We start from the raw sequence: 72,089 nt of genomic DNA, 5'->3' as shown, positions 1-72,089 counted from the left end.
TATAATCATTTTCCATATAAACTATTGTAATTCCAAATAGATGTATATGTAATTTTTTGATTAAATTTGCAAGTATTTTTCAACAATCAAATTTGAGTTCGATTTTTTTTTTAATTTATGTTCACGAAATTTACATTAAATAAAATTAGAATATATTTATTTTGAAAGCTTCTATGCTTTAGAGTTCTAATATCTTGTTTTTGTTAATTTAAATTCATTTTTGATAATATCGAGCATATTTGTAATTTAAATTTCTATATTTTTAGTAGATTGCGCTAAAAAAATGACACGAAAAAATCGATATAAAAATAATATTAAGTATACATTGTATCTACATTAATAAAATTTCAAACGAATAAAAACACTTAAATGACCGATAGCCTTTACATATTATATGAAAGGCTGTAGCCTTTTAATATATTTTTTTTTCTATTTTGACTCTTTTATTTTATTTTAGAAAAGAATTTTATTTTAAAGAGAATTAATAATGAATGATTTAATGAATTGGTAAGCGGGTCATCTTTTTTATTTTCAATAATCATAAAACAGACGAGATAAAATAAAGATATCCTTTTTAATTCTATGGCATACAAGTATTTTATTCTTCACAGTACTACAGTTTGCTTTAATTGTACTGGTATGTATGTTCTCTAATAGATTTATAAAGCCTTAAGAGTGATTTATTGTACAGTGGAAACTAAAATTTTTCATAAAATCTACACATCCTTTGCAAAAATACATAAATATCGTCAACAGACTATCAATATTGGTAATTTAAATATCATTTAGCATTATTTACAACCATTTATCATTGGTCACCAGTATTTTTTTTGCCAACGTACTTTTTTCCACGTTACCTATAACCCAAACACCTTCAATCAGGTCTCCTCTATTGTATTTTATCCTAGCAAATTTTTCCACATTCACTCTATAATTATATTGGCCCATAGTTTTTCAAATTTTTATCATTATTTTAAGCTACTCTTTTACGTTTATTAAAAAATTTTGCGTTATTTTCTTGCTTAAACCAGTAACATGCGCCATATTTATTATTTACAAATCCTGAAATCATAGCTCATACACTCACAGAATCTCTGCAGGCATCATATTCGCATTGTAAAAAGGTGTATTAACTAAAATACTTTAAACTTTCTTCGATTAACTCAAAGTACATTGCTTAGTATACTATATGTACCATTGAAGTTTACACTTTGAACCATATGCAATACCGTACAACTTATATCATTATTTTTTTATTATTAATTAAAAAATTTCTTGTGTTCGTTCTCTTATTTTATTTTTTATAGGGAAAAATTAAAAAAAGGAGACAAACCTATATAACTCCTATATTAAATATGAAAAGAATCTGGAGCTATAATTTTAATTTTCGAAATTAAAAACAATGCACAAAAACCCGTATTTAATAAATGGGATTCACAAAATTGAAAATTTTTTTATTTTATGAAAGTTCAAAATTTTAAGGTTAACAACGAGTAAGCCTGTAATCTTAGCCTTAAAAAAGAAATGAGAATTTTGGTTGGTTGACTTTAGTTTTTTTAAATATCATTAAATTGTGATCATGTGTTTTTAAAACTTATATTTCACGCGCAATTACATTAACGAGAATATAATCGGATAAATATAAGTTCATAGTTTGAGAAGTTATTCGGCATGGTACTATTCGAATGCAAAAATACACTTAAAAGTGCACAAGAAAACATAAAAACATGCAAAAATATATATATCATGAAATGGTGCCAATAAATACATCGATTCTAAGCACTAGCCAGCTGTTTCCGATAAATACGAATAAAAGACGCTAGATAATGATAAACTTGTGATAAATTCTAGATTTAACAGATAAACAGGTTAACAATTAATATGCGCGACTTGAAAACGATCCAATAAAACGCTAATAAATATACTGCGAAGATTTAAGATTGAATTTAAATAATTATGCTATATTTATTCAGTTTTCTTCAAAAAAAAATTCTCTATACAGTTAAAGACATCTAATATGTATATTGTCATGATTTGGAAAGGTATTAAGGCTGAAAGATTTGGTTTTGCACTACCTTATAAATATATTATGGAATATTTAATATTTATTTTATAATGAATATCAATATGCTACCATTAAATACTAGTTTTTAACTTTTAAATCATTGCAAATTAAGTTAGGAATTCGAAGCCATAAATCTCATAATATTACCAATATTTTTCTTACCCTATTTATATGGAATCATTAATGATGGATTACAAACAAATTGAACACCAATGTCTTGCAGCAATTGAAGAAGGTGACATCGCCGTATTCGCCGACAATTTCAACTTGTATTTTTCATGCACCGAAAAGCACGAAAACTATTCTCTTCTACTATCCTATCATCTATTATACTTACTTGCGACTGACAAAAAAGAATACTATTTTCTTATTGAAAAGCTTGATATAAATTTACACGAGGATCCAAATATAATTTTTGTGTTTGAGGTAGAAAGAACTTTTTATGAATGTAACCTCAGAAAATTAAATGAGATTAGCAATGCCAATAAACAGTTCAGAATGTTTATCGATATTTTATGTGTTTCACTTGAAAACGAAATGAAAAGCGAAATTTCGAAAGATTCTTGTGATGAAAAGGTAAATAATAAGAGGAATACAGAAATGATAAAGAATTGTTTGACTATGATCAATAGTTATTCGACCTTTTAATAAATTCACCTGAACAAAGCAACCTGAAAGCTAAAACATTACTTTCTGCATAATTATAATTATCTCTTAAAATTGACATAATTATAATTATCTCTTAAAATTGAATCATAATATTTTACTCAAAATACATAAAAAATATTTCCAAATAAAGTTTATATTGATAATTAAATTAATTTTTCTGATATTACAGCATTTAAAGTAGATAAATATTTTTAAATATCAAATAAATCTTCAATTATTTATGGGTTAAGTTTCTTTTTATCAATTTTATCTATTTAGACGTAGTCAGCCTATTGGGATATTGCACAACTCCTTGATAGATCTTTTGACACTACCCCTGATCTATCTTCATCAACTGATAAATCTTCAATTATTATTATTATTTTTATAATTTCACTTAAAAATAAATATGTGGAATTCGAGAGGGTTTTTATATGTTACAAAAATATCTTAAGTGGTAATTATTTCCTTTAAGTGCATGCCTCTTTCTAAACAGTTATATGTGAACTTATGAAAAAATTAATAAAAACTTCAAATGAATTCTATTCGAAAATATATTATATTATATTTCCCTATAGAATATAGTAAATCCAAATAAAGAAGTTGTTTTAATAAATGAAGTTATTATAAAAGAAGAAAATGGTCTAAAATGTGACAGATAATTCAAAATTTAAAACCATATGACCCTCTGAGGGGGATTTGGTTTAATATATATATATATATATAATATAATCCACTATAATAAAGATATATAAAATCACCATTAATTCACGTGCCAATTATGTATAACATAGTCTAAATATAAATATATAGAGAAGTATATAAATTTTATTAATAATTTTTAATAGTCAAGGCTATTATTTTCAATAAAATTAACCTTTATATATTTTCCGTGTTTTGTATATATAATATTATTTGAATATCCAGAAATTATATCCATTGATAAAAAATAGATTATACAATATTTGTTTATTTATGTTCGTTTTGCGTGATACTGGAAAATTTTTTTGATAACTTTTTAACCAATTACAAAGGGATTTTACCTTCCACGAGAACAAACAATGTTCCAATCACGGGAATTATTGATCCCATGACATTTTTTTGTGGATATTTTTTAAATATATCATCTTCAAACATGAAATATAATTCAGATTCTGTTTTCTCACCCGATTTCAACAATATTTCTTTGAAATTATTTTTAGATTTGCCGAGATATGTCATCACATATTTGAGTTTTATTTTTTCATTGTTGATCATAACATAAGTATCGAATTTAAAATCTTTTATATATATATCAAAACATGTTTCATTAGTAATATTTAAATTCACAATTAGCTCTTTTCTCCCTGCTCCATTTAGCTGCTGACATGAGAACAGTGTTTTTAATCCATTAGAAATATAGAAAATAAATGCCACTCTTGCTATTATCAAACAAATAAATGTACATATAAGAATTATCGTAATCTTTTTATGATTTTTTCCAAATAAGTATGCAAGACACATCTAAAAATATAAATTATTTTTTATTTATTTGTTAAATACAACAATTAGAATTTAATTATGAATCGAGATTGCTTGTGAATTAAAAAATAAATTAAAAGATAACAAAGAAGAAAGATAAGATCAATTATCTAAAATCAATGGGGAGAAAGGTTTATTCCAATATAAAGATCTTACTAAAAAGAAAATTCTTTTGACTACATTCTAGAAAATCATATCTATTCGAGTCTTCCACATTGTATTCCCCAAAAATAACTTCACGATGTTTAATATGTGTAATTTCCCACAGTAAATCGAATTTTTCGCCATGATTATTAAAGTTTTTAGGGGATAATGAATTACAAAATACCTTTTTTTTATGACCTACATCCGGTCCATCATTATGAAACGTATAAGCTTTAAACATATCTTCGTTGTCAACCATGACAAAACTATTATTATTATTATCTCGTAATGGTGCGTCATAGATTCGTGTGTTCCTTGATTTTCGATTATTTCCGGGAATATAGGTATGCTTTATTTTCGGTGGTGATTTCTTTCCATCATAAAATTTTAGCTCTTTAGTACATTTTTGTGAATCGTAAATCAAGTTTGTGTGGTATGAAGAGTATATATAATTTTCATCGGGAATAATCTCTTTTTTTGAATGTTTAATGTTATTATCAATATAAAAACCATCTTCATCATAGGAATCAACATAAAAATTTTTATTTTTAAAATCTTCTTTGTTATGTAATTTATCATATTCATTTTCATAAATCAATATATTCTGGTTATGGCAACTTTCAAATTTCGATTTAATTTTGGTTTTACTGTTCATAAATTTTATTTGCTTCTCTTCTTTTTTTTCCATTTTATATTTTCTCATTGAAAATTATTTATATTCGAAAAATACCGAACAAAATTTTTTTTATTCAACTTAAAAATTAATTGGTTTTGCGCATCTCTTTTGGAACAATTAATATATTTTGAATTTTTTATTCGCTAAATACGTATGAATTTTTGACATTTTATTTCTATTATGATGTTCTCGTCGAATGCTATTGATGTACAGTTTTCTGAAAATCGAATCTAATAAGCGCACTTAAAAATACAAAAGAAAATAATAGTTTGAGAACATTGACTTTTATTTTTTCATAATATCGATGCTGCCAATGTTTTCTCGTCCTTTCCAAATATAAGCTGTTTGATTTAAAGTATTGAATAATCAATAACTGATAATTACACACAAAATTATATATCATATTAGAATCACATCCGGTTTTATGGATTTGTAAAGTATAGATCGACTCAAACTTAAATTTTTAACGCAAAAATACAACATTGCTCTGATTTTAAACAGAAACTTAAAATCATTAAAATATGAGACTTAATAATATAGCTCTGCAGAGAGATCAAATTTATTCGTACATCAGATTTTAAATATAGTTGCAAAACTAACTAAGTGTTCAGTTTTTGCTTGCTGATATCTAAATTTTTATATTTTCTGTAATCACACCGATATTTCTTCTAAATCACATATAATTTTAAAATAAATATTAAATATTATTCATTAGCTTTGATATGAGCAATATTATGATTTTTTTTACTGATTATTTTTGGACGAATTATTTAAAATGTTTATTTTTAAAAATTGGTTTTTTTATCAAGAGCCCTGTCAAAAAATACATGACACAAAACAACTATACATATATTTTAAATACCTTTTCGGCCTTTAAAACTATGGTATAAAAGGAAAATTTTTAATAACTTTTTGTGGGTTTTACTTCAGTTATACAAAAAACGTTTAGCATCTTATTATAAATTAAAACGTTCTTGTGCACCCTTTATTTATTTAAAAAAGCTGCCTTATTCTGTAAAATTAAGCTGTAATAGATTTAAATGCTATCATTACCAATCTAAATCACTATTAAAAGGTGTATAGGAGCCTATGATCTTAAAAATCAGAACCTACCATATCAAAGTATACTATATCTTCAATATGAGTTATATTAAAAAAATAAATGAAGAATTTCATGCTATATACATGATCAAAGTAAAAAGAATCCGTCTATGCATATCATATCATACATCACATATGTATCAACCATTTCTTATACCATTTGCATTTATATTTTATAGTATAAAAGCATAAAGCTTTAAAACTTCGTTTCACTAAGATACGGAGGATTTTATACAGAGACTTTATACCATTTATGGCAATTCAAATACATTCAGCTAATGGGCTTTGTATAAAAAAACAGTTATTTTTAATTATAAACATTTTGATGCTTACATTTATTTGATGAGGATGCGAACTCATATTTTTAAGGCGTCGATTCATGTGAGTTCTAAATAAACATTAGTTTTCATACATTTTTAATGAATTTAAACTTTTATTTCTGTTTTTTACATGCTTTTCACTACATAAATCAAGAGGTTCTTTAATGCATTAGACACCTCATGAAAAATCAAAAATATGCTTTTTAAAGCGTTGATGTTTTGACACTTTATATTTTACTGCGTCTAAAATATTAAGTTTAGATGCTAAGCATGTATTACATTTTTTATTGCATATATGACTATGCATATATAAATTTAAATTAGATTATAATTTTCGAATTTTTTTTACATAAAAAACTAGGATGCAAACAAAATTTAAAAAAACAAAATCTAGAAAATTACCAGCAATTAAATGCATTATTAGGTGATATTCCTACCAAGTATATCTATATATTTAAATAATTTGGATAATTGGGCTTTTAATGTCATTATTTTTAGTATATAGTCTTTTTCATGCCCTTTTTTAATGCAAAAATGGAAAAGAATGACAAAAAATTAACTTTCAAGCATAAATAAATGCTCAAATTTATTTTATCAATATGTTTTAGCTTAACCTAAAATATTTCATTTATATAAAAAAATATCAAGTAGCAATCGATCGATCTAGAGTTCAATATTATACGCGAAAATTATCTTTATGTCATTACAGCTTCCTTAAATAGTGTCGGAATTATATTAGCAGTTTATAAATTAGATAATAGTCCGATATAGTTTATATTGCATATATTTTTCTATATTGCAAAAACTAAAATTTTCTTTGCAGTAAGTTGTTATTAAAATAGTTCCTTTGATACTCTAATTCTTTTCGATGCTAAAAATGAATATAAAATTTGTTCCAAAGCTCTTCGAAGTCACAAATTGTTTAGATTTACTTGATTTAATCAGCCAATTTACTTTCACATTAATTATATATCAGTAAAATTTTCCAATATATTCTCCTTTTTCAAAAGTCTATATCGATTCTATATTTCATATAATTCGCTTCTAATTTAAATTTTCTGTGACTCTTCAGTTGATATATTATATCGGAAATATTGTATAAATGATCGAAGGCCATAATATCATGTAAGGTTAAAGATTTCTGTATTACACATATTCAGACGTTCATAAGAAGCTTAAATTTAATTACAAATAGGTTTTTAATATTATCTTTCGAATTTTTTTCGAGTTTCCTGTCATCACATTTTAATTTTTTTTGCCCAGAATTTAACTATTTATAGGCTTTGGTTTTGGTGAAGAAGCTTGTGTAACAATATATTTATAGCTAAAAATTCTTATAAAGGATTAAAATGCAAACTCTTTGGCAGAATGTATACAATTATTGTCGTTATAACATCTTTAAATGTTCAATAATGCATGTATGTTCGCAAGTGTTTAATTATGAAAAAATTCTGTAATTAAAACCACCACCAACAAACCATACACCATATTTAATAACAAAAAGAAATAATTATCAAAAGAGCTGATTTTTGCGTAGATAATCACCATAAAATGATGTAGAGTTTTTCTAAGAATGTATTAGAAAAAAATAGTAATAGAAGTAAAAAGTGGTGGGCCGGTCGTAATAGTTAAGGTGGATATTATAAAATGTGGCAAAATAAAATAAGATAATCGATACGTGCCGGTAATGTGTCGTGAAGAATAGAAAGAGGCAACTCTAAAACTTCCCACTTTATAATGTAGTTAAGAGAAATGTTCCAACTATAATATAATAGTTTATAATAAAGTATTTTATTGATCTCTATGATCTATAATGATGGATAAAAAGCATAAAAAGAGTGTTTAGTAAATTTAGACAAGTTTTTAAGCATATAAATCACCAGAAGGAGGCTTTAAATTCTTGATAGTCTGGTTCAGACAAAAAAACAGATGAGTAGGTAAACCACGATATCAATTGGATACAGAATTGATCTGCAGTAGTATCTCGGGTCTTTTTTTATATTCGTGTGATTATTACTTTAAAAAAAAATGAATCAAATTTCCTTTATAAAAATATCCCGTAGGATGGCTTCCAGAAACATTTTATAAGTTAATTGCAGACTTTTAGAATATAATATAATGTGTATTATAGTACCAAGACCCTCTAGTAAGTTTATCGTTAAATCATATAAATGTTAGCTGATTAGGCCTAGTTGCAAATGATACAGCAAGATTAGTTAGACATACCCTAGTCTAGAATAATGCTTTTTATTGTAAATACCCTGAATGATAGCATAAAAACTTGTAAATTCTTCATAAAAGTAAGTGTAATAATATAAGGACTTATCTTTATAGATGAAGAAATCTCAAAGAGAAAAATTGGTTTTTATGAGATCAGTTGCAAAAATTACATTTTCTACTTCAAATAAAACGCACAAATAGTCATTCTTGTATTTTGTGTCTAGTATTCGCTAGAAATTGAATTTCTCGTCAGCAATATGCTTTTTATTTTAAGAAACACTAGGCGGGTGGAATAATATAACTGTTGTGGCTTCATATAATTAAAGATAGATTCGGTTGATCAGCATTTATTTCTTGTATATCTAAAGAGTTTCATATAGAAATAGCAAAAGCTTTATATGTATTTTTGTGCTCATATATATCTCATTGCAAGTAAGTAATTTATTTGCTCGTTATAAATTTGTATCTGATTAAATAAAAGCCAATACTAAAAATAAAACTTAAATTATATTCACCCACGCTGCATTCAAAAAAATTCAATTTTCTTTCTTTTATTTCTGATTCTTTACCATAATTTTAATTATTCTGAAGTCAAATACAAAGAATGCAATAAGAATCATATTAAATGAGCCCTTATGTTTTTTTATATGAATAATTTGCTTAATATTTATTATTCTAAGATATTCTAGCGTGTGACTAGCAATTTTTTTATTTTCTTGTCGTTCAGACAATATGATTTATTTTAAATGTCAAACAACTTCATTTCAATAAAGCCAGGTCCTTTATATTTTGATGCAACTTGAATTCTCGGTATCTTTTAGATTGTTTCCAATGCAAAAAGAATTATTTTCTTAAAATTTCAATCAGTTCTTTTCCTGTTATTTCTGCTTTTTTCAAAAATCAAATGTGCAAACTCATTGCTTACACCATTTACCATTTTATCGTAATAAATTTTTCTGTAAGATAGCATGTTTACAACTTTTACACATAAATTCAAGTTATTAGATCCACATACAGGAAATCTCCAATATATAGAAACGGAAAAAATCCTAAAAATTTTTCATCCAAAATGTTTTTGCTCAAAACTAGTAACTAAATCGTATACTTGATTTATCTATAAGCGTTGAATAATTATAATATTCGAAAAAATGCTTGATTTTATCAAGGGACGATTTCTATTCTTTAAAAATATAGGTTGGCTTTTTAAGACTAAAAAATGGCATCATAACATCCCCTCATGCTTTTATGGTGTGATTTTTTGTGTTTTTTACTTTTCTTCTTCCTGATACACACAAATTCACATTTTAGATGGTTCCAAAAAGAAAAACATATGTGGAATATAAATATTACACATGCTTTGCATGCTCCAAAAACTGCATAAAAAACTCATGCTTAAAATGTACGAAATAAATGAATCATATGAATCATAGATACATTAAATTTAATTTTATACCAAATGACTTACCTCAATTCGCCTATCGAGGCTTTGAATGTAAACAGGCTATTTTTTAGTGTTGATCATGTATTTCATAAAAGATTAATGGCGCTAAAAATATTGTATATGTATCTAGTCAATTAGAAACTGCAAAATTCATAGTTGCTTTACATAAACTCATCTTTTTATCCTAAAATGTAGATTGTTGCTATCTACATAAAATTCAAAATTTTATATTGTAAAATTTCAGAATTAATGCATATATAATTATTTAAGACGAAGCATTTCCATATTTTTATAATTTTTTTATGATAATATTAAAAAAAAATTAAATGCATTAATAAATTTTATCCATCAAACTAATTTTATTTTATTCGGCTCTACATCCGAGAATAATGAGGTCTTTGACACAATTAAATTTTGTATGGTGCAAAAATACTCTGTAAAGAAACGAAAGGATATCTGTTATCGAAATCATTCTCTATCGGTTAAACTGTCAAAAACTTCAAGTATTTAAAAAGGGAAGAGATTAATACATGATTTTTAAGGAAATATTAGTTTTACCTTAAACTATTGATTAAATTAAGTACCTTAATTTCTTTTATATTACAATTGCTCGCATGAATTTAGGTAAAATACCATAATAGATTGGATTTTTCAAGTAAGTGCTGCAATACTTAGCTTCTTCACATCATATATAAACTAGAATTATCATCATGATTTTTTTTAATTCTATAAAACCTCGATTTGATTCGAATAAGAAGCATAAAAAGAAATAAAGCTTTGATAGATTATTATTTTTTTGCGCAATATCACACATAAAATCAGCTAAAGTATTGATCATCAAATTCGATCTGATAGACATATATAATTGTTTTTATGAAGGATACTTTACGTCAAGATTATGATAAGATAAGCTGATTATTTCATCCTCATAAGATTAGTCTGATTTAGTAAGAACATATTATTTGTGGATTTTCCGATGCATTTCAGTTTGAATATTCGTAATCAAATAAATGAACTATCCTTAACATAAAGAATAAAACAAACTAAAAAGTGTCTTAAACTAAAAATATAGTAGACACACATCTCCAAGATATCCAATATGACTTTTTTCTATATAAATAAAATTTATGATTGCATAATAATGCTCTTTTGGGGGTTTTTATATGCATATAGATATTTTAGTGCCGTATTCAGAGCATCTTTGAAATAAATAGCAAGAATCTCTAAAAAAAAATGTAACAGTAAATATAATTTTAAATCAAATGTTGATTTTAATCACAAAAATAGTGTTCAGTATAATATTCGGCTTCCAATTTTTTTTATTAATACTTCGCTAGCACAAAGAAAAAATGATTCTATCAAAATAAACTTACAATAAATAATACAATCTTTCATAAATCACAAAAAAAAAGAAAAATAAACCTGAAAAATGTTTTGTATTATACCTTAAAGCATTTATACGAGCTTTTGTGTATCTATGAAGCGATGGACTTCATGAAATCATTTACTTATTACAGATATAAACTAAATACATCATAATACAAAATTCAAAGATAAAAAACCCACTTTTGAGATAACTTTACGTATTCATGAACATTTACCAAAAAAATATACATCTATCTAAAAAAATTGAAGGCTCTCTCACCATAAAAAAAATAGTTGTTAAATCTGATTATTTATGCACTCTTGAGGCGTAAAACATTTAGAATGACTCCCGTGTATAAAAGAAAAGTCAAAGTTTGAATTTTAATATATGATACAATTTGTTAATACTATTCTCATTCGATCTAAAATTTTCTTGCGCTATATCTATTACAAATAGATTACAGATGCATATGGATATCCATTATATCAAAAAAATTAATTTAAAATTGTTGCTAAATAAAAAAATTACAAGATCAATAATATATTTATATTGCAACAATACATTGATAAATAGATGCATAAAATACAAGAACAATTCACTGGTTTCTAAGACTCAAAAGGCTATCGTATTTGAATATGTATTCTTAGAGTTTATTTATCATATTTGTTCATAAGAGTAATTTACGGTTGTTTTTTTTGAAAGATTTTATGATAATATTCTAAAGGCGCATATGTTAACGTAGGAAAGATTAATGAAAACAAAAAAATACAATTTATCACTAAATCATGCGTCAAAAGAAATCGATTTATGTGTGTTCTTTTATTGTATTAATAAAATTTATTTTATGTTTACCTTATAAATAAGGGCATGAGAGCAACTCTTTTTTGTGTTTTTTTTATTTTTATTAAAATTTGGCAATCTTCTTGATGGCTGTATGACGGCGCAGATGCCGCCGCTACAATTTTAGGAGCTTGTTATATTTATCATCAAATTTATTAAATTCATATAATTTTATTTAAAAAATAAGTACAAATGACAAGTTAATGAAAGTACTATTAATAAATTATATAATTTCCTAAAAAAAAAATAGAAATTTATATTTTAACATCCCAATAGAATGATAATTTTCAAAATATGCGGAACGAAAGCATAAAGTCATAATGTTACAGATATAAAATCATAAATTTGTGTAAAAATGGAGATTTAAGGCATAAAATCTACAATAACTTAATTTATAGCTTTAATTTCACTATTTTCACTTTTTGTTTTGCCAGAGTGCATACCTAACTTTATAAACACACATAAACATTTTTTGTCATAAAAACGCCTTTTTGCAGTACAAAATTAAACTAAAAAGTTTACTACTCTAAATAAAACGGTTTATTGTAACATAATATTATATATAAAGCAGATTATCGAAAAGATTTTAAATAATTCGGTAAAAAAAGTTATGCTAAAAATCATTGTCGTTGTGCATGTGTATATATTTCTAATTTCATTACATATCTATAAATAGATTATATGGCGATTTAGATCTAATAAATGAAACATAAATATATCCCCCTTTCTAGAATTAGGCAATCACAATACCTGAAAAAAGTAATATGCGATTTGCAGACTTATAATTCAATCTAAGACATTAATTATCGTAAAATACATCATATTTTACTCAAAGCCCATAATAATAACGTTAATTAATCCGATTTAATGCTGAAAAGTATATAAGAAAAGGTTCCTAAATTCAATGATAAACATAATTTTAAATAGTTTTAAAAAGCTCAAAAATTGTATAAAAATTTTTCATATGTGCTTTACACAACTAATAAACTATATATTGCTATTATATGCCACCAAAGATCAAATTCATTGTGTTAATTGATTAGAATGATCAATAATAAAAAATAAAACACTAATAAGCTGGTTAAAGCTCTTATAAATACCCTTTTGACTGGTTTTTTTATTTATATTGAAAAAATCATCTATATCTTAACATATCACTATATAGTAAAGATGCATATATTTTTTTCGAGTGTATAATATAAAAATTTCGTTTTTTAAGAATTTAAACGAATTTTAGTTCATAATTAAACGTTCTGATTTCATAATTATCGTAAATTATTTTTTAAAGAGCCAATGATAATCCGATAAAGAAATAAGTTTCTAAAAATAAAAAAATAAAAGTCTGAGATCCTAATTTTTATATGTATAATGTAAGTAAACTTAAATTTTCTATATAAAAGATTTATGTTTGCAAATTGAATACTTTTTACATTATTTCGTATTTTAAACAGAACCATTCTAGTTACCTTCATGTTCATATACCCTTTTGCATGTGAATTTTAGGATATATCATAAAAAAAAAATTTTGTATATAAATTTTATAAGTAATTAGAATTCTGTTTAATAAAATTGGCTTAAGGCTTAGATTTATTGTAAATTCTTGTACCGAGCTTGTAATTTGATTGTGTTTTATGTAATATATCCGCATCTAATTAAGAAAGTGAAATTGTGACATGAAATATAGGATCAACTGAATAACATTTTTTTAATGTCTCCTTTTTTTATTTCAGAAACAGCATAAAAATAGTGCATGATTACAAAAACACCGGCAGTAAGATTCTGAATTATCATAGATGTATTTAAATACCTATTTATAGATTTTTTTGTAAAATTTTACGTGGAAGTATAGTTATTTAATTAAAAATATAGCATATCTATATTTAGCTATGTCCCATAAAATTCGAGACAATTATAGTCTAGAGTTATGATTGTTTTAATAGAATAAACTATATTTAATATTCAACGTTTACGCCAAAATTCATATCATGTGCGAATTCTCATCTGCTGTACCAAAAATAGTTTAAATAAATTTTTCAATCCTTTTTGCATTTTTATTCCTTATAATCAGTATTATTATACATAAAAGTAATATATTTTTCTGTGAGTTGCTTTTTTATATTCTTCACAAAACCATAAAAAAATACATTTTTATGGTTTTGTGAATCATTTAAATCATTTATTTTTCAAAAAAATACATATTATTTCCAAATCTAGGCATTTCAATTCACTTAATCTAAATATAATACAAAATTTAGTCAGAAACTTTTTTTTAATAGTATAATCAATTAATATCAGATGAATTTCCTATTAAAATATCCAATTGATCTGATCAGTATCTTAGACCTAAATCTAAAGGTATATGCATTTAAACGAATTTTACGGACTTGTGCATCTAAAATGTATTCGATTCTAATTTTTATTGGAATATTTCGCTTGAAAGTAATTTGTTTAATTTCAGTCAAACCTTCAATGTATTATTTCTAGCGCCTTTTCTATCTTTATACACAATTAGATAGCATATATAATCATTTTTATATTTAAGCAGATCACAAGTGAAATCAGTGTTATGTTTTATTTTTCAAAAAGCTTCCTTTCTTCATAATTCTCATTGCAAGTTCTCGAGTTTTTGACTAGATAAAGTATTTTTGTAATAATATGTTCTTAACTTGAATTTAAAATATCTTTAGAAAAATTTTATATTTATAAACGGCATTTTACAAGATATTTCTTTTTTTATCGTACAATTTAAGTAATGTACTAAATGATTGAAGTATAAACTAGGGACACATATAACTATTTTGTTATATGTTTATATATAGTACAAATATTAATTTTTCATACGCATAGATCTTTATATTTTCATACATGATAGCGGTAATAAATGGGAATTTAACAAAAAAAATAGCGATAGTTTGTATTTTTTGAGAAATATATAAATGCTAAAAATAAAATTTATCAATTATGAAAATAAAAATCATATATTTTATATAATTTCTCTATATATTCGTCTTTGAAGTGACAAATGCATGAAAAGATTCTTTTTTTTGTTTCTGTTTTAAATTTATCGTCACTATTATCCTGTGAAATACTAAAAATAATCTAAACAGACGTAATTATAACTTAAATAGAGCTTTCTATATAGTAAATATGCTTCTGTCGCAAATTTCTTTTTTCGTTTGCTATAAACCGCACAACATTGCATTATTTTATTATTAAAATCATCAAAAACCTTTTTTTTTCGAAAAAAATACTAGATTTAAATGTCTATTTACAGCCCGATTATTTTTTTTCGTAATTTTTATGCCCCAAAAGATATTACGTGGATAAATTTATTGAATTACACATGTAAATAAATTTCAGATAAGTATTTTGTCGAATATAATAGATATTAGAGATGTAAATAATCGGTATACAATTATAGGATTGGCAAAAATAGGCATGTTTTTCCGCTTATTTTATATCAGAAAAAGTAACATATTTATAATATTCCTGCTAATCTCTCAGCTTTATTTAAATTTGATTGACGGTCTTTAATAAATGTAATTAGACATTTATTTACATAAGCTTAATTTTTTTGTTTATAACCATAATGTCAAGATTTAATTATTTTTTTTATAAAATTTGCTATAAACATATTTAGGATTGATGAATATTTTTAGTTTTTAACTAGCAGATTTTATTGATAGCGAAGCTTATTTTTTTTGAATTTATTTAACATCATATATCTTTAAAATTAAAACGATACAAAATTATCAAACAACCGACCAGATATTTTTATATATGATCAAAAGAACGACTGTATCACAAATATAGAAAGTGTTGTGACCAGTATTTAAAACATAAACATAGTTGAAAATAAAAAATTGAGAAAGTATGATCTGATAGCATCCGGGCTGTCATTAATATACAAGTGCAAGGCAAAAATTATTTCATATGTTATAACTTGGAACATAGTGGTAACACAATATCATAAAAGGCATCACAAAGAACTCGAAGCTAGTAACCTAATTGAGGTATAGATACAAATCTTGGTATTGAGAAAAACCCCTTCATGAATAAGTCTTTAACGGAGGAGAGGTATTGAAGAAGACTTCAGAGTGGAGAAAATAGCCGTAAGTATTAATACGTTATGTGTCCTTGAGAATTAGCAAGTTGTGCATGAGAACGAAAACAGAAATCATAACGAATAATTTAGCCCTAATAATAAAAAAATAATATTATTAACAGATGTAATATAAATTTATGACATGCTTTGTATCAATATCCATTGCAAATTCTGATTAATGCATTGCTTTTTATTTTAATTGGGTGTTGTTGATCCGTTTATTGTATATTTTTTTTAATTTCATATTACTTATTGAAAGGAGGTGGTGGATGAAGGAAGGCTATGAAAAAATAAGGTCAAAATCATCATTATGGGGTTGAAAACACACTAACATTAATAATTTTTGAGTTGAGAAGATATTTAGAACGAGTTTATAAAATAATAAGGTTAAAAGAATCATGATTTGATCGAAAAATGCACTTAAATTAATAATTATTGAAAGGTTAATATAAATAGTGCAAGTTCATGAAAAATTAGATCCAAAGAATCATGATTTGATCTAGAAAGGCACTTAAATTAATAATTATTGAAAGGTTAACATAGACAGAGCAAGTTTGTGAAATAATTAGGTCAAAAGAATTATTATGGGATTGAAAACACACTTATATTAATAATTATCGTGAGGAGAAGATATATAGAGGATGGTGTAAAGATGATAAGATTGAAAGAAAAGCTAGACAAATCCCTCTATAAAACAAACTAACATCGTATTTCAACAAATAAATCAATGAAAAATCGAATAAATCCTTAAAATAAAAATCTAGCAACGTAGCTTACTATTTTAAAGCATAGATAAATATTTTTAATGGCCACATTAAGATATGGAAATAAAAGATATGAACAATTATAAATTTAGATAATTCTAATGGAACATCGAATTATTTTATTACTAAATGCTAACCTGTGATGTATTGGCCTTCCCTGTAATTCATACTTCATGACCGCATTAAGAACGAATCAATTTTCTGGTGATGCAGACCTATTAAACTTTCAAAGAATATGCGCATCCTAAGAATATAAAATATACATAAAAATAGAGATTTAAGGCGTATTTATTGTTTTAATTTTGGTCAATCAGAAATTTTCGTCAGCATTAATCAGACCGCCCATCGAATTTATTTCATCATTTCGACAAGGGATCAAAATAAAAAATATTAAAAGGGAATTATTAAATTAATAACTTCAAGCAACATTTCTTTTAATTATGCTCTCAATAATATTTTTAAGAACATCGGTATCATTTTCATCAATAAACTCACTGGCTAAATTTATTGTATTTCCATCAAATCCAAATTTACATCCTATCTCGAAAATAATTTTCTCTAAAGCATAGTTCCGTTGAGAAACCGACTGTAATTCTCGTCTTAAACAATTTTCGACCATATTTTTAGATCCATTTTTATCTTTAAAGAATTCATTTCTCTTAATCTTGTTCAATAAAAGCTTTTCTTTACCTTGATATATTCTTTTCTCGGTCTTATTGATCTCTTTGGATTCTCTTAATTCGGCCTTCAGTTTTGAGTTTTCGTTGCGCAGGGTCTCAATAGTATTTTCAAGGTTTGTTATATTTTGTTTTAGCTTATCATTTTGGGCTTTGTAATTATTCCTCGCTTTTCTTAAAGACTTTATTTCGTTAACAAGTTCTTCAATGTGGTTAATGTCAGATGGCATATAATAGAAGGAATAAAAAAATTGTTAAATACTATTTTAATGAATTTCAAGGAAGTTGTAAGAAAATTTCGGATTAATCTATCAGTTTTGCTTCCCAATTAAATAAATAGTAGTTTTAATGAATTTTAAAGAAGTTGTAAGAAAATTTCGGATGGATCTATCGGTTTTGCTTCCCAATTAAATAAATAGTAGTTCAATACGCCATCTCCAGGATAAAATTTAAGATCCTTTGCACAAAATCTATTCACCATGGCTTCCGAACAATTGAAAAGATCCATTCCTATTTTTTTAGCATAGACTATAAGATTATTGACTATCTTGGCGTTTGAGTTCCCAGAAAAGTAATAGAGGTATGCAGTTTTGATAAACTCCTTCTGCATAATTGCCAGTGTATCAAGAATATAAAAGGAACCGTAATCCACAATAATTCCATCTTTTTCACATACGAATGTATAAATTACGTCTTCTCTAGTCTTAAAAAAATATTTAAACTCATCCAAAGATAATATTTCGAAAAGTTTATATTTTTTTAATTCTTCATTATATAGAAAAAAAGCCCTATCATAATCTTGTTCACTAATCAAACGAAACTCAAACTCCTCAACTTCTCTGTTAAAATTCCCCTGTACAACATTATCGTCACAAAAACCTAACCTAGAAAGTTTTTCCTTGTTAAGGATAAGATGTAAATATCTAGATGATGATAATTTAAAGGGGAGTTTAATTCCACCGGTAAAAATAGCTTGAAAAATACCATTAACGTTCGCTCTTCTTGTCATTTCTTTTATAATAATAGGTGCAAGCCTCATATTTCGATATTCCTTAACAATACAAAGAAAATTAACACTAATAACTCGGTTGGTTGCATTTTCAAGAGAAATTAGGTGTTCACGTCCAAAAGCAAAACCGCATAATCTTGTACCTTTTTTGACACCTAAGAGATATTCATCTTTGTGCGACCAATTATTGATCTGCCATGCAAGAAACTCATAACTGTAATTCAGTCGGTATAAACTATCCCCATCTTCCACATATGACTCAGATAAGAGTTTATGTATGGTTGAAAGATCTTCTGTTTTAAGAGAAACAAAATAGAAGTCAACTGGTAGTTTAACTGGATTTTTATCAACATTCGTGTTTTTATCGATTATTTCGTTCTTGTCACCTGTTCTTACCGGTTGTGTCGACCAAAATTTGTGCTCCTTTTCGCTATCCATGATTGATGGGCCTGTGAAATTTCATCCAAGTTATTTAATTTCTTAAAATTTTAAAGTATCGAGGATTTACAATAAAAAAACATGTGTAATTTCTACTAAATACATAAATCAATGTTAAAATCAAAATATATATAAAATTAGAAAACCTTATAATAAATCTAATAAATTACACATAATAAAACTTCCTACTACAATTTTCATGGTTATTTTATTAAGAAATTATGATAAAACATACTCATCAATTACAAAAAATTATAAATCTATACTTAGAAAAATCAGATGCCATTTTAGTTGATATTTGTCCCCCAAAAATTCACATATATTTTAAAATTAAGATTCTAAGTAGAAATAAAGTAAGCTGATTTTTAAATTTACGAAATACGTAGAATTATAAAGAGTTTTTATCGACATCATTATTTACATTGCACATAGTGGTCTCCCATTTACCTGGATATAACTTCAAAAGTTTTCTCTAGAGTCCTAGCAGAACAGATTAAAGTAATTTAAAGGTCGAGTATATCTTTTTGATATTGTAATCCCGATAAAAAAAATATACAGGTGATACAAATTTAAACTGCATTTTTTTTTCTCTGATGATCACCAATTCCAACATTAAAGCTTTATCTTATAAAATATATTCTTATAAATACTGTTTCTATTTATAGATAAATTTTGAAACCATCACCATATTTTACGCATACTATTTTTTTATACGCAAAAAAATTTGTTGAAAGGGGATTGAAATTGACAAAGTTTATTCGATTGTTACAAGACTGTTCAGTTTTAAAATAAATCATAAATATTTTTAGATAGAAAAGCCGTTTATTATGAAAATTTAATGAATTTTTATTTGTTTAAATTATGATATGTGCGTAGGCTTATTGCAAATTATGTAAATCTGTACTTTGAACAGAATAGATAAATAATTAACCCATATCCAGCGGGCAAGAAAAAACGATATTAAGGTAAAAAAACTGGCTTTTTTTATTTAATGATTGTAGGGCGTGTTTATAAAAATATTCAGGATCAAAATTATTATTCATTAAAAATAAAATTATTAGTAATTTCTGAAAATCCAGCTAATATTACTAAATATCTCGGCAATGTTTGTTTTAAAAATTCCAATAATATAATATTCCGGTTTAAAATTCTTATTAATTACAAATAAAATTATTAGTAATCTCTGAAAAGCTGGTTAATATCCTTAACTATTGGTGTAATGTTTCTTTTAAACAATTAGACTAATATCTATCAACTCTCTGAAAATATGACATCCTCAAATTCATTGCGATGATCAAAAATCTGAAATAAAATTTATTTAAATTTACCAGCTTTTTATTTATTTAGCCACTATATTTGGATCTTTAAACATTTAAGCATTTTTCTGCTAGAACATATATTTAACTATTTTTATTCATTTTTTTGCTTTATGAATACCATCAAAATTAATAGAATATGTATTTAAATAAAAACTCTTAACGATTAATATAAAATAACCCCGAAAAACAGTAAATATAATAGTATTTACTGTTTTTGGAATATATAGGTAAAAATTCATACTTTTAAATGCTGAAAATTTTATTAGGGGTGGGAAAATTTTAATACCACAACTTCCATAAAATCAAGTTACAAATTCTATTAATCGTTCAGTCAGAAATCGTCATTTTCACCTGGATAAATTTGCATAACATTATAAAAATATTTAGACCACACAAAAAAGCGATTTTATATAGAATTGAAAGCTAAAAACAACGATTTTTGTACTTTATTTGGAACATATGCCATAATTATGCCAATTTTTATGTGATTTTCTGAATAATAGAAAATATATGGTTTAACTCAATGGAATGAAATTTATTATCATTAGTTTTTTTCTTTCTTCTAAGTTCGAAGCAAAAGAGAAAGTGAAATAAATTTCAAGATGGTCAAACAACATAAATAAAACATTTTTAAATAATTTATCATATTATAATTATATTGCTTAAAATAAATATTTTTGGTTTAGCCTCGAAAACGCATTAAAGTGCAAAATTAGGTGGTTTATAGCCTGTAACCATTCTAATAATTTTTTAACCTTTAAAACTAATCATAGAGCCGAAATTATGAGTTTTATTAGTTGGTAGTATAAAAAAATTGGGTTAAGTCTTTAAAATGAATTATAGCCCTTAACTTATATCATGTCGAGCAAATAACGGTTTCTATAAGATTTGTAATAATTTTAAATATTTAAATTTTACACATAGGAAATCTTATTTTCATTAAACAATAAGGCACAATGTAAACTTTGTTCTGTAATTATATCATAATTTTAGTTGTATGAATGCGTAAAAATGTAACTTTTTATAAAAGAAATTACTAATATATGTGTGGAAATTTTAACTCACGTTGATAAAAAAATTTGATTGATAAATAAACAAATTTTGGCCATCTAACTTGTTTATCTGAATGTTAAGGGTATATTTGGTTGCTTAAGTCAAAAAAACCATTTTTTTTAAATGACCTAGAAGATAAGAAAATCTCGGTTCTAATAAATTCGGAATAATATATTCCAACATTTATAATTAATCTCATAATATCGGAATAATATTTTTAAGTTTTTGAATAAATCCGATGTACATGTTAAATAAAACAAAATTGGGTATAAACGGTATATTTTCAGGAAACTTATATTTAAATTCTTAAAAGGTTGGATTATAACATAAGGGTATAATATACCTTACGCATTAGAATTTCTGTTATTTTTTTATAATCCACGTTTAATTTTAGCTGAATACATTTTTTGAACATAAATTTGCATTGCATATTTGATTTCTTATATGTGAAATTCCTGTTTCTGCAATAAAATAAACATCTGCTTTTTTATATATAAATCATACGAGCCTCGATGGTATTTCTTTTTACTATAATAACTTTAAAATGCTAAAATCCTATAAATTGAACACCAAAACTGTATAATGTGTACTAAGCGATAATTTTTCAAGTAAAAACCTAAAACCATCGAAAGACGTCTATTTTATGCTCCTTTAAATCCCAAAAATATACATAAAAAAGAATTTAGATGTAAATGTGCAGATAAATAATTTTCAGTTATAATTGATTTTCAATAAATCAAACCATATAAATCCAAAAACTATAAGAAGATGTAGTTAGGGCATATGTATGTGATAAACTTTTTTTTCAATCCACGGTTACATGTTTTTACTTTCAATTCAATTTTTCCATTTTTTTCAAAAATAGGCCCTTTTTATGGTATAATGAAGGTGGTTTCAGATTTTACTGAAAAGGATATCAAATAAATTTGATAAACAACAAATGCAATAAAATATATTATAAAAAACAAATGAATGTTTTAGGTATATTTTGTATATATTCGTTTAATTGACTCAAAAAGGCTGTACAAATATATTAAGCCATAACAATATTTGAATTAAGAAGCATAAAGATGAATATAAGTTAACAGAGATGAATGAAATTTGTAAATTGAAAAAGTTTATACCGATAACTATATCTTATGAGAGCAATAAAAGAAATTTATAATACTAGATGGAATAAATAATCATGCTACATTTTCAACCTGATTATCTTATTAATAATAGATATTAATGCAGTTGAGATCGAGTTAAGTACGATCGCTATATTTCTTATAAATTTATAAGCTCATTAAGATTTATAATACGAGCAAATAAGTATTTTCATATATGATAGTAGCATTAAAAAAATCACCAAACTAGTTTTTTATTTATGTAACTCATTATTATTATGACTTTTATGCCCATGGATAATATAATAAAAGTATTTGCGAACTTTTGATGATAATTATATACCTGCTGCTTAAAATAAATTATTATAAAATTAAATATTTGTTTTAGGAACTCTTGTACAGTAGAACCCAAAAGAAAAACAAAAAATAGAGTTTTTATACGCTACTTTTACTTTTTAATTATGTATTTTCATAATATTTGCGCTAGTTAGGCTCTAAAAATTACTTTGTATCAAAAATTATTATTTTTTTGTAAAATTTTCTCAAAGCATAAGAAAAAAATAATCCATAATTTTTACTGATTTGGTTTTTTTTATTTTAATAGCAAGATACTCAATTAAATTCTTTTTTTCTGTTTAGATTTTTAATTACAAGCGTTAGATCTTTAATTGCCCACAAGGATTGTATAATTAGTACCTACCTAAGAAAAATTTTTAGGCCCGTAAGTTAAGTTTAATATTTTATGAAAAATACCATTTCCATAAAAATCTTCTTATATGTCTTTCAGCCTTTAGTATGCATTGTATCATCCAGTTCAACATAGTTTTTTAATTTTTACATTTATTGTGGGGTATCAATTTTTAAACAAACACTACGATGAATTTTTTCAAGTTTTTTCTATTATTGTAAATCGCTAACACCTTTTATTCAGTTTTCCTGGTTATACTTGTGTTTTCTCAGTTTCTTTTTCATTTATTTCTACTACGATACCAGGACCTCTTATATTTTTTTAGTTCAATAAAACATCATAAAATATTCCTAAAACAGCATGGTTTATTTTAAAACCATTTTTGATGACAATCCTACAACTTCTGCAATTCTTGTGACTGAAATTATATTTTATAAATACAAAGCTGAAAAATGGCTAAAGCTATATATATTTTTAGTATGTTTTTTATGAAACGCATTTACCAAGAATCGAATTTTCTTTATGAAAAATGTCTTGCCTTCACTTATCATTTTCTTTCTTATCTTAGGGATTTTCATTTTTCTACATTCTGCAGAGAGATAGTGTTTTTAATAATGCTATTGGTTTTTAGGTATCTTGTGGGCTTTCTTCCCGTTTTTTAGCTCTTAATATCGTCTTTAGCATATCCATGGGGTTTATTTTATTTTTTTCGAAAAAAAGAACAAAAATTCCTGTTAAATTTAAAATTGTAGAAATTTGCGATCAATTCTAATATTATGTTAGAAAAAAATGAAGAATATTAAAATTGCGTATAAAATTATTAAGCATTTAAATCCCAATAAATATAACTGAAGCGTAGGATTATACAACACTTCGTCTAAATCAGACAGATCATGATTTCATCATGTTTTTTAAGCATGACAATTACATTAACAAAACGCTCAATACAGTAAATGTGTCCAAAAATGGAGTATTAGCATGATTATAAAATAACATATAAATACGTATATTTGCTCAAAATTTATAAAAAAACTTATATATGAATACGTTTTTCGTTCGAAGACATTAAAATACCTGTAAAAAATGTCTTTAGAGTGTTGATAAATTATACAATGGTACTGTATTCCAAGAATACATATTTGTAAATAATCTTACAGTAATTAATACACTGGTTATTAAGCAATCAAAAAACAAATCAAGGCACAGGATAAAAAAAAATAAATGCAAATAATCTTATATAAGAATATTTTTTTTTTATATATTTGTTTTTATTTCAATAATTTTCATAATTACGCGTATTCCGCCTCGAATATATCCAAATTTTAAATTTAATAATTTAGAATCAGTTCTTATTATCTTCGTCTTTTAGTTATAATGGGTGATAAAGAAAACAAAGGTGAGGAGAACTACAAAGACAAACATTAAAAAACCGATCCTATAACGATAATATCAACCGACAACTTGCCACAACTTAACACGGCCACACAAATATATACCACGGCTCTTCTTACTCTCATAGCCATCTGCAAGAATACACCCACCGTTATATGGCACTGATTTCAAGAGGCTTATACCTCGATCTTTAAACGATTCGAAAGAATGCCTACATCTGGCTAGCAAAGTGCCTAAAGAGTCACAATATAATCCGTAACTGTGATATGAGTATGGCTGAAATAAAAATCAAATCATAAAACGTTCTAAAAGATAATGATGGGAAGAGAAGACAAGTCCGGAAGTTCTAAAAAAATAAAGAGAAGAAAGAAAACGCAGAAATCAAGGGGAAAACTATGAAACACAGTGTAATTGCATTGACATCGACAGATGCAAAAAAAAATTTCTCAGAGTACTGACGGACTTAAAAAATATGGACATCAACAACCTTCAGAGAACAAGAAAATACCCTATAATAAAGTAAGTAGATAAATAATTGTAGGTTTTATCTTAGAGTAAATGCGCATATCACAAACCGCCGCCCCAAAGCATGTGCGATATAGCAAAGATCTTACAAGCTGTCCAAAAAAGAATTACAGAGAATTAAAATCGAAAACTGTCCAGGAAGGATTAAACTACGCATTAATAAAAAAAATGAATATCAAAAAGATACGATCAAATACACATAATACTCAAATCCTACGTAATAAGCACAGACAGAACCTTTAGAAATTGAACGAGGATTTCAAGAAAAGTCATGAGACAACAAAACAAGATATTTGTAGAAAAATGATGCCCTTAAAGTGATTATAAAAATAACTATAAGATAAGGATAATGATAAACAGATAGAGCAATATGAAAAAAGAAAAGAATTTACAAAAACGAACTGCCAGTTCGAAGTCAACAGAAGACAATTTTAATGAGAATTGACAGTAACAGTAAAACCGGAAATCAAGGCTGGTAAAGAAAAAGCTGTGAATCTCTGGTCAAATATGTGGACTATAAACACGGAAATATTGAACTTTGCTATTTACCTGCACAAAAATGCGTAATGAAACACACCTCAGATGGTTTTTATCTTTGAGACAGAATGATTCCAAATCATCTACTACCTAACTAGAAAGCTGCAGGATGATAGTATATACAACTTCTTCATCAAAAAAATCACAAAATTGCACCCAATATTATATGAAACAGTAAAATCAATATGTCTTGAAAACAAAGAGGTAAAAAGTTGGTTCTAATCTGGGATCGCATAGCTCATACCCAAAAAAGAAGTTTTAAATAGATCATATTTCAGGCCTTTAACATGCATGTCAAACTTATAAAAGTTACAACTACAGCTGTCACACCTTTATTACAGAAAGACGTCGAATCTCAGAATTTACTTTTGGAAAATCAACTTGGGACGGTCAGAAAAGTATAAGGAGCTAAAAAGCAGGCAATAATAAACGTCGAAATCAACATTAGCACAATAATGAATTACACATTACATGGTTGGACATAAAAAAAGCATTTGATTCAATTGACCACGAGTATCTTCTGTCCTGCGTAAAAAATCTTAACATACAAGAATGGATGATTTCCTTTATATCTAAACTTCATAAAACTGTAATTTATCTCTAAGATTCAACAATGAAGAAACTAAGAAGAAAAAAATTGAAAAGTGGATTATACAAAGGGGCTGTTTATCCCCACTATTGTTTGTTCTTTGTATGGATCCGTTAAACACCGATTGCATGAAAAAGCCCACCAATATCCCTTAACCTTATTAATAATACATATACAATGTAAAATCCGTTTTTCATTGACGATTTAAAGATTTTAGCGAAAGAAGAAAACAACTACAAACTAATCGAAAATAAGCAACACAATTGTTCAGATTTATCGGAATGGAAATTAACGTGACCAAATCAGCTACTAACAACATAAATTGCAAAGATATTGCTCTGTCATATAAGCAAAAGACTGATATAAATATTACGGGACACTGGAAGATTTCGAATCGAGAACTAAACCCGAGACGATGTAAAAAATTAGAAAAGAAATGCTAGAAAGAGCTAATAGCTTATGCAAATCATAACTAAATGGTAAAAATATAATTAAAGTGATAAAGGAATATGAAATGACACAGATATACTACTTCTTGCGTTTAATAAAACTAGAAACATAAGACTTTAGAAAGCTAGGCGATGAAATTGGGATTATGCTAATAGAAAATGAAATACAATTGCAACCATCTAAAAAAGAAAGATTATATCAGAAAAAAATGTACTATGACGTGGATTTAGAAATTTGAGTTTAAATCCGAAAGAATACTCTACCAACTGTATAAAACTCTGAGCAAAGAAAAAAGACAATCACCCAGAAAAGCTGCAATATTAAAATTCGAAATAGAAAATGAGACCCAACTATTCGTAATAAATATATTCCTTAAAAAAAATGTCTTCCTTGACATATATCTTTCTGCGCTTGAATAAAAAAAAAAGGTGTGTTTATTATATAAAATACATCAAAAACTTCTTTGATGTACATACACATTCAACGTTTGAAATATACAGATCCTTTAAGTATCTATAACATGCAAAAAATCAGACCATTAGAGGCTGTAAGATTCTGTTTTATTCTGGATAGAAACATATTCTTTAAAGCAAAAACAAAAGGTCCGCACTGTAACGACTCTTAAAAAAACGTCGACCACTAAGCAAGCAGATGTAAAAAAATGCTTGGTCACGACATTACAAGAAATCAAAACGAGATTGTAAGATGTCTTCATTTTATGTTGGCAAGAAAATAAATTAGAAAAAAACCAAGAAAATTCACAGACACTCTGTACAAGAAAAAATGGAAAACGAATTCTTTGAGATCAAAGTAGATACAAGAATTTAAACAGGCATCAAGTTATCGAGTGACAGACCTGATATTTTTTAGTTGAAAGGCATAAAAAGAACTGAATTGCTCAGATCGAAATTGGCGTGACAAGTATTGATAAAATAAACACAGTTGAAAACGAAAAATTTGGAAAATATGTCCTGCATGCATCTGAGCTGTCAAATTATACAAGTGCACGGCAAAAATTATCCCATGCCTCATAAAATGGGACGGTGTGGTGACGTGATAATATAAAAGGTAACTGGAATAACTAGATGTCAAGAACCAGGTTGAGGCATATATATAAACTTTGAGATTGAGAAAAATCCTTAAATGAATAGGTCATAAAGAAAAACGGATATTTAAGAAGACTTTGGTGAGGAGGTGATAACAAAAAGTATAAATACGCGGTTCGCGCAGGGGATCAAGCAAGTTGTGCATGAGAAAAAAAGAAAAATAATAACTATAAATTTAGCCCATAAATAAAAAATACTATTTATATGCAACGTTGGAAATTTATCAGTCATTTGTATAGCTGAAATTACACCCAGATAATTTTAGCAATCAAATATGTCATAGAATCTTATTAATAAAAAATTCATACATCTACAACCATCCAATAGGATATATTTTATCAAAACAATATATAAACTGGGCGTAAATTAGAAAATATAGAGGTTAAAAAGAAAGAAAAATTCTGAAGTTTGTAAAATTATGACCACTGAGATAAAGGCAACGAACTATACAAGTTCTGAATAAAAATGAAAAAAATAAATGTTTTCACAAACTTGGCTTAATCAACAAGTATTAAAACATATCTAAGCCAGGAAAAAATGCAAATAAAGTACTGAATCTAAAATAATGAGAGAGATGATTAAGTAGTATTAAATCAAAAAAACTGCATCAAAACCTTTTTACACTTATATAAATACAACATTGGATATCGATTTTTTATGTAAAATTCATACATTGTGTATATCTAAACATCACAAGATGCCTGACTCTGCTTCATTATAAAAAGAAACATATTTTTTCAAGATAAAATAGTTTACGAATACTGTAATTATTAGTTTTAAACGTTTGATCACATAACGGCTAGATGCGAAAAAATTATATACCAGATTCCATAAAGAAGCACAATAAGATAGTTGTCTGATATCACTTCATTCTGCCAAGAAGATATGGGTTTAAAAAAAAACAGAAAATACACAGGCACACAATCCAAGAGATTATGGAAAAAATAACATAATGGGATAAAAAAAGAGACTAGGATTAAGGGCGACTTTACACTTTCTAGTGATATACCAGATATATTCATGTAGAACAAAAATAAAAAATACATTCCTTAATGAGATAATGTAGCCAACATATATAATATAAACAAATTATAAAACGAGAAACCACGCTAAAATGACTTGCTAGCATCTGATTGTCATTAATCTACAGGTTACATACAAAGATTATACCGCATGTCGTAACATGAAATATAGGCGTGCAAAATATCACAAAGGTGCCTAAAAGAAATTAATGGTCAAAAATAAAATCGATAAGTATTCTAACTATTTAATTTAGAAAAATCCTCTAACTAATTGGTCTTGAGAAAATTATAGATATTTTGCAAGTGAAAAAGATATTACTAAAAGTACAGATACAATTTTCCTGGGGAAATAAAATATATTATGTTGGAAGAGAAAATCAAAAATTATAATTTCAAAATTAATCCGTATTAGAACCGATACAATGGCTTTTATTAATAAAAATCGCAGATGTAATGCCTTGAATCAATAAAAATAACTATTGATGATTCCATGTAATTCTATGAATTTTTTAGTGATTTTTAAGAGTAAAAAAATATTTTTACGGTATTTTAAATAAATTTTTAGATTTATATAAATGAAATCCATGTTTTTGTATTTTACTGAAAGTATCCTAATCTTTCCATTTGTACCAACCATATTTATGTGGCACATTTCTTTTATTTTAGATGTTTCAGCTGTTTTTTTAGCTTTATGTATTATTTTTTTATTCTCTTGATCGTTTAAATAAAGTGCAATCATAATTTTATTCCGTTCAAATTAATAGCCTATGCCTTTCCCTTCCAATAAATCTTTTTTTTTTATAAAAGAGTAGCTTTACTATAAGGAAAATTGAAATATTAATCACATAGTCTTAAATATTCGGAAATCTTGATCTTGTTAGTCCCGTATCAGAAATTCTATTTAAACAAAAATTCGGCAAATTATATATTGCATATACTAGGTAGAAATTACATGGTGCCTTGTATATTAGAAATCTGTAATGAATGTAGAATAATCATACTTAAAACACACACAGAAAGTTTTTAGAATTCGAATAGTCAAAAAAGGCACATTGAAAGTATTTTGAAAACCTATTTTATGCGGGTTGAAAACCATTTATCGATTGACTAATATTGAATTAACAAATATATAATTAATATGAAACGTCTTTTTTCTGAGTTATCAATATAAAAAATTTATAATTTACCGCTATATTTGAAGACAAGTAACTTACTCACGTATAAAAATGTGATCTCAATAATTAGGTCAAAATTTTCTGTAAATAGAAAGAAAAAATGTTCATAAAACCTCTAAAATCTTGTTTATCTGATATAAATCAATAAAGCTGCTCGTGTGATCGCATTTAACGTATTTTCAATATTTCAATGATCGATATTTATAGATATACACATTTCCTATGTACGTTAATAATATTTATGTTTGTTTAATGTACACGCATTTGTCCAAATTGAACTGTTAGATGTGCTGAAAAGTTATTTTCAAATAGCGGACATACAAAAAACGAAAATAATATCGAAATTCTCTTTGGCGTAAATATATCATTTTTTTTCGCATAAAAGGTGACATTATTAATTTTTAGTATAAATATTTCGTTTCTAAAAATTCTTTAGCACATTAATTCTAAGCCAAATAGAACATGGGATATTGCTCGAAAGGCAGATAATATTTTAAGAAAGTTACATACATGAACAAACACCATGATCGTGTTTGTTCAGCTTCTTAAGCCTTCGTTTTACATTTTTTATTTAACTTAAAGTTTTTATGTCTATAACGTTATTTTGGGGTTAAATAATAAAAAATATCAGCAATTATCTTATTCATTTAATTTTTATGTCAGTTTCTGCGGCCCGTATGAAATTATAAATTATTTCATTTTGTTATTTTATTGAGTTTTTAGAATCTTTTGTTAAATCATAAACTTATTTTGTGGCCTTAATATGGGTACATCTTGCAAGAAAATACCTTTAATTAGTTTTTTGTTATGCATTTTCAATCTAAAATTTTATTTAAAAATCGATGTATACTGTAATTTTTTTCTATTTCCTGCATGCAAAACTTATTAATTCACGCTAAACAGCATTTATACATGCATTTTAAAATGTTATTCTTTTACGAAGAAATGCAATGTAGTCTTTTTAATAAATTTTTAAAACGTCAAATATCGCTTTTTTTATATATACTTAGATAAATATTCTTATCTAAGTTTCATTTTTTATATTCTATTTATTTACCTACTTTGTAATTCTAAAACCACACATTGTTTTCCAAAAATAAATATACACTACTAAAGAATATATTTTGATTGATATATAATGCATAACTTAAGAAATTTTTTAAAGAATTATGATATAGGCCTATTTTATGTTTAATTTTCTATTTTTAACAAAAAAAATATATATCTATAATCCAACATCATAATTCAAAGCCATCCTTGAAAGCTTTGCAATAAATAAACATAATTTCTTTCTAAAATATTGATAGGTCGCTAAATTATATTTTTTAGATGATTTTTATCTTGAAATTTTATGTTACAATGCCTGCTTATCGAGTGATAGATTATACTATCCATCGTTTATATTTTTGCATTTAATAACTTTTATATGGTTAGAGGAAATAAGTTTACAGCTTTGTGCTTGATATCAATTAAACTGTAAATCTTCAGACCCCCATTCGCAAGCTTTAGAATATGTAAACTCGGTTTAAGCGAAAAATATTTTTAAAAATAAAGCTGCTTGCCAGTGTATTTAAATGAAAATACCGAGTAGAAGTCTGTGGTTAACGGTTATGTATTTACTTTTAAAGCTTTAACTTGAATTTATATGTAAAATGGTTTTACATACGTATCTTTAAATATCGTTTTCTAACTCAATATTCTATCGGGTAAGATGAATTATTTTTTTAAGTTCGCTTTTGGTGAATTATTCAATAGCCATATTTCAAATTCCAGAAAAATTCATATTTACGAAACAATTTTTTGTGGGTAAACCTTTATTCGCCTAAGTATAAATTTATGAAAGGTATAATAGTTTTCTTAAATTTTTTTGTTTACTGTCGCATCATATCAAAGAAAAAAAGTAGATACCTAACGTAGAAAAAATTTTATAAAACAAATAAAAGATATTGAAAAACTATATTAATGTATTTCATTTATTTTGTTATACAATCATAATATTATTGAAAAAATTATGCACATCAAAGTAGCACACATAAGAAATAAAGGCATTTTGAAGCGAAGAAGGTCAATAACATCTATTATATCAAATAATAACTCGTAATTGAGAGCCACTTAATTTTTTTAAAAATCAATAATCAACAAGTAATAAAGCTATGTAAACAAATAAAAGTCTTGAATTTTCAGAAAGAAAAATACTCCACTATAAATTTCAATGTTATACTGTACATTGACAGAGTTACAATTCTAAAATATTAATAATTATCGCTTATAAGGTGAATTATGCGAGAAAAAAACAAAAATTTGCCTTAGAACTAACATAATTATGGCATAACTATTTCTAAACAGTGATATTAATCAACAAACTCAAATAAACCACCACATAAAACAGAGTCTGCACAATTTTAATATTCAATTCTAAATGTTAAAGAAAATTATGAATGTCTTGTGATTTAATTGGGTTAAAAACGTTTGCGATAGAATAGTATAAACATTAAAATTTCCTTTTTATATTAAATTCTGCAATTTTGACTAGCTTATATATTTAGAAATGTATACACGGCATGTTTACTTGTTATGAATTAAATTATGAAGGCTCTGTTTGGTATCTGAAAACGAGAAGCCCATCAAGGTGCCCCCATTTACTTAATTTGTATTCTAAATAAACAGAATTACAATAAAATAGCCACAATTTTAGATGATGCTTTTTAACAAGTTATTAAAATGCTGAACTATATTCCTATAAATGAAAAAATACAGCATACATTTCGTTAAATACAGCAGTTAAAAACCGAAGAAGTAAAATAATTATCACAAATTCGTTGGCAATGTCGCACATATTCGATGTCAGAATAAGTTATTTGTGAGAACGCCCAAAAAATTTTATTGGCATATAATAAAAGTCACGGGTTTTAGCATGTTAATACAAAAGTCTATTTGTATTTTTACATTAATATTCCCCATTTAATCGAGTAGAATATTCTTACGAGACAAAAAATCGCGTATTTATTCCAAAATTATTGAATTTTGAAAATTTATGTAAGTATTTTAACATTAACATGAAAATTTGCTCCAATTAGAAACGAGTTTATAAAGAAATGATAATTTCATGTAATTTAGATATTACGCTGAATTATCTTTTTTTTTATTACTTATATGTTTTTTTATCTTTAAAAATAAAAAGGAGATGTAATCGGCTTTTTAGGCTCAATAATTAGGAATAAAAGTGGCATGTACTTACCTATTTATAGTTAAAATAGAAACTCAAAGTAAATAATTTTTACAAAACAGTCTAATATGTCAATAAAATCAAAAAAAGGTATTTAACCTTATAATAGTCACTTCTGACAGCATAAAAATAAAAATGATATCTGATTTGCAGCAAATTAGTGCAATAAAAAACAAATTATTTGTTTTATTCTAGTAAAATCGAAATTAAAACATGAAATCACAGATTTCACATAGAAAGCCAACTTAGATTCCAAATATTTATGTGATTTTATATATTTATCAGAAGCAAGCTAGTCACAAAAGTTCACTTTTACAACGACATTAAACTCTAATATTTGCAAATGTTTAATGATGGTAATTGAGCTACTTTGATATATATTTTGTACAATTTTTAGCTTTCTCACCTTATAATTTCCATTTTTTTACAACATAAAAGCGTTTATTATATCTAATTTTTATTTAATAAGATACAAAATTAGATTTTAATGTGAATATTTATGAATTACTAGTGAGTCTTACACTTTATAGTTAATTGAATGTGGTCTTTTGAGATGAAAATTTTTCTTTCTTTGGGTTAGAATATATACAAAGACATATAAGTAGTTTATACTCTTTTAAGTAAAATAAAAGTTATCCGGTTAATGAAATCCCATTTTTACAAAAAAAGAATTGTACTAGAGTTATAAATTGGAATCAAATAATTTTTAATATAGTTTTAGCTTTTTTATCATTCCATAATAACAGAAAAACACCCATAAGCGCATCCAAAGCTATTTTTCATGCCAAAGAATCGGTGATCTTGTAAAAAGACGTTCATGTGATAATTTCTATTAGAAATTGAGCATGATTACATTGACTTGGAATATTTTTATAAATGTTCTATTTGATTGTTTGAAGATTTTGTTTGTGTAAGTTTTGGAATAGTCGATCGATTAATTTTGATATTGTATTTTTACTTATCAGAATATTTGCATTAATATAGTGAATGGTTTCGACTTGCACAATTCATTAACACGCATAAAATATGCTTATACTTCGGTCCAGTGTCTTTGAAATATGAACATACCTGTCGAAAAATGTTTTTTAAATTTAATTCAAGTTGGTGATATGCATTACCACGCAAATTTTTAAATGATTTTTATATTTATCTATGCTCATGTGTTGTTCACTCGCTACATTAAACCTGCCTTTTAATGAAATTTTTTCAGAAAAATTTATTATGAGATCATAATATTTTTGCTTTATTTTGAAGTCTTAATTCTTTTGACGTAAATGGCGCCTATTACGTTTTAAAAAATTATAAATTTTGTACGAATTAATATATTAATTTGAATATTTTTGGGTAAAATTTAAACTTGATACGATATTTTGGGCAAAAAATGCTACAATAAAAATTTTTATTCAAAATTCTATTCATTTTGAACTCATATTTAATATTAATAAAATAATTTAATCTACATTCATGCATACCTTTTTTTAGCAATGTAAATTGCAAATTGATATATGATGTCAGATGGGGCAAATATATTTTAGCTATAGTTTTATATTTATACAACTTCATTTATGAAATGTAATGCATCCGATGCGATTAGTTCATACATTTTTAATGGTCGGAAAATTATGATTTAAGTGTTTAAAAATATTATATGAATTCCTAGCGTTATTATTCTATCCAACTATAAAATATTTTTCATGTTATTCGTGATTTTTTTATGCACCTAATGCACGAATTTTACTCAATAATATTAGTCTAAATTATTTTAGAGCCTTGTGTGTGATCTTATGTGTTTTTATTTCGGTAATTCACCAATCCCAAGGAACATGATACCAATAAATAGGTTTCTTCTGTGTATAAATTTTCTATTAAAGTATAACCATGGTCTAGATTAACACCAAAATATGCTTAAAAAATACTTGGTAGCCCCTAAAACCTTATTCATTTTTAACCAATAGGTACTAGCCATTACTCCTTATTTTGGTATAAAGAAAGATCAAAAACAAGATTTTCTTGATTCTAGCTTGTATCACTAGTTTCTATGCGTCGAATAAATTAAAATAATCATATATATGATACATAATTTATAAATAATTAAATTTCATACTTTACTTCAGAAAGTATAGGTTCCGCGGATGGCTGTGCTAATTTTCTACTTGGTAGCAAGAAACATTGTGTATAACATATATTACATTAATTATGTTCAAATTTTTTTTTAAAATTTTAATCGAATTTACTTTATTTATTTATGTTTTACTTCTATTACTTTTTAGGAAGTTCGATTTATATACATAGGAACTATTGCTTATTTGCTGCGTATCTCTGTGGGACTCCTCCAGCACTTCTTGTCACCCGTAATCACCGTGGATTGGGCCCTTTCTCATAGGCGGCAGTCATTATGTGGAGGGAATGAGATTCTATCTATGTTCATCGCTACAAGCTACAACCACACTCTACACTTACCTATATCCTTGTTGAACGGTGTGGGATCTTTTTCAATACTGAAGGCACAGTTCAACGGCTTACACGGCAACCACCTTTTTCTCATGGCTTGTCAGTACTTTATGGTTTATCTTTTATGGTTCACTGGCCGCCCCCTTGGGTATTTTTCTTTAGAGTAAAAACGTTTCGGAAATTAATGGGGTGGGTGGAAGTGGAATCCGCACCCCCTGACCTAGAGGTCAGACTTGTAAACCACTCACAATACCACCCATTATATTCAATATAGTTATATAAAACAAACAAATACATAAGAAAGAAAAATTATGCAAATAAAAATAGCTGGTTATGGATATTTTAAATTTGATTACAAGTTTATTTTAATAAATTAAATTCCAATCGCTGGATACAGCGTTATTTACGCTTAAACCCTATCTCTATTCATCTAATAACTTCTAAGCAATAATTTCATAAAAAATCATCCGGGCATCAAAATTTGCCATATCAATAAAGTAACTTTTTGTGATCTCTTCAATTTTATCATTGTTTATGTGATAATATCTATCCTTGTCCTTCAAACCCACAGTATAATGATATTCCTTATAAAATATACACGATTTCACTGCATATATTTTGTCACGTATGTTTATTTGTTCATCAATATAAACTTTACCTCCAAAAAATTCTACGGTATCAGCTTCAGCAAATCCACGCTCAATTTCGATAAATAACATCGATGGCAAACCAATAAAGTAGTATTTGATTTTATCAATATTTTTACTATCTCCGCAACAATGACAAATTGAGAATACTGATGTTTTTGGCATTAAAAACACTTGTTGGTTATCAATCAATCCTTGTATGGAATTCTCTTCTCGTACACGTAAAATGTGCATATACCACGTCTTTCTTATATCTTTTGTATGCCCGCATTTAAAAATGAAATTTACGATTGTTTCGATCTTTTTATCTTCGAAAAAGCTACCACCACAATTCTTATCTTCATATTCCAACTCATAGAGCATTGTCTCTCCAAACTTCTGTGAATCATTTTTTTCACCAATAAAAAATTCTTCGAACCGCTTACAGTCAAGTATATCGTAAAAATATAATCTAGAATTAATGATTAATGGTTTATTACTGTTCTTTAGCATTTCAACATCAATAATTATATTTCTTAGTACTTTCATGATAGTTGCATTTTCTGGAAGATTATTGTTAATTAAATATTGATATATCTCTTGTGAACTGAGTAATATGTGCAAAAATGATATAAAATAGCAAAGATTACCTTCGTTTGAAAATGCAACGATCTTATAATTTAATTCGGGCAATTTGGGCCCATTAATAATGTTTGGCATAAAATAAATTTGAAATCTTGAAATTTCAATCAATCATATATTTTTTAAATGTAGAATATTTGTCGAAGTAAATGTAATAAGTGTTAAAAAAAGGAAATCTAATCATATAAATTTTAAAAAAAGAATCCATATCTAATGAATACTACACAAAATTTCACATTTTATTTGCCAAAAATACAGTCGTGCGTGATTAAAAAATCCGAAAATACTTTTTTGTTTATTCAATTCAAAATGTAACAGTTAGTTTGAATAATGTGATAATAGTACGAAAAAATACCAGAAAAAAGGCGAATAGTCGAAATATAGTGGCTATTTATACTAAATTTTGTCTTCGATGTATCCATTTTAATCTATTTTCTGTCGTTTTTTCAATATTTTCAATATAAAATACATTATTTTTCATTAAAAATATCAATAAGTATTTATCAAAAAAAAACAGTAGCTGCTATATTTATTTTTTGTTGCTATAAAGGTTTTTTTTATTTATGTCTAAAATATACGCTACAAGTTTTTTAGAGGATACGAGTTTTGTTGAATAAAATAGTTGATTTTATATTTTATTTAAGATCCACTTTATAAGGCCCGAAAAAAAAGTGGTTTTATTTATGTGATATATTTTTATTATGAATTTATATTTGCCTATTTAAATCTTAAATCGATCTGTTTCCTATAATAACATCTTATTCCTATCTTTGGCCACATCTTCTTCTCTTCCATACCTATTCTTTTTTCAAGGCTACTTATACGAGATTTCTTCTTATTATATTATTTGTGCGTACACCTCGTTGTAACATGAAGATTAGAATTTTTAATGTATAACTTTTGTGATATTTAGTTACCGTGCCATCCAATGCACGAAATATATTTTAATATTTGTAATCGATGATGATTTATTGTCTAAAAAATCGAATTTACAAAATTTATAATTTTCTACAATTTTTATCGAATAATCGCAATATTATTTAGATCAAGGTAATGGCCTTTGAGAACAAAATAAATAAAACTAGATTAAATATATTTAAGCTCAAACGCCCACCCTAAATCCAAAAATAAATGAAATAAAATACACATAAAAGTTTATTTATCATAAAGCCAATGATATTTTCTAAAATTAGAAAGTTAAATGCGGTATTATTAATATATTCAATTTAATTTATAAGATTCAAAAATATTTATTTTCGAAGATTGATTAAAATATAAATCGATTGAATATAGTCCTTAAAAGAATCTCTTGTTTGATTTTTGAGAAAAAGCTATATATCATGTTAATCTAAAAACTTTATTGCAACAAATACTATTTTTCATAAGATATGAAACCTAATAAACACCAGTAAATTTTATACCGAAGCATAATTTTCACTAAAATAAAAACATGCTTTCAATAGATTGTTTGTATTTTAATTTTTTGTAAAAACTTATCACATAAAAAAAATTGAAAAATCCCACACATGACCTTATACTGAATAAGATCTAAATATCGAGTAAGGAGATCTTTATAAATCTATATAATTTTTTTAGTTTGAAAATATTTTTAGCGACAAATTTATTTCAGTCACAAATTACAGAAAAACTACCATGATACTATCTGTAAAGTATTATCTTCATGGATTTAAATTAATGTTTTATTATAAGCATAACCAAATCATATCCAATATTTTCTTAATTCATAAAGTAGATGCATAAACATATAAAAAAAGGTGGGAAATTTCAAATTTTACGTAAAAAACACAAAAATAAAATTTGCATGTATTATACATAAAGAATCATTGCTGATAATTTTATAAATGGTAAAAAATGTTAGATCAAGCAAAAAAAATACATGTAGGCTATGTTATATATTATTTCCTCCCTAATATAAAAAAAAATAGAAAAGAATCTTTCAATATTTTATTGTATACTAAAAAATTCAATCGGTAATTTTAGGTATTTTATTGTCCTTTATAAATATTCATTTTTACAACAAATAAACCTTCCGATCTTCACTTATATTTTTTTAAAAGTGGTAACAATTTAACGATCAATACATCACTATTTTATCTAAAGAGAATAAAAAAAATTATCCAATTATAGTAGCTGTACATACAATTTTCTTTTAGAATTAATGTTAAAATTGTAAATGATTTACCATTGAATATTTATGATATTTTATTGTAATTTAAATCATTGATGCAAATGAATTCTTTTATTTTCATTAATAAATCAGAGATTAAATCTTTTTTTTGTATAGGTCGTATATAATTTTTTTGAACTGACGAATATCCATAAGTATAAAAAAAGACATCAAACTTTTAATTTTTCATTTTCTTTCGGGCTTTAAATAATTTTAGATATCCTAAATTAGATGTCATTGAATATACAAATCGAAGATCAAAAACCATGTACAAAGCCATACACACTAAACATTAATGATTGCTTAGCTTGCTCTTCATGTATTACACCTTCCGAGCAATCAAATTTGCTGAAAACAATTGATACGTGTTTACTTAAAGAAGAAGCATATTTTATAATTTCTCCACATTCAAAAATAAACATCTTCAATGAAATTTCGGATAAATATCTAAAAAAAGGTTTCTATACATCAAAAACATTTTATAAAGAGACAGAACACGATTTAAAGGAATATCCTGATGATTTTGAAAGAAGTACATTCGATTTACAAAATACTGAACAAAAAGAAAGCTACAAGACAGATATTATCAAGACAAAAGATGATATGTCTGCAAATATCAATTTTGAAATGTTTGAGGACGCATTATCGGGATTTCTAAAAGAAAATTTTAATTCAAATGTTTATGATATTTCACATTTCTATCATCATCTTTATGAAGAGGCGTATAAAAAATTAATAGATGGCGAAATGATAATTACCAGCGCATGTCCGGGAACTGTTGTCTATATCGAAAGAAAAGCGCATCACTTGGTGGGTAATTTATTAAAATTTAAATCCCCACAACAGATATGTGCAGATTTACTCAAAAGGGATAAAAAGATTGTAAGTGTTGTTACTTGCTACGACAAAAAAATCGAGAATGGTGGGCAGTTTGATTATATTATTAACCCTAGAGAATTTTTGGCTTTTTTGGAAGAAAATAAATTTATTGATTATATTGTAAAATACAGAACAACATCAAACCCTATTGATAAAAATATAAAGATACATGATGTTAATAGTAGCTTATATTCCAAAGAAAACCTTCATAAAACTATCGGAGTTAATGAATCGTATATTGAATATCTTATTAAAAGGTTGGGATTATGTAAAATAGACGAAAAAATTATAAATAAAGATTTTATTATCTATGATATAACAACAGACCGAAAGATATTTAAATTCGCTCGTGTGTTCGGGCTAGAAAATGTTATTAATTTTGTAAATAGAACAAAAAAAACAATTGAATATGATTTTGTAGAAGCCTTCATATGCTCCAGAAGCTGTATAAACGGACCAGGTCAGATCAAGGGACATCTTGAAAATGATATACAGTTAAAATATAAGATAGAAAAATTCAATACTTTAGAAGATAAAGAAAAAGTTCCATTAAACATTGATTTTAAAAGAAACTTTACAACAAACCAGAAAAGAAAAAAATCATTCAAAGTAGACTGGTAACAATATGATCCAATTTTGTCAATACCATAACAATTTTTTCAAAAAAATTATTGACTTCATGATTAAATACATTTTTTACAGCACAATATTTTGTAGTGAATGCATAAATATTAAAACATTTAATGTTTATATTAATTTAATTCTATTATTTGTTTTAAATATTCATTCTAACTGGTTAAATTGTGTATTATAAATAACACCTCTTTAAAAACCCCCGAAGTTTTCAAGAATATGCATACAATAGATAATCGTAAACTTGCCTTATTTCCTATAATATATTTTTTTCTTTATAATGGACATTAATATAGTCAAAATATAAAAAAACAGTATAGCTAGCTATAAATTGCATGGTTTTAGTTGATTCGACCCACAAATAGAAATATAATAAGCTTATAATGTTAATGAACTTATTTATCTCTGATATAGTTAAATTTTCATTTTCATTGGTGAGCTAAAAAATATGAATTTAAAAAAAAAAAGCTTTCGAGTTCTATTTCTTGCTGTTACTCTGAGACCAAGTAGCGAAAACGCAACATTTATTATCTTTGATTTGAAATAGAAATAATACATGGTAATAAAAAAAGTGATCTAAGAATCCGCCTATCAAACTTCAGTTTTATTTTATAATAAATATGTCTCTAAAATCAAAACCATACTGTTTGAGGCTAAAGATTTACATATTATTTCGAATATAATATTTTTGAATTCAATAAGAATAAATATAGTCATATAAAGAAATAAAATAGCATATATATTACGATCTGATGATTTTATTTAAAAAAGTGCGTTATATAAAATAATGAAACAAAAGCATAAACTTTATCAAGGAAAGTAAATGAAATTCTTCTGTAGTATATTTATGATATAATGGGGTAATAGGGTGAATATCTACAGGCAATAAAGTATAAATATTATTAATTAAATTTTTTGTAATATAATTGACTGATATTTTAGCACCTTGTCCTATAATTTTTCATTAAAAACTCAATATTTATGTATATAGAAAGGATAAATGAACATGAAAGCTGACCATTGAACGAATTTTTCATTTTAACTTATATTTACAGCTATTATATTTTTTTTATGAGTTCAAAATTCAAATTTGCATATTTTAGCCACAAAAATTGATTTTTCTAATCTTATGATTATTTTATTGAAATATAATTAAAATATTGGTAATAAAATTATCTTGAGAAGTTTGTAGTATTTGAAAAGACATTTCAATATATTTTAAGATCATATCTGCGCTGCAATTTTTGATGTTCAATAAAAATTATTTTTATAGAAACAGATTAGTTACAGATAATTATGTTTAAATCTAGTAAATTCGATGCACAAAAACCCTGCGTTTAGTAATAGAATTACAAGAAACTAAAGTTAGCGCTTTCAATCATACATCTAATAATTTCTTGGGGTTTCTATCTAATTGTCAGCTTAATTTAGTCTATCTCCATTTAGTATAACTATTCGTAGACTATAATATAAATAATAGAATAATTAAAAAGGATAATGATACACTCTATATGATCTAATAATAAATCTTGCATATATTTTTTACTTAACAGCCGACAACACCATCAAAATGAGTAAAGAAATGTAAAAATACATCTTTATAAGACTCATACTAATACAAAGAAGAAATTTCGACATTTAATAATGATTATTAATTTTAAATTTAAAAATCAGAACTTGAAACGCCACCGATCCTTCTATATACTCAGTTTGATATCATCTTTGCATGATTCGTGCTGAATTTTTTTTTACCTTTTCATAATAGCCTGTCTATCCAACCCCTTATAGATTTCCATTTATTATGAATTTTTATAAGGAATCAACAATTCGATAATTTTGTGCGGTAAATGCTTATAATTTTAAATATTATATTTCGAGATTCTTTTAATATATGATCAGATGTACATGGCATTTGGGCAAATAATGTTTTTGTATTGCTGATTTTATAACAAGGCATTTATTTATCATCAAAATTTACAAAACGCGGAATAAAAACACTTAAAAACCAGACAGAAAGAAATAAACTACGAGATTAATTGCACTTTTCTTCGCTTATATAAGTTTAAAACTACAGGATAGACTCTATTAGATAAAGTATGTATAATTACAAAAATACTTTAGAATTCTTTGTTTTTAAATTCACATATTTTTAGTTATCGAATGATTTTTGGAATTATAACTTTTTGATTTCTTCTTAAAGCAAAACGTGATTAATTTTCCGTTAGAAAATTGTTTATGTACTCTTATTAATATTCTATTCTCTTACATCATCCATCATATCTATAATTTTCTCAAGAACTATTAGTTGAAGGATTTTCCTCAATCTCATAGTTTAGATATATTCATCGATTTTATATTTGACTATGGGTTCTTTTAGGTACATTTGTGATATTGTGACACCTTTTTATTCACTGTTACACTATATAGTATAATCTTTGTCTTAAACTTGTAGATTAATGACACTACAGATGCTATATAGTCATTTTCCTTAGTTTCTCGTTTTTGGATTTGTTTAAATTATATAAGTTGGTTACATAAATCTCCATTAAGGGGATATGTTTGTAATTTTTGTTCTATATGAATATATCTGGTCTATCACTAAAAAGTGTAAAGTCACCCTTAACTCTAACATTTACTTTTATCACACTAAGTTCTTTTTTATATAATCTCTTGTATTAAGTTCCTGTATTTTTTCAGCAAATTTTAAACCCATATCTTCTTGCTAGAATGAAGTGAAATCAGCTAACTATCTTATTGTACTTCTTTATCGAATCTGGTCTAGCATTTTTTTGCGTCTAGCCGTTATGTGATAAACCGTTTTAAAGGATTCATTAAAGCATGCGTAAACTATTTTCCCTTGAAAAATATATGTTCCTATTTTTAATATAGCGGAGTCTGGCATCTTCTGATGGTTATATATTTCAGTAATATATCCACTTTACACGAACAATCGATATCCAGCGTTGTATTTTCGTAAGTGTTGAAAGGCTTTAATGCTGTTTTTTATAATTTAATACTACACAATCAGCTCCCTTATTGTTTTTGATCCAATACTCGATTTCTACTTTTGTTAGCTGATTTATAATTTCGAATATTTATTGATTAAGCCTAGTTTGTCGCATTTATATTTTTCATTTTCAATTTCGAAATTTTTTAGTCCTTTGTCTTTATTCCTGTGATAATGATTTTACAAACTGCAGAATTATTCTTTTTTTTTACCTCTATATTTTCTAACTAAAACCAAATCATATGTTTTTTTATAATAAAATCTATCCTTATTAGATAGTTGTAGATGTATAAATTTTTGCTTAATAAACTTCTATGACATTATTTAATTTTTTAAAATCATTTGATCGTAATTTCATTAATTTAAATTAAAAAAAAATTACCATCATTCGATATAAATAGTAGTTTTATTTATTGGCCCCATTTATAGTTATGATTTTAGTTTTAGTTCTCGAGCACAACTTGCTTGATTCCCTGCGCACAAAGCGTATTTATACTTTTGGTTATATTCTTCTCCCCAAAGTCTTCTTCAATACCTCTCTTCCTTTAATATCTATATATATAATGGTTTTTCTCAATCCCAAGATTGCATATAAATATATAGAATTTATTATGTTTTTAGATCTAAGTTTAGTTTTACACAAATTGATTGCATTTTTAGTATTATATTTCTTACTCAATTGTTTTTTTATGGTTTCGAATTCGAGTTATACTCCTCTAACATTTAAAAGTTTTATATCTGTCTCTTCGTGTAGTAATGTTGCTAATTTTCTACCGTTAATATTATTTGGGCTGATTTTACTTTTCCTTCAACATTATTATGTTAACAAAGAACTATGCTTCTTGTTGTGTTATTAATTCGAGATTTTTGTCTTCTTTTGCTAAGATATTGAGGTTATCGATAAAGGAAGTAGTTAATTCTGAACTTAATGTCATTCGCTTGAATAGACCCTGCAAGAAATTTTTAGCTAAATCTTCTGCTTTTCGGGATCATACACAACACAAAAAGGGTCTATAATAAACTTCAACCTAGCGAACATTTTTTTATCTTATTCTTAAATACCTCTCTATTGTTCCGTCTTATTGAGTAATTTTAGTAATTTATGACTTTATAAATAAATTTAATCGTCTATTCGTGTATGTTAAGTATAAAAAATAACATATTAAGTCTTCGTATATGATTTAGTTGAATATATTTTTTAATTCTAATTATGTAACGTATAATTTTCTATTTCTTGTTTTTAAATAAAAGTTATATCGCCTGTTACTCACAGTCTTATGCTTTTAGCTATATTTTTGGTGTTGTTTTTTAAATAACTAACTTCTATATTATACGTTACTTTGGAGGATTATTGCCATTTTCTTGGCTGTTGTTTGTATAATTTGGCACGCATTTTATTTTTAAATTTATTTTAATTTAGATTTTTTATTATTATTTAATCATTCTCGAATACAAAAATTCAATTTCGTTTTTTTTAATGGTATCGTTTTTACTACCTTATATAATTTTAAGTGAAGATTGGTTATTTTTTTTTAAAAAAATAATTTTATCTCAACACGCCAAGGAGCATAATAGTTTGGTGAAATTTCCAATACATTATATAAGTCGGTTTAGGAAAGAGAATAAAGCTTTAAGTAAATTAAATTTTACTTTTTTGTGCTGATATTCGCTAAAGTTGCATGTTTCCAAGGCATTGTTTTGACTTTTTTCCCATAAATTATGTTATACTTATTAATCAAGCTGTTCTGTTTCTGCGAGAGACATTTATTTTTGTCTTCTATTGACTTCAAATAAATATTTTTTTTTATGAATTCTTATAATTTAGCGTATTTTTCTATTTTCACATTCATTGTTTTTATTTAAGCTTAAAATCGAAGAATTCTTTTGGTTTCAAAGAATTCACGCGCTAACTATTAAGCCATAAATAAATCTTAGACTTTTATTTGGGATTATAAGATGATGTGTCACTATAGTTTTATAATTATTAAATACATGCTGCATCTATCTAAATGTAAGCGATGGTTGATTAAAAATGGATTTATATAAAAGTTACGATGAATGATATGTGTCGCATTCAGCCGATAATTTTGCGCGGTTTAATTTCATTCCACTCAAGCGTTTGTTAAATTACCAAAAGTTCATTTTTTCTGCACAGCTGCAAGGAATCTAGCATACATTAGTAAGCCGACTCAGAGTAGAAGAAGCTTTCTGGTATAAAAATAGACCTTTTTGAAAAATTGAAACAACTTTAATCGATTCGGAATGCAAATATATAAAGCTTCTTAAATATAATGTGGTTTCTTCTGAAATAATGGCCCGTTTTAAAGTATAAATTCGAACCGCTTATCTTTTATTGAAATCCTATATATTAAGTCCACTCTGACCATTATGAAAGGCCAATCATTTTGTTTATTTATATATGTTCACGGCTAAAAAAGCCTTACACGAAAAATTATATTCTAAAATAAAAAAGCTATTGAAAAAAATTTGTTCGCAAAATGGAATACATAATGCCAATAATATTTGAAATAATTCAATAATTTATATTGATTTTGTGCCTTTTAAAATTTAAATCATTTACTTTTAAGTTCTTCAAGAAAGATCTTCACAGTTGAAGAACATTAAAGCCAAAAAAACTCCATAAACAAAAATCAACCAACTATTATAAATATGATTTATGATGGATACAGTTTTCCATACATAAAGCGCATTACTAAAGTTGATTAGAATGAATTTTTTTTGATAGATGCAAATATTTCCACTTTTGAAAGATTTATAGATAAGCAAAAAAACCAATCAGATTGAATCTGAAAATTTGTCTTGATGTGAAAAACCATTTTTTCTATTTCAATTTGGTTTTTATCAGAATTGATATGACCATATAGAATTGAACAAATATTTATTTACCCTAATTATGAAATTCGTCGCGGTATCAATCATACTCTTTATAAACTTCTATTGTACAACTACAGAATACAATAAAGCAGAAAATAGACAAGAAATAAGGGCACTAGACGAATTAAAGTCAATGATAGATGGATTTACAGATAGGGAAACATTACATTGGACCACTTCTTTAATATCCATTCCAAGGGAATTTTATAATACCGAAATAGCTGAACTCTTAAGAGTTTGTACAAAAGAAAAGGAAGATAAATATGGAATTTATACTAAAATTGTGACTAGTGATATAATTGATGTTGATGCTATTAATAATTCTCTCATTTGTTTTTTTTCGGAAATTGAAAAAAAATTAGAAAAAAATAAAGATACTGAATACATGATGTTCAAAAAAAACAATTATGTAACAGATGAATTTTTAGAACCTTTGATAAAGATTAATGGGCAGCATTCAATAATAGATTCATGCGAACCAGAAGAGGCTTATATTAAAAATGATTGTTTTAAACTTGAATCCAGTATAAATGACTTAAATATATCAAAAATGTTATTTATTACAAATAGTTGCCCCAATTTTATCGCTAGAAACAGCATAACTAATACGATTCAAAATCAAATTTTAGGGATGAATACATTCCAGAAAAAATTCGGAAAAGATCTAAAGAATCAGCTTAAAAAAAAATATCCAAAACTTAGCGAACCACAATTGCATAATTATTTATTTTCAAAAGATGAAGCGATGAAGAATTTATGGACGGAAATATACCAATTTAGAAAGTTTGGTGATGTAGTGGATTATATGAATGATAAACTATATAAAATCGAGAGTCGATTAAAAAATAGATACAAAGAAAGTGGGAATCAAAATTCTACTGATGAGGCATTTACAAAGCAAAAAGATGAGAAGATGTATAAGTTGTTTCAATTTTTTCAAGAAACAATTATATCAATGGGAAGTGATGGATGGGAAGATTTTTCTTCGTATTTTTTCAATTACCATTGCTCTGAGAACTTTGTACACGTTTATATTTTTTTGAAGGATCTGGAGAATGTAAATATTCTTAAAGACCACATTTCTGGGATTAAAGACAGAATAAAAACGAGATTTTGCCCATGTTTTATTTTTAAAACACATGAAACAACGATTAAAAATAATGATATGAAGAAAATTGAAATATTTTACCTCACTGAGGAAATCCCGCTGATGAAATTAGAAACAGAAAAAAAGAAAAGCTGTCATAATGAACCAACAATAATACTTGATAAAAATGTATTTTTTACAGAAGATGTAGAGCAAGATTTAAAAATTTATTATAAAAAAAAATCTTCAACTTCAAAACACAAACATTTTATCAGATGCAGGTATCTAAATAATCAAACACAAAATTATTTTCAGTGGGATATCATATTTGAAGAAATATCTTCTGAAATAATTAACTGTAGAACAATTTTCCCGGGAAAACATTCAATATGCTTTTCTGGTTCTGACTTAAAAGAATGGAATAATTTTTTTTTGGCAAATATTGCTAAAAGCAGTTCAACATCATATTATAATTTTATAATAGATGGTAGAACTCCTTCTGCCTATAACCATGATACAAAATCGTTTATTCTCTCAAAAAAAATTTACAATAAAAATTTTTTTACGCTAAACAAGTGTGGGTCATTTCTGGAATCTGTGTTTAAAGAATTTCTTTTGTTACTGTCGAGTGAATATTCCGATAAGATTACATTATTTTTGATCCTAGAGAATGATATGCATCAAAAAATTAATGTTGACATAGGCAGTATATCCACTAAAACTCTCCAAGGATACAATAATGAAATTAGACTATCTAAAAAAATGAACTTGAAAGCAGAATTTCCGAATAGTTATGGCGACACTAGCCTTCTTATTGCCCAATTTGCAATTTATATTGAAATTTCCACGCTTCAAAGAAAAAAACAAAAGTTTATACTCGAATTTGATGATGAAAATTCAATCAATAATTCAAATTTTTTGAATATCATCTATGATCGTGTTTTATACTCACTAAAATCGTTTAATTATGAAACAGATGCTAAAAGTAAGAAGATTCAAAATTTTGTCAATGGGTTTATTGTTGAAAAAATTAAATCGGCTAAAAACCAGGAAAATAATGTTCAAATACTTTCTGTTTTGTATGATCCGTGTAAAATTTCCCGTATTAATTCAATCATTGAAATTTTACTAAACTATTTATTTAAAAATGTTTTAGACAGCAAAAAAGAAGATGAAGACGTTATTTATCAGATTAAAGGCTGCGAATATACAAAACTTGAAATAATAGAAATTGAAAAGAAGCTGAATGACTTTTTATCTATTGTATTAGAAGAAGAAATCGAAAACTATCGCAGTTATAAACCTACCCTTATCAAGTTATATTATCATATAGATAATCAGGAAAAAGAAACACGAAAGTTGAAAAATTTGATAAAAAAGTCACTTTTTCAATTATACGAGAACCCATAGCTTATAATTTTTTTGCTACTATGTCTTTGAATTCTAAAAGATTATACGATCTATGTTTAAATTATACTAAAGTTCTGAGATTAAAATATGGTAAATTAAGTTGATTATTTCTTTGTCTTTATTTCTTAAAAATATAATTTTAAGCTTGCTTTAATCTATACAACATTCAATGTAAGCGTTAAAATATTCTTAAAAATCTTGTAGACAATGGCTTTTAAAAGCGGTGTCTTAAACATTTACGTTTTATGTTATAATTAAAGGAAATAAATATATGGCCCTTGTTTAGCCGAATAAATAAATATGAAGTGAAGAAAATATATTTATTTCGATAATAATGATCCTTTATAAACATTTTCTTTATTTTATACCATCACATCTACGCGAGCATTTGAGACTATCAGCTAATTATTTTCGTGTTTTCCTAAAAATGTATAAAAATAAAATTAGAGGTGTCAATAAATCTAATCGTGTTTATTTTCAAGAAATTTTTTAAACTAATGTGGAATTGCAATATTCATAAGACATTTATATTTATAATGTAAGTAAATCTTTGATAATTCGAGTTGATTACATCGTTTAAACAATAATATATTTTTAAATTTTACAAAAAAAGGTTTCCAAGGATGTATAATTGTGGTTTTTTTTTAAATTTGTAGTTGTACTTTAAGAAAGCTATTAAATGATAAAAAATTGTATTAAAAGCCCATGCTGTAATGTTTTCAGTGATTTTAGGTGGGGTTTTCTTTAAGAAATACATTTTATTGTTAAAAACAAACAAAGAATAAATAATTTAATTGTATCACTTGACATCAGATGTTAAGAAAATTGTTTTTTTCAACGGATTTTAGCTAGATACATGATTTTTACGATATTTATTAATTTAAATTGACAATTTTCTTTTTATACAACAGAAAAATAAAGAACAATTATGTTTGAAAGTTATTTTAGTCTTTAAGATGACGCTAGAAGATTTTGTAATTTAGTATGCGAGTTTGACATCTAATAAATGCAGTAATTACGAAAATAAAATAAATATTATTTCGAAGGCGAAAAACATTAATTTTCTAGAATAACTTACAGAAAAAGACATATTCCCATAGTAAGTTTTTTAGCACCCGCTATAAACATCAAACGTTTTATATTATTTATATGAAAAGTTTAATGAAAATTTCTTATCTTTACCTAGTGATAAACAGTTTTTATTCAGCAGACATTGCTTCAGATGAATATTTAGCGTAAAAAACATAGTTAGTTTATATTTTACTTACGTTAATCGAAACATTTATGCGGCTAAACGTCTCTATATTATGAATAATGTCTTTGACCACTTGAATTAGGATATGGAAGTTGTTTACGCGCCATCATCAAGCGTATTTGAAAACATATATTTTTTCTTGTTGCTGCATCTTGGCAAATTATTGTTTGCTGTATATATTACACATGCTTTATTAAATATCTTTTTGCAATGTAACAACGCCCTTGCGCGATGACAATTTAAATATAAGTTCATAAATTTAAGATTTAAATCTTTAATATTTAAAAAAATAACCATCGCAACTCATAGCATCTAGCTTTTATTGAGAATTATCATAATTTCACGAGTGATAAATATATTACAGCTAGAAAAAGGCATAAAATACAAAAAATAACGAGCTTCTTTTTCCAAAACAAAATTATCAAAAATCACATTTGAAATATTTTATCACCAATTTTAAACCTTAAAGTCCGTTACAATTTAGTAGGCTGTTCAATATTGATCAAAATTTAAATAAAAATAAGTATTGCTTATGTTTATGGGTGAAAGTAAAACAAAAAAATGCTTTAAGTAGTTTTATTTACCTATAATAAAGCAAAATTATAAATATAGCCAATGTAATTTGGTTTTAATATTGAATATTGAGTGTTATTTCACTAGATTGAAGTTACATCTGTAGAGATGCCATATACTGGATTTAAAATGTAAATTTTGGAATTTTTAAGACTCCTCAATAAAATTGTATATGTATTTTTACCTTTCATCTCGTTCAATCACATATTTTGAAAAAAAATATGAGTTAAACAATTAAAAGCTATAATAGCACATAAAAAAAATAACTGATGAGTAAGTTTATTATTCTAATACACATGTTCTTTAATTTTTTCATGGTAAGTGCTTTACTTTTTCTTCTGATGGTAATTATTATTTGACAGTTGTGTTTTTTTAAAACGCATATAAACAGAATCACATAGTTTTTGTAGTTTTTTTGTATATAAGTGTGATTAAAATACTTTAAGTAAATTATATGAAATCTTGAATGCCTAATATAATAAACTAAAACTGCAATAAATGCGAAAACAAAATGATTTTTCTTCTCTGTGTATTCAAAATTTCTAAAATTATAAATATATGATGCACGCAGAATTTTTTTGTGTTTTTAATAGTTTTTCATATTCTATATGAATTTTTTTAAAAAAAATTAACATCATATTGCGAGTCTTCAGAGTTACGCTGGAAAAATTTGTTTTTTTTTCTGAATAAATAAGATAAAACGTATTTTAAAATAAAACATAAGTATAAAAATTAAACAGACAACTTATGATTAATATATGCAAATTTACTTAATTTTTATATCCCGGTATTATTGCGGTTAAAAGATTTTTTCGCTCCAAAAAAATGCAGTAAAAGATTATTTTTTATAAAGCAATTTTCGATATATTTCTACCCAATATACATGGCAAAAAAACATGCAATTTTTTTAAACCTATCTTATCTTAAGTTTAAATTCATTATGAGCAATAATTATTTAACAATTTTTCTGATATAGAAGTATGCATGAAGTGAACATAATTTGACGTGTGGTTAGCTAAATATAAAATTTAAAAATTGTATTGCAAAATTTGAATGAAAAATTTTCATAAATCTATGCAAAATTTGAAAATATTTTAATAAAAACGGATCAACATGAAAAGAATAATAAAAAAATATATGTATATTTTAGCATACCATTTAAAATTCAAATCAGATTTGTGTTCAATTATTTCCATTGAATCAAAATAGGCAAATCAAATGAATTTAATGAACTGCTAAATATTATATTTATCGCTATCTATACACAAATTATGCTTTTTAAATGATCTGGGCCAAAGTTTACTGCATTAAAAAATACATAGCATTTGAGTTTTGCAAAGATATAAACATCTTTTACTTTTTGAAATTACTATAAAAATCCATTTTTTAATTTAAATGATGATTTTATTTTTAGAAATTTCAATAGGCTTTTTTGTTGTATATATATTCATTTGAATTGCTTCCGTCTCAACTTGCATATTCTAAAATCCCGAAAAGTTAATTGTGCTACAAATATTAATTAAAGATTGATATTAAATAATAGGCTTCTATTTATGCAAGAAAAAATTTAATTTTGGAGTGTTTAGTTTAATTTTGCATCGGATGTTTAAACATGGTAGTTTATAGATATTTAGAAATTTAATAAATAAAATTTGGTCTATATCACGCCCATAAGAAAAAATCAACAAAAATCTAAATAAAGAAATTCTAAAATAATTTGTGCCAACAATTACATCTAAAAACGAAGTATTTGTTTAGTGAATATCTTTTTATTATCGATATCGCTTTTTTCTATATTTAAAAAAATCACACAAACAATAAGCGAATTATGTATATTCTTTCACCAAGCTTTCTACTTATCGCGAACGTCCGCTTTTACCCCAATTTATTACAATAAATGATACAAAAACCCATTTATATATTCAATTTTTCGATATTCAGTGTAAACTCGCATTATAAAATTTTTTGCGACCTGTTTTAAATTTTAGGTTAATGTGATAAATTGGATAGTAGTATTTTAAAATATTAATACACGTAAATTTTTTTTTATGTTTTACTGTCTATCTCATCGTACATTTTTTATTTGAAAAAAATTACATCATAATTTTTATTAATATATACTTATATATATCGACCAGATAAAATTATGATGTATCCTCAAATATAATGATATTGTTTCATATCATATCAAAATCACATTTGCAGGTTAATAAACTCACTCGTATGAATAATTCGTAAATAACTTGTAGTTATACCCTCAATAATTATCACACACAAAAAATCTCGTATTAGTTAGAAACACCATAAATCTTATGTTTATTGATATCCATCGTAAGAAAAAAAATAACCTAATTAACCGTATATTTTTTTAGATGACATAAAAATTTACAGAGGCGACACCAGAAGCTCAAAATTGAACAAAAGGGTAAACTTTATATGCTATATTGTCTATAGTTATCTAATAACATTTACTGCTAACTCCAAGTATATTTTATCCTTAAAGTCTATTTTTAACGATAGTGTTTCTTCAAAAAATAGTATACTTCAATACCTCGTCCATGGTTTATTTCTACAAAATAAATTTCTAGAAAGCGAAAACAAAAAAAATAATTTTCGTATTTCCAGCATTGATTTGCGTTAGTCATTTTCACGAGAAATTATTCCAACGAATTTTAATCACATGAATCGTTTCTATAAGAATAAAAAATATAAGATCGTATAGTCAATAAAAATATAAAATATTATTAGATCACTATAAAAAAGATTTAAAAAGGAAAAAAAATTATATATTGCTATCTTAATAATTTATATATAAATTTTTAGTAATAAGTAAAACCCTTTCTACAATAATGTCTTGTGTTCCATCATTGTTTATTTGATAAAAAATTGAATCACTTTTATAAATTCAAATAGAATCATGTTTCTATTTTAAAAGAGCTTTTTATTTGAAGATTATCACGTACCAGTTTTTTTTAAATATAAGAATTTTCTATAAATAAACTTCGCCGGCTTCAAATACATCATTAAATGTGTTATATTATACAATTTATGGTTTATCTCAACAAATATGATGTTTTTTGTTTATAATTTACATATTTTTAGCAATAAAAAAATCAAAAAATTTTAAGTATATTCAAGGTTTAAATAATTTTTTAGTTTATTTCGAGAATACAGTATTATGCGGTAAACATCCTGTTTCGTGGTGTTGATAAAAATCTTTATAAATATTACATAACTAATATCATATATTAAGAAATGCCATTTAACTAAATTCTTTGTCGTTAATGTGGTAAATGAATTGTCATAAATGAGCCTTATCTGAAAATCACATATTTAGCAAAATTATTTTCTGTGTTTTTTTTTAATTTATGAGATATATTGACGAAATATTACAAATAATTTTTTTTTTGAATTATCATCATATATCTTTTGTATACACAACCTTTGCTTTTTCCCGAAAAGATGTTAAAAATCTTACCCTCTTCGATTTAAGTGAAAAATATAGACAAAGCGACAGCAAAAACATTTCAATTTTATCATTTAGAAAATATATTACACAGTAAAATCTATTCGATTTGGCCTTTTTTTTGCTATAAAAATGTTTATCACAATAATTTTTTTTGAAATAATATACAGAACGTGTTTTTAAAACAAGATGTTAATGATTAATAGCATCAGATAATAATCAACCGTAAAATAGTTTTAAGAAATCACAAATATTTTTAACTGGCTTATAAAATATAAGGATATTCATGTATATGAATTCAAGTCAACTTTAAAATATACATACATTTTAGTAATTACGCTAAAAATATCGAAAATTGCCAGCGTTTTTTCAAATATACATCCATGATCATCGTTTTATTAACACTACAATTTGATCAATTAAATACGATTGAGCAAAAAATAATATGAAAAAAGAAATCAAATGAAGAATTTAAAGGATAATATGCTAAATATATAAAAAACCAATATCTTTAAGATTATTTGTGACAAAAGTGTTCAAAATATTAGATTCGCATTTAAAAATCTGTTTTTGGATGACATAAAGCAGTTCTAACTATAAAGCCATTTATTTTTATTTTAAGTATTATTCTGATGTATATAAAAAAATCTTATTTCTAGCTTAAGTCTATACACCTTAGTATTAAAGTCTGAAAAAGCCGGAAATATGCAGTAAAACTGGCAAACATGTATCTAAATCGTATATAATATAGAGAAAATACTTTGCAATCAGTAAAAGCATATTTAACTAGTTACTTCAAAATGGATGTAAAACATAGCCATCATATATCATCATTTTTGATAAATATTATTTCTAACTACATATTAAAATATAATCTGAAGGACAAAAAGCTTAAAATATCATTGTTTTGTACCATATAAAATTGCACTTGGGTAAATATAAAATATAATTATAGTTTTCAATGCTAATATTTACCATGATTTTGAGCGATTTGAAATCTAAAAATATAAAATAATTGCCTATTTAACATTTTTCAATAATTTATCAACCAAAGATACAAATTTTATTATAAAAATGGAGGAGGCAAAGATCGAAAAAGAGAAAATCGCCAATTTCTTATAGAGATTATATATGAAAAACGACATTTAGGTGAAAATATTTGAATAGCTACATATAAACACACGAAAATGTTTTTTATTGTTTTAATTAATCGCAAATTTGATAATCTATTTATTGTATTAAATAAAAAACAATCAAATCGCGGTAGGGTTTAAAATAAAAAAATGAAATTGCAATTTACCTATAAATATAGAATCTATATTAGTTAGGGTTTAGAATTTGTGTGCAGGAAAATATATATAAATTAATTATGAGCTAGTATCTAATATAAAATCCATAATACGTATCTTTCTTTCTAAGTAACGCATCATGCACTAATTATTATAAATATATAGAAGACAAATCTTTGACATAAAATTAAAAAAATATTTTTCGTTTTTTTAAACTACAAAAATGTATTATGCAATCTAAAAATAATCTATCGGTTGCATATTTTGGGTTCAATTTTCAAAAGTATATTTTGTATATGGCACAAGTTTTTAGATTTTGCCGAAATAAATTATAATAAACAAATTAGAAGAGAATATAGATGTAAAAATCAAGTAAAAGGTAAGTGGGTTTACAATCCGTCACAAAAATTGAAATTTGAGGTAAAACATAATATTAAAGTTATTGAAATTCGCAAGAACAGTAAAATAAGTTTTCTAAAAAACAAAAAAATGGATAAAATATATGGTTAGCGTAATATATATTTAGAATTGATAATCTAGTAAGCAATAAATATAAAGTTTAGGTAAAGAAATGACAACAAAAATTAATCTACACTGTAAAAAAATATTGGAGTTTTAAAAAATTTACAAGTTTTTCTGGAATAACAACATTCGATATGCTAAGTAATATATAATATCAAATCAAATAATCATTTATAATTGGGCATCTTTTCAAAATAAGACAAAGCTGTGATTAAAACAATTCAAATCCAGTAATCATTTATAATTGGGCATCATTTCAAAATAAAACAAAGCTATGATTAAAAAAATTCAAATCCACAAGTTCAAGAACGATAAACATATATTAGCGCTTATATATAATGGATAAGTTTTGATTACTTGTGCTTCTGTATACCTCACTTCGTATAGCATTTGTTTCTTCAGTTACTATTATATTCACAAGCAAATTATAGGCATTATCATGATTTAAATTGTATCAGAAATCCATAATTTTTTTATATATCTAAAATCACGAAGATGGTATAACCAAATAAAAGATTATTCCTAAAACAACTTTACATTTTTAAATCAAAATTGAATGTATCATAGCCGAAAACTTTGAAAAAGAGTCTTTTTTTACCCTTAAGTTTATTTTATAAGCAAATATTATCCTTTATAAATTATTTTGAGCGTTATTGACCGACTTACGACATTTAAAAAATTATTTTGTATTTAGGCGTCCAGCAAAATTAAACACTTGTGATATATTTCTGTAGAAAAACATTCAATTCATTGAGATCCTATTTCAACTATATTTTAGCCATTTAAAAATCCGATATAAAATGTTAACATCTATAAAAAAATTTCAACAGTTCATTTTTTGTGTGATCAAATATGTGATATTCTTTGATGGGCTTTAATATGTTATTTATGTATGTTTTCATGCTTTAAAATCTTTCGGGGTTGGTTTTATTTTTTTGCCTCGGGCGAATAATTTTTTGAATGTATTCTTCTAAAAATATTTGCATTAATATTTAGTTTAAATGATCTTTTTATAATTAATAAAAAGGGGGTGAAAATATTTCTGAAATTTATTTTTTTATAAATTTTAAGCAAAAATAAAAATGAGATGAATAATATAGGGTTTATAATTAAAGATAATCGATGCAGATAGAGGCAGATTTTCAATATATTTTTTATCCAAAGTATATAATAATATAAGCGTGAATGACGAAATGTAAAAAATAAAAATTACGATAAGCTGGGAAAAAATTATTTTAAAGGTATAAAATTGCGCTTAGATAAATCTTTTTTTTTTCGAGCACATAAGGCATAACTCTGGGCTCTTAGTTTCAGTGACTAGAAAAACGAATTTTAAAAACACAAGATATTTAGCTTGTAAAAACACCATCGAAGTCCGATATAGATCTAAAACTAGATAAATATATAGATATGGAAATATAAATAATATAATTTCCTTGAGAATATAATTAAACGCTGTATTGCAAGACGACGTGAAGTCGGCAAGTATTAAAATCACAGAGGTAACACCGCCGATGAAATATAACAATAAAAAAAAATCAATTTAGTTATAATCGGACAGAAAAATTGTTATAACAAAATGGATGCAAAATAAATACTAGGGGAAATTAGAGTAATTCACACAAGGAAATTCCAAAATATAAATTTATGTAACACAAATTTTACCACATATATTTTGCAGTAAATTTCTTTAATTTTTTTCATCTATTATGAATTAAAAGAAAAAAATCCCTTTCTTATACCAGTGCTTCATCTCATAAACATATTCAATATCGTTTTTAATAAAATGAATTTAGTACTATTTTAAGGTTGGATAATAACATGGACGAAGAATTCAAATTAAAAAGCCCCATTTTCCTAAAAAAAAGTTGAAATAAAGAAAATAATTTTACCTTTTCTTACGGATGATGCAAATAGAAACAAAAATTTTAAACAATTTATTGGTCAGGGCATCTATTTTATAATAAATACCCCTAACAAATTTAAACCGATTATATTTCTGAGTATATAAACTTTCTTGCATACTTAAATGTATCTTATTCGCAAAGATATTCAAGGAACAAATACTTATGGATTTTTCTAAACAGATTTGATTTAAACGGAAAAATCGAATGAAGTTATTAAATAAACCAAATATATGATAGGTACCTTACGCGAATAGTGTTATTGAAGAAATAGAGTCTTTACTAATTTACCCCACTGCTAGGAAACTACAGGCTAAGAACTATGATGTGTTTTTATGGTTAATGAAGTAAACTTATAAATTTTTTAAATTTAAGAGAATTATTTTTTAAATTAGTAAGTTGTTTTTCAGCATTTAATAGCATAATTTTAGACATTCTGAATACTAGGCTTTTCCCCCGATAATATTTCCTTGAGCATATCCCTGTAAGAACCACCTTTAATAGCACTATTAATTTTTTCAAGTAAAGATTCCTTGGTTTTATCTTTCTCGAAAAATCCGGTTATTTCATTTAAAACGCTTATAATATCGTTTTTTTCTTTTTCACCCACTGCTGCGCATGCCGTTTCATAGAAAAGTGTTGAAATATCGTTTTCGTTGACATGAGTAAGTAACTTTTTAACAATCAACCCGAGTTTTTTGTCCTTTATGAGGAATGCAACAGACTTACCGTTTCCTTTAAGTTTCAACAGATTGTTTATGATGAGGTTGAACACGATAAGAATAGCATTTTTTCTTAAAATATCGTAGCCTTCAGTTTGTTTTTCTTCCTCGAAAATATCAAATACCATTTTTGTGTATTTTTCGACCCATGCAGAGTATGTGATTATAAAATCACCAAGAGCGAATATCGCAGAATTTTTAATCTTTACAGAAGTGCTTTCAAGTCCTTTTTTCAAGTACTCTGTGTTTTCCAGGAAATATTCAGAGCTACACAGCATCATTTTATAAATAGTAATATATGCAATGTTTCGTACATTTTCATTTTCATCTTCTGTCATTTCCTTTATTATTGAATCGTATTCCTTAAACACTGAGTTTTTATTGAATAACATTTCTCTTTCTTTCAAGAAAAACACGAAATCTGAAGCTTCTTCTTTGAGGTTGTTTATTAACGTGCAATCGATGAGTGTGTTGTCAACAAACGTGTTTTCCATTATCGTATTTTCATAGAAAGTTGTGTTTATGCTATTTCTTCTATTTGATATTCTGTTTAAGCTTGTTCTTCTTGGTCTTGATCCATTTTCATTGTTTTTTTCGTTTTCGTTATTTAATTTTCTTAATTTTTTTTCAATAAATTCCAAGTAATTTGAGACTTGCATGCAAACAGAGCCTAAGCAGTATACTATTTTCAAGTTATCGTTTTTACACTTGAATAATTCAAGCATTTTCATGATATTTCCTTCAAAATTCTTATTTTTGAACAATATTTTTATGGTCAAATCGAATACTTCGAAGTCGTAGAAGTTAAATTTTGCCATGTTTTTAATAAAAATCTCGATTATTTTCTTAGAACTGATGCATACATCACATGAATTTTCATTTTTGTTGCATAAACAAGCTTTTGGTTTTGCCTTTATCATCATATTTAAAATATTTTTATATATCTGTATGTTATGTTTCAGTTCTTCTTCATTTTTAGATTCAAAAACGGTTTTAGAAGCAAAAATAGCAAAATTCAAATCGAAATATATGTTTCTGATATTTTGAAGAATAAAAGAAGATTGCAAGGTATTTTTGTTGTTAAAAAAATCGCTCGTAATTCTATCAACCCAATTTTTCTTAAACCTAAAGTTTTGAATGATTCTTTTAAAACTTTCATTTTCTGTGCTAAATGTATAGAAAAAGTCGACAGAGTCTGTTCTTTCGATGATTTCTTTGATGCATTCTAAAACCTTTTTTTTGTTTTTGTTGTCCCATATCAGATTGAAAATATATTCATAGGCTTCTTTTGATTCTTCTACTTTGTAAAAATACGATAATTTTACGAAATGTAAGATTTCGTTTAACTCTGTTGTTATTTTTGATTTAAGTAGAAGAATACATTTTTTAAGATTTGAAGCGATACTTTCACCTAATTTCGTATCCGCACAAATGTTTTTATCATTCACCATCAAAAAATTGTTGAAAAAACAAATCGCGCGTTTTCTTACATTAACAGTTTTATCAAAAATTTTACTGCCTATTGCTTCAATAACATCCACGATTTTATTTTTTATAAGACCTTCATTAAATAAAACCCCTAAAAGATGAACAGATTTCACACGAACATAAAAATTGACATCATTCAATCTTTCTAGAAAAACGTATAAGATATTGGAATCAACCAACGAACAATCTTTATTCTTTTCTAAGGCTTCCATTCCTGCATTTTCTTGTGATTTTGTGTCATAAACAAGTTTTAAACCCAATGCATTTTTTGCAAGAACCTCTAAATAACAGTTTCTCAAAAAATAATTTTCACTTTCAATCAAACATTCAAAATCTTTAATATCAAAAAAATGCGAAAAATGCAAAATAATAGGAGAAGAATTTTTAACAAACGGCCGATTATTTTTTACATCCAAAAGTATAGCATTTACAACATTTTGCTGCATCTTAGTCATTTCAATCAATTCTTTACAAACATCAACACAAGATTCGTCATTTAGCATGTTAAGTATAAAATTAAGTATTTCAAAATCTGTCTTCTTTATCAGATACATACACTCATATTTTAATGCTTCATCTTTTTTTACTTTTTCAAGCACAAGAAATAAAATTTTTATGGTCCATTCGCGTACTGAAAAATCTTCACTTTCTATTTGTATCTCTGGATTTTTATCATCTTTGGTTTCTCCATCAATTTTGAACTTGGATACGAAGACGGCAGATTTTATATATTTGACTATATCGTGGCTAAGCGTCGTGTGGCGAGAAACGAGGGTGTATAGAAGATGTAAAGTCTCTGGAAGCGTATCAGAGTTTTGTATTATTTCTTTGAAAAGTATTACTGGTGCTGTTGTTGTTTTGGCTACCTCGAGATAACTGTCGAAATTTGTTGATACTCTCTTGTTCATATGGGGATAAATAAATTTCCTAAATAATATTTTAAATCTTAAATCTTTAATAAGACGTTTATCTATCTTTAGTTTTTTTTGAAAATACAATTTTGCTTTTATGAATTATTTAAAGACATGGGATGAACTTGTTGAACGTTTAATATAATATTTTATCATTCTTGTACTGGGAATAATGTAATCAACTATCTATGAATTATTTAATCTTAATATGAATTAGGCATTTTCTAATTTTTGCACTGTTATCAAACCTGTTTAAAGAATAATGTAATCAACTATCTATGAATTATTTAATCTTAATATGAATTATGCATTTGCTAATTTTTACATTGTTATTAAACCTGTTTAAAGAATAATGTAATCAATTTTTTATGAATTATACATTTTAATATTAATTATGCATTTTCTAATTTTTTATATTGTTATTAAACTTGTTTGAAGAATATTGATTTGATTTTTTATGGTTTATTTAATTTTAATATTAATTATGTATTTTCTAATTTTTTATATTTTTATTAAACCTGCTTGAAGAATAATGTAATCAATTTTTTATGAATTATACATTTTCATATTTTTTATATTTTTATTAAACCTGTTTAAAAAATAATGCAATCAACTATCTATAAATTATTTAATCTTAATATGAATTATGCATTTTCTAATTTTTACATTGTTATTAAACCTGTATGAAGAATAATGTAATCAATTTTTTATGAATTATTAGATCTTAATATGAATTATGCATTTTCTAATTTTTATATTGTTATTATACTTGTTTGAAGAATATTGATTTGATTTTTTATGGTTTATTTAATTTTAATATTAATTATGCATTTTTTTTATATTGTTATTATACTTGTTTGAATAATAACAATTTGATTTTTTATAGTTAACTTGGTTCTGATATGTATATTTTTACTTCAACTATTTATGATTTATTTAATATGAATACGAAAAGTCTATTTTCTATTTGTTAATTAATTTATAATTATGACGTTAAGAATAAATATTTAATTTCAATGGCTCATTAAAAACTAAAAATTTGTATTTTTTTATATTAAATATATTAATTCTTGAGTAAAAAGGTATGAATCAAAAGCACATAATTTTAAACTTGAATCATATTTAAATTCTCCATACTGTAATATAATTATTTTTTAATTTCATATATATAATTCTTTTAAATATTTCAATTTGGTTTGGACTTAGATCAACTGGACAATTGTCATTTACAGTTTAAAATTTATTTGTCAGTCTTAACTTAAAACAGAATACACTATATTTTAAAGTAATATTATGCCATATGTCGTAACATGGGATAGTGTGGCAACACAATATCATATAAGATATCTGAAAGAACTCGATGTCGCAAACTAAATGAAGTAATATATCCAAGCTATAGCATTGAGAAAAACTCTTGAACTATTAAGACCTGAAAAGAGGTGGGGTATGGAGAAGATGTAAGAGAATAGGATATAGCCAAGTACATAGACATGATGTGCCCATAGAAATCAAACACGTTATGCTTGAAGAGGACATCTAAAATCACAATACAAGAATTAGCCGATAGATAAAACGATATTGTAGTAATTCCCTTTAAATTTTAATGAATTAAATGTAAATTAAAAACAATAATAAAATCGTATAAGTCGTATACTAAAAAGTTTGGCATGCTAAAAAGCAGAGGCACGAACAATAGGGTTGTGTTAGATACTCGAAAAGATAAGCTATTTATAAGCGGGTTGTAAAAAGATGAGTATAAATATGGTATGCTCTACAAATCTAAGTAAGGCAAGTTAGCCGAAAGAGAGAACAAAAAAGACATAACCAACCTATAAATTAAAATTAATTATTTAAGTCACAAATATTATAATTTTCCCCTTCAAAGTAACACTTAAAGTTTTGCTTAGTTGGAATAGAATAAAAAGTATTGAGATAAAACTAACCCCTAAATTCATATTGTCATTTTATACATAAATATTAAAAAATTCCTGTTTTATAGTCACATTTATAGGTTTTTTTGGTTGAAATAGGTCAAAAGATATATTTTCAATTTTTGATGTTGATTGAAAATAAAATTAAAAAGGGAAACAGCAACATAAAAAAAAGTAGATCTGGTTCAAAACGTTTTTTTTTGTAATTTCAAGAAAAAATATATAAAGAAAACAGAGTGTTTGAAAATAAAATAAAAGGGCCGACAAACATAAAGAGATTTAGTTTGTGATGCTTATTTTCAAAATTTTATCAAAAATATGAGGATATTTTTTATTTTTTAATATGATAAAATAAAAATAGTATTCACTTTTGTATTTTTAGCCACATTTTTATTTTTTTTTGAAAATATTAATGCCAATGGTATTCAGGTAACTAATTTATTACTGTATAAAATTAAGTAGATATATTTAGATTAAAAGACAAAAGTATTACGAACATTAATCTAAGCGATGTTTATTGTAACTAAAACCACCTAAATCAAAATTTATAGTAAAGATATTAATATTTTAAAAAAAATTATAGTTAAATATTTTTAGTAAGATTTATTTTGGTGTTTCCGTAAAATTTAGTGGATATTATGGAGAAATAGTAAAAAAAAATGAATTATAGAAATTCTAGTCAAAGATAAAAATGTTTAGTTAAATTACAATAAATACACTCACTATATATTCTATAAATAAATATATAATTAGTAAATAATTGAAATAAAAAATATCAATGGGAAATAATATTTTTTTAATGTATTTAGCTAGTGGTCGTTTCTAATATTCTCAAAGCCAGTTATGATTAATATTTTTTTATTGTGAATTATATCTCGATAACTTCTTGGCATTTAAGTTGTAAAGTTGCACTGGATTTTTTTTATATTGATATTATTGTGAAAAAAACTTCAGTCTCTACGAATTAAATAGAACAAAATAATATGTTTCTGAAAGAACCCGGCTAAAATTTAACTAGATCACTGCATACTATCTAAAAAATAGTTTGGATTAAGAAAAAAAACTACTCTAAACCCAAATAATTATTGATTTATAAATTCTCTCTATCTCTTCAAAATACACAAAGTTTATATAAAATTCGTTTTGCTTCTTCTTTTTCCATTTAAATATAATTTTTTAAACAAAAATAATTTTCAGTTCGTTAGCTAATTTTTGTCTTGATACATTAAGGGTCTACTCTTATTTTTTCGTCATTTAAATTCACGGAAGAGCTCAACAGTAAGTATTTGAACACTTCAATCAAGTCACTAATTCTGCGAAACATATTCATCGTACGAAACAAAATTTGATTACTTGCAATTGCGTTCTGGAATTGATTAATTTTATTATAGCACCCCAATCAAGTTTATTTTAAAACCCAAATCATCATTTTACTGTGGAATAATTCTAACTAGTGTTCTCTAAATCCATTGCATCTAGGTGGTATTAATTACCCGTTTTTAATTTAATAAGCCATTACACATGAAGAATTCGATCCTTCAATCATTTAAATTAAAGATTCTAGGTCGAACATCGATACTAAACCGAAAAACTCACCATTTTTGTAAATTTCCTTTTTTATTTCTTTAAACACATAACAATATAAAACCATTAAGACTGCTTATTCGAATAATGAAGTAAAAACTTATAACCCATGAATATATTGTGCGGAAATACATAAAGAGGCAACAAAAATACCATTCTAAGATAATATTGATTAAAAAATCTTAGATTAATAACCTGTACACGAAATAATTCATGAATATTTTGTGCGTATATACATAGAGGAGCAAAAAAAATACAATTCTAAGAAAATATTAATCAAAAAGCCATAGTTCAATAACCTGTACACAAAATAATCCATGAATATATCGTGCGGAAATACATAAAGGGGCAACAAGAATACAATTATAAAAAAAATATTAATCAAAAAGCCACAGTTTAATAACCTGTACACAAAATAATCCATGAATATATCGTGCGGAAATACATAAAGGGGCAACAAAAATCCAATTATAAAAAAATGCTAATCAAAAAGCCATAGTTTAATAACCTGTACACAAAAATACAATTTATTTTTCAAGATATTAAGAAGCAATATATTTTAATTATGAAAGTATGGTAGATTTTTTTTAAAATAATTAAATAAAATTTTCAAATGATGTTTTATTGATCATAATCTAATTAAATTTAGATAACTTGTTAATATAATCGATTTTGAAGCTCGATAGATGTATTTTCATATTAATATTACGATAATTTAGAGGTATCTTTTTTTAGAAAATAATATTCTAATTACAACCATATCTAATCAGCTAAACTCAGTCAAATCAAATTATTATTCCATTATTTTTTCCCAAAGAAACAGGCTATTTTTTTAAAGAACAGCTTGAATGGTATTAGATATCTTTATTATGCCATTTATCACACATCATGTAGGCCTCGTATTTTTTACAACTCTTATCATGAATTTAATGTGAATATTGTTTTTTAGATCTAAGTAAGTTGCTATATATCTAAAAATTGTAATTTTCTATATCTTTGCATATTTATTGAAGAATAAAATTTAGTACAAAGAAAAAAAATTTAAACAATTTTTATATTTATCAGAACTAAAAATCAATGCTAATGCATCTTTTTTGATCCAATTTCATATTAAAAGAAATATGAACATGTATTTATTATCATAAAAAGCAATCCGCTAATTGAAATATGAATATTTATTTTTAAAAATGTGTTATATAATATTCAAATACCACATAAAAAAAATCTAAGCAATAAAAGGATCAGTTTCTTTATAAAACTTCGCATCAGTTGCTAATATAAAATATTATGAAAAAAAATCTTCCGCGTTTGCATTTTTTTAAAACAATCAGAAGATTTATGAATTCCTGTTTATATGCAAATATACCACTTTCCGTAAAGTTAAATATCTATATGCTATAATATACAGCCAGCAGAAACAAATTGATCAAAAGAATCATTAATCTACATAAAAAATTTATTAGACCTAAAAAAATATCGTTATTTGTTTTTCAATATTTTCATTTAAAACTCAAATTTTAAATAATAGCTCTTTTGTTACACCATGCAAAAATTTATTTATTTACTTAATATAAATGTGTATAATGGTAAAGATAAGTTTCGGAATTCCATGTTTTACGGTAAAAAAACTATTCACCAGTGTAATAATATATTTAACGAACCAATAGGCATATATGAGCATAGATAAAAATTCTATAATTGTAAAACCATGTCTTTTTTTACAATAGGATTAAAGATAAAATAACTTCAAAACCTTTAAATTCTATATTTAATAAGAATGAAATAAAATTTTATTTTTAATTTTTATTGCCCATTCACTTGGGAATAATGCATATGCAACCAATTTCATGCCCAAGTATTTTCTTTGTTTCACAACTTCAAATATGCATATATTTTTGTAAAACCACAGTTATTTTTTTATAGCCCAACAACAAAGTGCATTTTTATTTGGTTTTCTTTTTGGGTTAAGTTTAACATCGAAAACTAATTTTTTCTCATCTACACTAAGTTCTGTTTCCTTAATAGTTTCTTTAAGATCAACTCTTTCTAAAATTCTACTTAAATCAGGAGCCACACTCGAGGGGTTACTGACCGAACTCCCTTCAACAATATTATCCTTGCATTTTATTTTCTCATTCATATGATCTTTGTCTTTAGCCTCGTCAAAAGTCAACTCCTGATTTTCAATAACTTTAATCGAACAACAAGGGAGTTCCGAGCTTTCTTCATCATCCAGCTCATTTATACACTCTCTTTCTGTCCTCATTATGCCCATTGCGCCAGAGAACAAACGTGCATTTTCTATCTCCTTTTCGTAACCAGATAACTTTGGAGTTATTGTTTCTTCTATTAGAGATGAAGATATCGTTGAATCAGAAGATATTGACTCTTGATCGCCCAAATGCTTTAATAGATCCATAAAAAATTCACTTGTTTTTTCTCCAATAAAGGGAAAACTCCAATTTACTCCATCAAGAAAGTTTGGTAGGTAGAAAGGATGATCGACCGATCCAAATTTTTTAATTTGGATTCGTTCACCATTTGCTTTTATTACAGCTCCATAGTTGTTATAGGCATCACAATAATTCGGAGCGGAAAATATGGTGATCACAGATGGTTGCTCTTCTTTTTTTTCCTGAAATTTCTTTGTCAATCCTGAAATTATTGAGCCGTTTCTTGTATTTTGTTGTATTCTGTATCCATTGAGTTGAACTTCATGGCCTCTAATCAAACAAACCAATTTATTTTTAGTTAAAAAATTTTTTACGGCTTTGGGTGTATAAAAATATGAACAGTTTCTTTGAACATTGGCTAAATATTCTTTACCATGCCATGACATCGTGTCATAGTTTGGATGGGGGTCAGACCAAAGTATATCACAGAAAATACCAGATAGAGGTGGTTCACATTTTCTATCGAACGAGTTTATCAGTTCAAGATTATCAATAAGGGGTGATATACCACCATGTGAACAGAAAAAACTTTGGTTTACAACTGCTGCTATAGGCAAAGTTTGGAAAGAGTCACAACAGAGTTGATAAACATTTTCATCGTACTTATGAATACACTCTTCTCTAAAAGTGAAATAACGGGTCATCCGAAGAGTCTCATGATTACCACGCAATAAAAAAATATTATTAGGATAGTAAATTTTAAGCGACAAAAGTAAAAAATAAACTTCAAAAGAAAACTTTCCTCTATCAACATAATCACCAAGAAAGAGAAACGTCCCTTTCTTAAGGTCATATTCGCTTAATATATTGATAAGATCATAGTATTGACCATGGATATCACCAATAATATAAACATCTTCTTCTACTGGTTTATCAATTTTCAGTAGATTTGGTTCTTTTGTTAGGATGTCTTTCGAAACATTGATGATATGATTTATATTGGATTTTGAAATTCTACCTTCGTTATAAAAATGCTCTAGTAACACTCTATAATCTAAGACATCTTTAACTTGATCACGAAAGAGCTCTTCCTCAACAAAATGGTATGCAGGTATCGGGATATGTGGCATGTTTCGCTTACCATGGTCAATAATACTGTTTTCTATTCTACTAATCGTGATGGGAACTTCGGAATTATCTATCGAAATGTTATCATTTATTTCTATGTTCTTCATCCTATACATCTCCTTTATATTTCATGTATATATGTCTGAATTATCTTATTGGCTTCTTAAAAGGAGAAAATAACAAGTAATCATAGAATTTAAATTTGATAATAAATATTTATCTTTTATCTCTGATATCCCTCTTGGTCCAGTGGTGAGGATATGTGACTTTCACTCACAAGGCCCGAGTTCGATTCTCGGAGAGGGAATATTTTACTTTTTCAAGTATTTTATTGATTCTTAGTTATGATAAGGATTAAATGAATATCATATTTTATTTTGATGTTGAAATACAATGAATCTTCTAATAATTCAAGGTATTTTTGATTAAGTCTTTCAGATACTTTAGATAACATTATTAGAAAGCGGATTTTCTATAAAGTTCTGTCAATCAAATATTTTGATATAATGTGATTTATTAATAGAATGGTACACCATAGAAATTACGATCAGCAACCATATATTTTTCACCCTACTCTTTTGTTTAGAATATATACAGTGGTGGGTTGGTGATACGCTTAAAAGGCATAAGTTTTCAATATTTCTGAATTCTAATGACGTGATTATAAATTTAATTATTTTCAATTGGTGATAGGAATGAAGGATATATAATTAAAGTGAATAATGTCTATTTCATACAAAAGACAGCATGAAAATAAATTATAATAAGACTTATCTGCGAATAATGATTTTAAATCATTAAAATGTTCGTAATTCCTAATTAAAAATTTAAAAGGTAGAGAAAATATTAACTAATATTTCATGGAGGCTTTGCAAAATAATTTCATCTGGGATATTCAGAGAATATTTACAATGTATGTTTTGTTAATTTTTTAATAGCAAAAAATTGATATATGTTTGGTTTTTATTTTTTTTTAAGAAAATTAGCTTCATATAATATAAACACACATCGGCTATTTATTTTGATTTCAAACCACCCCCATTAGTTTAAACAAATCATCTGTTTTTATCTCTTGCTTTATTTTAAACCCACTTCATGTCATGTATTAACATCACATTTTTATTTTGGCAATTTTTGTTGTCCCTTGGTTCCATATGACGATGTTGTTAAAAAAATAATTATGCTTTGTGGTTTTCTTTGCGCCTTGTTTTTTTTGAAGCTGATTAATTTGTTTTTTTATTCAGAAAATTTTCTTGGTTTAAATTTAGTTGTCGTTTGTGTTTTATTGTTTTTATAAATAATTTTAAAGCATATTATTTGAATTTTAAATATGATTTTTTTATATTCAAAAGAAATTATTTGAATATTTATAAAGCTTTATTTTCGACTTAAATTATATATTTTTTTTCGGGTAATTTTTTATATGATACGTTAATTTTGTTTTTATTCTCTTTTTTATTGAAGTTTGTATTTAAATTTGTATTTTGTCATAATTATTTTTTTACGGGAAATTTTTTTGCTCAATTTTAGAATTTTCATCAAATATCAGATTTCTTCAGATTAATTATCCTTTAAAACCTTTTTAGAGATCAAAATTTTTTATGTGATGGGTAATATTTAAAAACTACCACTATTATCGATTTAATATAATATATTGATTATGCTTCATATTTTGTTGGTTTATTAGTGGGCTTTATTTCTTAAGATTCACTATTCACTATTCCACATTTAAATTATTTTATTTTATTTAGTGTCGTACTTTTAATCCAACTATGAATTTTTTTGTAAAATTATATTTTGATTATTTTTATATCCCGACGTTTTTTATATATAATGCGCAAGCTATCATTTATATTTCCGCAATATATTATTTTTAACCACCAGGTCTTCTTATAATTTCCATAGATTTTACTTATTTTCTGGGATAAATGTTGTTTTACCCACAAAAAAAATAAAACAAAAATTTATCCCAGAAAATAATTGAAATATATTAAACTATTTTTTCGCACAACACATAAAATTACAGGTAAACTTGTTTAAATCGTCTCTCTATTCCCATAGTTTCGCTTTAGTACTCATTACTATTTTCATTTCATATAATTTATGCTCTATATTGCCAAAAAAGGAGACAAAGATACGTCAAAACAGTTATTTTTTTTAAAAGATTCCACAGATTACTATCATATAATTTGATGGACATATTATCGCTATTATCGATCATATCATTTAAGTACTCGGTATATCACAATTTTAAAGACTTTGAATGCTTGTGTTAATTATTTGAGCCATTTTATTAACAACATGCCACATAAATAGTTTTATTTTAGTAGCTTCGTAGAAGTCTTAACCTATTGTTAAGTTTTACATAGAATCAAGTTAGCAGTCTTAAGATCAGCCCTTGATACAAAACCAAACATATCTGACATTGATGATTAAATTAATACTAAATGATGTCATAAAGTTAATCAATTTTTACATAATCTTAAACATTGCTTCCGTATAAAAATTTAAAACATAAAATATGTTTTTATTTACGAGGGTAAAAAGTTTAAATGATTTTATGGATATATAAAACAAAACAAATATAATTATCCCTATTTTTAGTAAAAAAATTGCGGTCCAATATTCGACTTTCAAGCTAGAAGATTACAACTGACCATAAAATAATTGAAGGAAAACCGAATGTATTGTAATTTAGTTTAAATCAACACAAAAAAATATAAGATCCACATGAAAAAAAAACGCCATAAATTAGAAATCAAAGTTCCCGGCCACTGTATTCATATAACTTTGATTTTTTGTCGTCTACATGTACCTAAGATTCTGTTGATAGTGCTAACAAAAAAAATTATATATAGTTCTCTTATGACTTAATACTTAAATACCATATAATATTGTTCCTATAGATTAACTGTTTGCTCGTTGTCCTGTATGGCGAAAAATAATTTTATAATTATATTAAGCAATACGTTCATGCTCACTAATATTTTAAAATCAATATTGGTATCTCAAATACACATTGCATGAGACCTTAATATAAAAACGTAGTAAAAATCATAAAACGTTTCATTATTTAACAAAATACTATTACTTATTACAAATTGAATAATGAATTTTTGCTCCAATCAAAGGTCACATTATCCTGATTCATTGGACTTTATTATAATTTAGATTTTATAAAAATATAGTCAAATTAATTTTTTTACAGGTATTGATTCTAACAATTAAAGTTTGGGTTTCTTTTATGAACGCACAAAACCTTTACAAATATATTCTACATATATATTTTGGCAAGAGTCATGCCCAAGCTACACATAAATTCGCAAAAATAAATATCAAATTCGCTTCATAAAAAAAGAAAAATACCTAGATAGTAAAAAGCACTCTAAATCAACAATTTAATAACAAGAACAATAATGTATTTGATTTTGTGAGGTTTCTAGATATAAAAAATCGTAACTCGCAATTATAGGAATAGAATTATCATGGAAGCGGAGACATACACAAATTTTAAGGGTTTTGAGATACAGGTAATAAATACGTTTTTAAGCACGGTTATAAAAATTTTGTTTATAAGTT

The 72,089-nt window shown here is 25.5% G+C and overlaps 1 protein-coding gene and 1 non-coding gene across 2 annotated transcripts; one reads left to right on the top strand and one right to left on the bottom strand.

Annotated features, from left to right (window-relative positions):
• Window positions 1-61,716: 61,716 nt before the first annotated feature.
• LOC147064325 (serine/threonine-protein phosphatase 2B catalytic subunit-like) lies at window positions 61,717-69,607 on the bottom strand. The gene is made up of 4 exons (XM_085958494.1): window positions 69,603-69,607; window positions 68,046-68,240; window positions 67,703-67,787; window positions 61,717-61,722 (listed from the first exon to the last, which is right to left on the bottom strand). The coding sequence occupies exons 1-4, from the start codon at window positions 69,605-69,607 to the stop codon at window positions 61,717-61,719; spliced, it is 291 nt and encodes a 96-aa protein (XP_085814620.1).
• Window positions 68,746-68,817, top strand: TRNAE-UUC (transfer RNA glutamic acid (anticodon UUC)). The gene has a single exon. It is a non-coding gene; the product is annotated as a tRNA-Glu (tRNA).
• Window positions 69,608-72,089: the final 2,482 nt, after the last annotated feature.

Source organism: Rhyacophila brunnea, unplaced genomic scaffold (assembly GCF_057557595.1).
Source record: "Rhyacophila brunnea isolate RB1 unplaced genomic scaffold, BYU_Rbru_1.0 scaffold_75, whole genome shotgun sequence".
NCBI lineage: Eukaryota > Metazoa > Arthropoda > Insecta > Trichoptera > Rhyacophilidae > Rhyacophila > Rhyacophila brunnea.
This window is presented reverse-complemented; position numbering and strand designations above follow the sequence as displayed.

Bases quoted from the DNA above. Each gene is read 5' to 3' on its own strand.
- LOC147064325 (XM_085958494.1), bottom strand. The intron at 67,788-68,045 runs GTACGATGAAAA...CAATGTTCAAAG, and splicing joins AGAGAAGAGTGTATTCATAA to AAACTGTTCATATTTTTATA.